The sequence below is a fragment of the Beta vulgaris genome, chromosome 5, assembly GCF_026745355.1.
Source record: "Beta vulgaris subsp. vulgaris cultivar EL10 chromosome 5, EL10.2, whole genome shotgun sequence".
Taxonomy (NCBI): Eukaryota; Viridiplantae; Streptophyta; class Magnoliopsida; order Caryophyllales; family Amaranthaceae; genus Beta; species Beta vulgaris.
Window position 1 is genome coordinate 58,713,131 of NC_079206.1, and position 72,089 is coordinate 58,785,219.

The 72,089-nt window shown below is 35.5% G+C and overlaps 3 protein-coding genes across 3 annotated transcripts; 2 read left to right on the forward strand and 1 right to left on the reverse strand.

The window, feature by feature from the left end:
- The first annotated feature begins 10,382 nt into the window (after positions 1-10,382).
- On the forward strand, positions 10,383-15,205 carry LOC104894119 (protein NRT1/ PTR FAMILY 2.11). The gene is made up of 4 exons (XM_010680290.4): positions 10,383-10,565; positions 10,670-10,887; positions 13,372-13,928; positions 14,127-15,205. The coding sequence occupies exons 1-4, from the start codon at positions 10,484-10,486 to the stop codon at positions 15,043-15,045; spliced, it is 1,776 nt and encodes a 591-aa protein (XP_010678592.2). The 5' UTR covers positions 10,383-10,483; the 3' UTR covers positions 15,046-15,205.
- A 3,601-nt stretch (positions 15,206-18,806) lies between these two features.
- Positions 18,807-23,852, forward strand: LOC104894377 (protein NRT1/ PTR FAMILY 2.9-like). Its single transcript, XM_010680599.3, has 5 exons — positions 18,807-18,975; positions 19,256-19,473; positions 21,445-22,001; positions 22,602-22,942; positions 23,228-23,852. The coding sequence occupies exons 1-5, from the start codon at positions 18,864-18,866 to the stop codon at positions 23,824-23,826; spliced, it is 1,827 nt and encodes a 608-aa protein (XP_010678901.2). The 5' UTR covers positions 18,807-18,863; the 3' UTR covers positions 23,827-23,852.
- Positions 23,853-25,188: 1,336 nt separating this feature from the next.
- LOC104894120 (plasma membrane ATPase 1) lies at positions 25,189-31,593 on the reverse strand. The gene is made up of 22 exons (XM_010680291.4): positions 31,437-31,593; positions 31,150-31,283; positions 30,893-31,012; positions 30,596-30,694; positions 30,345-30,482; positions 30,097-30,231; positions 29,833-30,012; positions 29,504-29,710; positions 29,303-29,422; positions 29,049-29,168; positions 28,842-28,964; positions 28,654-28,758; positions 28,416-28,560; positions 28,162-28,326; positions 27,800-28,038; positions 27,396-27,428; positions 27,217-27,298; positions 26,477-26,637; positions 26,159-26,365; positions 25,863-26,045; positions 25,600-25,778; positions 25,189-25,490 (listed from the first exon to the last, which is right to left on the reverse strand). Exons 2-22 carry the CDS (start codon positions 31,201-31,203, stop codon positions 25,394-25,396), a joined length of 2,892 nt encoding a protein of 963 aa, XP_010678593.2. The 5' UTR covers positions 31,204-31,283; positions 31,437-31,593; the 3' UTR covers positions 25,189-25,393.
- Between the last annotated feature and the right edge of the window lie 40,496 nt (positions 31,594-72,089).

The following is a 72,089-nucleotide window of genomic DNA, read 5'->3' on the forward strand; positions in this document are numbered from 1 at the left end:
GTTTGAGAATTGGTGCCTTACACACCCTGACTTGCCTCACATTATTTCGTCTGTATGGGGCATGCCTATCGCAGGATCAACAATGTACCATTTTACTAAGCATCTATCTATCTTTCGCAACAAGATTAGGAAATGGTGCTTGGATCATAAAGTTGTTTTGGAAATTGATTGGCAGGAGCTCTCTACAAAACTAGGCAACATGGCAACCAATGTCTCCACTCTTCCTCAGGGGAACGCTTTTATGAACCAACGTCAGCAAGAATTGCTTCAGTCTTCTTCAGCGCACTCGTACTGGTCTCAACGATCGAAAGACAAATACGTTCAACTTGGGGAACTTCCCACCAAATTCTTTTACAATAGGATGCGACAGAAACGCCGTTCCGCATATATTTACATGCTTAGAACTGCCAATGGACAATGGACTGAGGATGGTCCTACTATAGTGGACACATTCTTGCACCATTTCAAAGATGCATATGGCACCTCCAACGTGCCTCCTATCTCTGACCAGGCCCAAGATGAGGCTATCGACCTACTACTTCGTGAATTAAATTTACCCCATATCTCCAGAGACCAACACCAGCAACTACTTTTGCCATTCTCTGAGGCTGAAGTGCAAGATGCTATGTTTGGCATTGGTCATGCTAAATCTCCTGGATTGGATGGCTCGATAGCCGAATTTTTCCAACAACATTGGAACATTCTTGGGAAACAGGTATTTCACGCAGTTACTCACTTCTTTTCCACCGGATTCATCCTCCGAGAATGGAACCAGCCACTTCTTGTATTGCTTCCCAAGGGTCAGAACCCGGAGGAGGTATCTCAATTTCGGCCTATTAGTCTCTGCAACACAATTTATAAGTGGCTCAAAATGCTTGGTCAACAGGCTTCGGCCACTACTATCAGACCTTATCACGGATTACCAGAGTCCTTCATTCCGGGTCGGCATATGGATGATAACATTTTGATAAGCCATGAGTTAACCCATGTTCTGAATAGGCATCGACGCGGTAATGTTCATCTGGCGGCTCTCAAAATTGACATGAATAAAGCTTATGATCGGGTTAACTGGAGGTTTTTATTAAAAGTTCTTCAAGCTTATGGGTTCCCTACTCAGTGGATACAGTTGATTAGTCAATGTATCTCCACAATGACTTATCGCATCTTGGTCAATGGACAGGTTACCGAGGCCTTTCCTGCGCACTGTGGTCTCAGACAGGGGGACCCCCTATCTCCCTATCTGTTTTTGTTCTGTATGGATATCTTGTCTCGCATGTTAACACTGGCTACAGATATCCGCCGATTTGATGGATATCGCGCGCACAGGTATGCTCCTTCTATATCTCATTTGTTTTTTTGCTAATGATGCCCTTCTTTTCTTTAAAGCATCTCATGCCTCCTGCATGGAAGTTTCCAACCTCTTGGGCCGATTTTGCCATATTTCTAGACAAATGATCAGCTTACGTAAGTCATATGTTGAATTTACCCCTAACGTCCCTGCTAACATGGGTCAAGAATACAAAGACATTTTACAGTTGGAAATGAAAGATTCTCTAGGAACATATCTTGGGGCTCCTGTGGACATACAAGGGAAAAAAACTCAGCACTTTACCTTCTTACTAGATAAAATTTCTCAGCGCATAACAACATGGTCTCATTCACCGCTGTCACAAGCTGCGAAATTGATTCATCAATTCTGTTCTCATTGCTTCGATAGCCCATTCCTTTCTGTGTTATTAATCCCTACAACCATTGCTAACAAGGTGGATGCTATGCTCAACCGTTTTTTCTGGTCTAATTGCTCTGGAAAAGGAATTCACTGGCGAAGTAAAGAGCTCTTGCAGAGGCCAAAGGGTGTTGGTGGTCTCGGGTTACGTAGTATTACGATGTACAATCGATCACTTCTGATTAAAAAAGTACGGCATATGCACCGGAATTCCAATTTACTCATTTCCAAAGTTTTTTCGGGGGTGTCTCAGGTTCCTGCTTCATCGCTTACTACACTTCGTTCAGTGCGTGCTCAATGCTCTTGGGGTGCAAGAGGTTTACATCAGGCGGAGAAGGTTCTCCTGCAAAATTATGTTTGGAAAATTGGATCAAATTCCACTCTACTTGCTGGTAAAGAACGATGGGTCAATGGGATGGTTCCCCTCTTCCGCGATAATGTACCACTTCGAACTGCTGCTACGGTTACCATAGGCTCTCTTTTGTTGCCACAACAACAAGGTTGGAATGTTTCCCGTCTTCATTCGTTTTTCCATCCCACTGATGTTCGCGCCATTACCGCGTTAGAAGTTCCGCGATTCTCCAACCCTGTCGATACTCCTATTTGGCCCTTTACCACATCGGGTCAATACACCACTAAATCTGGATACCACATTCTCTCTCAAAATAATGATATCTATAGCATGAACCCCCCTCTAGTTTCGAAATTTTTCCGACTACTATGGGGACTTCGCATCATGCCAAAATGGAAAATTTTCCTCTGGAAATTGTTCCACAATGGTTTAGCAACAACAGCTAACCTCTCACACCATGGTCTGTCCATATCTGATGTGTGTACAACCTGCAATGTAGAACCTGAGACATGCCAGCACATTTTCAGGTTTTGCCATTTATCCACGGTGGTGTGGCAAACCAGCCAATTGGGTATTATCTCCAACTCTTCTCCACTTATGACCTTCAAAGATTGGCTCATCGCCTGGATTCATTATTTCTATCAACCGGACGGGTACAATGGTGATCGTCTTCCCTTGTTTGTGGCCATTTTATGGGCTATCTGGCAGGGTCGAAATAAACATATTTTCGATGGCTTAGTTCCAGATTTAGGTTTAGTACACTCTCTGGCAGACCAAGGTCTTCAGCAACACATCACCTTTATGGGCACTCCTCCTCCACAGTGTCAGGCTTCGCGCGAAACAACTGGTGGCCTGCCAGGGTTCCTTTTTGTTCATTATGGGGAATCTTTCTCTGGGCCGGGAATCCACATTTACATATCCAAGTGGATGCCTCTTGGGTGAAGTCCTCACCTTTGGCTGGTGTTGCATGGGTGGCGGATCATATTATTACTAACGGTAGGGAGGGGCAAGGAAGTTGCATTCATGCATCTTCCGCTCTAGTTGCTGAAGCTCGGGCTTGTCTAGAGGCTTTGATTTGGGCTCATGCACGTATCTTCACATCATGCTCTATACAGATTCTGAGATCTTGGTCCGAAGTTTAATTCAACATAGCAGACAACCGATTTCGATCGCCTGGACTCTCACTGACATTCGCTACCTGGGACAACAATTCAAATGGTGTCGGATTACAAAGGTCAATCGGCCACAGGTTCAGATGGCCCATGAGCTAGCTAATCAGGCCCGCCGGGGACAACTTCCAATAGTCTACCTTTAATTTTGCTTTAGTTCTTTAATTTCGCTTTAGTTCTTGTACGTTTTTCCGATGTTCAAAAAAAAAAAAAAAAAAAGACTATTCGAATTTTAATAGTATTTCGTTTGAATTATTTTATGATAAGCAATATAAAGTTACTAATCCTATTGACGAACATCAATTGGTAGATTTAGGGTGCGTTCTGTTCAACTTAAAAAATTAAGTTTCAGGTCCAATAAGTTCAGATAAGTTGCAATAAGGTCTAATAAGGGCAATAAGTTCTAATAAGGTCTAATAAGGTCCAATAAGTTCCAATCAGGTGCAATAAGTTCCAATCAAGTCTAATAAGGTCCAATAAGTTTCAATCAGATCTAATAAGGTCCAATAAGGTCCAAATAGTCAATGTTAATAAACATTTGTTTTATTGTCCATTATTTTGTTATTCATAATTTCATATCACTATTAGCTGATTATGTTATTATTAGAATTTTAATTAAAGTACCACAATGATATATAGTATTATACTGTATTATGTCTATTATTTTATTATTTATTTGTATTATGTCTATATTTTATTATTCATATTACTATTAGCTGATTATGTTATTATTAGAAGTTTTTATTAAAGTACCACAATGTATAGTATTATACTTGTATTATTGTCTATTATTTGATTATTCATTTGTTATTAAATAATATATAATCATGGTCAATAATTAACGTTAACAATAATAATTTAATTATTATAATTATAATATTTTTGCAATTCGTCTTTAAATAACTAGAGATAACATGTTAAATATATAAATAGTAAATTTTTTTTGTTAAATCAATTATCATAAGAGATAATTAATAATAATAATTTTTTTTAAAGGATGAATTTTATTAATTATTACTTCATAATAAATTTTGAGGGTAGTATTTACGTTAGGGGCAATATTTATATTACTAATAGTCAATTTTTTTTGTCAAATAAGGTCAAATAAGTTTCAATCAGGTTCAATAAGGTCTAATAAGTTTCAATCAGGTCCAATAAGGTCTAATAAGTTTCAATCAGGGCCAATAAGGTCTAATATCAATAAGGTCAATAAATTCCAATAAGGTCCAATAAGTTCCAATCAGGTTCAATCAGGTCCAATAAGTTGAATCAGGTCCAATCAGGTTTAATAAGTTCCAATAAGTTCAGTTCAGGTTCAATAAGTTCAGTTGAGATAAGTTCCAATAAGTTCAGTTCAGATAAGTTCCAATAAGTTCAGGGCCAATAAGTTAAATAGAACGCACCCTTACTTAGTGTTTATTAAATGTGTTCTACATAGCAAAGGTTGTGTCTTCAACTTTTTCATTTCTATTGTGTTTCGAGTCTTATAACCCACGAAATGACCATGAATCATGAGTAGTGGGTTTTATATGTTGCTTGTTGACGTAGGCAGATTGGCGGAAAAGTTCGAAAAGGATTTGCGACAAAAAGCCTGAACTGTTTTGCGGAAAATGGGTCGACGGAGTCCGATTGCCTATTGTGATGATACCTTTTCGGAAGCGGAATGGCCCAACGAGTCAAACTCACCGCTATGCCGTAACCTATAGGCTTTTTAGGCCATCCAGGTCCCTTTAAGGCCTGAAATCAGCTTTTTAATTATTTTCGAATTTTATTATTTCCTTAATTTCGTGTTAGGGTTTTATTTAACGTATTTAAACATTATTAGGTCAATGTTTGGAGGCAGTTTTTGACTTTTAATAATATCCCAGAGTTTATACTCTTTTCTGGTGGATTCCGGAGTTTTACAGATTTATCGCTTGTAAATCTGTGTGTTCTTGATTCGAGAATTGCGCTTGTTTTTCTCCATTGATTCCGACTGCGTCACTTGTATATGCACTTGTTGCCAAAAAAATATATAAAATTAATTTAGTATAAATATAATACATAGGTTGCGTACGTTTAACCCTATAAGTTTACGTGGATCTTTTTGTATCGTGTTGTTGTTTTGTTTAAAAATCAAAATCAAAATAAACATATAACTTATAAGGACCATTCTCATAACTCATAAGCATCAAGTGTTCAAGACTTCACAAGATATAGGCTATGTTCAGTTCACCTGAAATTTTCTGATCTGAACTTATCTGATCTGATCTGATCTGATCTGAACTTATTTTTTCTGATCTGATCTGATCTGAACTTATTTTTTCTGATCTGATCTGATCTGAACTTATTTTTCTGATCTGATCTGATCTGATCTGATCTGAACTTATTTTTCAACAAGATCTTATTTTTATAAAATATATTATTACATATATTATTACTTTGTAAATCATTATTATGCAATACATTATAAGAATTCTTTATAGTGTTACTATTATTATCATTTTATTTCTATTACAACTTTTATACAACTTTTATTATTAATAATAATTATTATTATTATCATTATTATAAGAACAACAATAATAATTATAATCATAATTATTATTATTATTACTAAAAATAATTATATAACTCAAGTCATTATTTTATAAGAGCACTTATACAATGTTTCACACTTTCCCTTAAAAAAAAGTTTCACACTTGAGAAGTCGGCAAACTGAACTCTTTTTTTTCCATATAAAATAGAACAAGATATACAAACAACTATGACTTGAGCAAAAAATAAATAAATATCGTGCAACTTCAAATAGCTAGAGAGATTTGAAATTCGTAGGAAGAGGTATACCGAATCTAAATTTATAATTTGTATCTCACACTTAGCTTATTTTGAAATGTAATCCGAACATAGTAGTTTCGTTGATCATGAATTTGAGATATCATATTTTATATATTTCTTATTTTTGCGTCAATCTTATGTTCTTAACACTGGCTTTTAATTTTCTATTATTTAATAACAACAAAATAACTTAATATAATAATAACAATGACATTTATAATGGTAACAACAAGATTAATAATAATTACCAATATTAATAATTAATAAGTACAACAACAACAATAATAATAATTCTTTGAACAAATATACTAGTAAATAATAATACCCCTTTGTATTTTTTTATCTTTGTCACTTAGAATCTTGACACTATTCACAATAGAGATAATCTTTTAGATTTTTCTCAATATATAAGAAAAAATATAGTCATGTGGGGTCTTGTTTGATTCGTGTACTTTATTAATATTCAATTATTATAATTTTTATTAATATGTAGTGAAAGATATTTAATAATAATAAGTTTTTAAATATAAGCATGATATATGAACTGTCTGATCTATCTGATCTGATCTGATCTGACTTATTTTTCTGATTCTGATCTGATCTGAACTTATTTTTTCTGATCTGATCTGATCTGAACTTATTTTTTCTGATCTGATCTGATCTGATCTGATCTGATCTGATTAGATCTGAAATAAGCAAAAATAAGGTGAACTGAACATAGCCATAGTCGGATGTACCCAAGAGGCGTAACGGAGTATTCAACCGTGTTCTACAACGAACTACAGCGTAACTGTGTGCTATTAAGTATTAAGTGTTGACATTAAAGTCACTCAGTCTTAAGGTCGTATGAGATGTGAGATGGCCTGCATAAACTACTAAACTAGAGCGATACGCAGCTAGAGCACTAAATTAAGATGGAGCCTTTGGTCGAATAGATGAAAAGTCTTAGGCGGTCATATTATTAATGCATCCTCGTTCATGGTTTTTTTGACACAAGATTGGGTCATAAACCTTGTTCAAAAAAAATATTGGATCGCATTCATGATTTTTTAGTGTTTTTATTTGTGTCATGTTATGACTCAACTCATGTTTGATAATCTTATGACCCAAATCATGGAAAGAGTCGTGAAAAAGTATCATGGGCCTTATGGGAAAGCCAACTTTGTTTTGGCTAGGTAAAAGTTACCACATGGCATTTTGATGGAAAAAAAACAAAACAGCTCAATCACTTGTTGCAACGCGTGAGCTGAACAGAAAAAAAAAGAGGAAGAGTCTGGCACGCGTCAGTGTATTGCAGCACTACTTGCCAATCGTTTCTCGACTTGTGTAACATGTCAGATTGGGGTTATTCAAATTTTATAATCTGAATAACTTTAAAATATAAATTAAATAAATTCATCAATGGGCATAGTTTTTTAAAATCTATACATAGACATTCATTTTTGCTATAATTTGATAAACTTTTAAAATTAATTATTTTTTGGAATTTTTTTGGATCATAAGTGGGGTACATTTGTCAAAATAGATCATAAGGCATGATCAACTTGTGTACGATGATAGAGAAAATTGGTGAGAGAGAGGGATGACATGTTTTTTTTTGTGCGCCATGAATGGTCATGCTCTAATGACTATGAAACATTTAGTAGTTTTGAACTGCTAGTTTTTCATAGTCATATATAATATGATCAGCTAAAAAATATTCTTGTAACTATATACTTTATTAAGTGCATTTTTTGTTCAAGTTATAAAATAAATAACAATGAAAACTAATAGGGGAGTAATGGTATTAACAAGAATTTTTAATTTTATTGAATATTTAGTTCCACAACAAAAATTTGGCAACACTTATTGAGGAGCTAAGGCATCATAATGTGTTTAGGGTTGAGGACAATAATAATTATGGTAATAACTAGATAGATTAATCACCCATGAGAAATGGAAATTATTACCCAATCTCTCATACCAAACAACATACTTTATAACATAGATGGTTTTTTGTTTTCGTTTCCAACCCATACAATTTTCATCCAAACATGCTATAATTTGGTAAAGGGGTTATCTAACTTAAGAAATGAAACTCTATCATCATCCTTGAAAAGAAAATTGTTTTATTGCATCCCTATGTCACAGCACTGTTGCTTTATAGAATAAAGCATTCATTTTTGTATCACATGATCTGCCACAGTTAGACCACTATTAATTATCTAATGGAAACTTAACAAACACAAATTCAGAGCTCTGTTCGTTATCGTTTTTTGTTTTCAGTTTTCAGTTTTTTATATCATACGACTTTTTTATTCATAAAACTAAAAAGTAAAAACTAAAAACTTACCGTGAGTCCGTGATGCTGAACGGGTCTTTAGTTATTAAAAAGTTGTGACAAAATTTTATAGAATTTAAGAAAAATACGCAAAATGATTACTAATTGGATTAGATATTTAGAATCAACAGTCCAATAAAAGATCAACTAATCAAAAACAACTCTACTAGTGGCCCATCTTAGATTAAATACGATCCGCATTATTATTACTTCTAAGAATCCTAAAGAGCTAAAAACAAAAACAAAATTTGTTATGCGAAGCATTATTTTCCATTTAGAACTTTTTAATGCTTTGATCGTGGAAAATTATCTGGATTTATAGTGGTGGTGGAGCTCACCACTCAATACTGCCAACATTGTTAATATAATACTGTAAACTTAAACTGATTTGTACAAGAGAAAGTGTTCAATACCTTGATCATGATTTAGATATCATAATTCATATGATCATATATATCCTATGTTTGGTGTCTTTGATTTGGATATGGCATGACACCAGTCTATTTACTTTCAGTTTTCACATCTGCAGAACAGTGGTCGCGCCGTTACAACTTTAAGTCTCTGCAATCTGTCATTTTCAAACCAGGAATTCATTGTGTGAACATAAAGGAGGAATGGAAAGTTGCCGTTTAGTCTTACAAGCAGGAGTGCTATTCTAGTGTACTATCAATTCAATCATATCTGATTATACAACTCTCTTACAACTTCGGAAAATTAAGGATTTTAATATTATTCCAATTGATTAATGGTAATTGGTCGTTTAGAATAGAGTACATATATAGCGTTGGAACATTTGTAGTTAAATATGTCCATTGATGATATGTAATGATATCGCGTTTTAGTGTTGTGGTGTTTGACGAAATGTAATGAGAAAGAAGAAAACGTGAAGCTTCGATGATTAGGGCTTGGTGCGTGCCACGTGCGAAAGTTGCTTGTCGCCTGCAACATCGCCTCTGGAAATGTTTTTGATTGTCAGGAAGTCTGGTGCGCCCGCACCATACTGCTGAAATAATTCCTTTCGTGAAATGATGCATGCCTGTTCGTGTGAAATGATGCATGATTTCAATCCTTTTCTTCGTAAATCTTCCTTAGTATATATAGGGAGATATCATATGAAGAATGAGGTTAGATAATATTCATACTTACTTAGCGAGATTCATTTCTCTATTTCTATCCTTGTTTTGCAAAACACAACCTTCAACACACATTATAGTGTATATATGTATTTTGTCATCAACCAAACTCCATAGTTTCTTCTTCGTATATCACAAGAGTTTACCGTTTACCTTGTTGATCCTAGTGGTGGGTTGGTAAAATTCTTGAAGGAAAGCGTATTACTACGTGCTTGAAAGCTCCATCTGGTTTCCGACAAGATACATATTCATAGACACACATATAACATATAATAGTTGCAAGACATTTAATTTCTACCCATGCACGACATTGTTTTTCCAACGCTAATCTATGTAGCACGATCGTACGAGTACTTCTTCAAGGTCACGTACGAGTATCTGTACTTGATATAATTGGTATCTTATATGTGTACACGTACCCATTCCTAAAACTTTGAAATCTCGTTCTTTTCCATCCCCATACCCGAACCCTTAGTTATTTTTTTGTGTGCCCCCACCAAGGGATCTCTTGTTAAGAAGGACTTTACTGAACCAGCATCTTTGCATGTCAGTTAGCCCAATTACACAGATCAACACTTGAGAGTAGGAAATATAAGGGAATTCTTACTTCTAAGCACAAGTAGATTGTAGAGTTCGAACTTGTGATCTCAAAGTCATATGGTGAGTTTCCCACCACCTACACCAAGCAAGCTTAGTTCCGAACCTTTAATTATGACCAATAGCTCTGAAAATAAAATTACTTTTGATTTGACAACATGCTGACATGTCATTCCTAAGTGATGGCAAATTTCTTCTAGAAATATAGCCTAGGTCCCTTTTCCAAAACAGGTAAGGTTGGTAAACATATATTTAAAGGACTCTTCAATTATTGAACTTGGCACTAACATTCCAAACTTGTAATAGTTTACTCAAACCACTATGAAATAGTGAAAAGTATAGTAGCAGCATAATCCTTAGGAGAAACCATGGAAAGTACTAAGAAAGTTGACGATAATTCAAAGCCAGAGATTAATTACAGAGGAATAAAGGCCATGCCTTTCATCATAGGTACGTAAAAAGTGAACATATTTCACTATCCTAAATTCTCTTTATAGTTCTATTAATGGCATTTGTTACAAGTAAAAATGAGAAATTTGTTGTTGTAAAACTAGGAAATGAAACATTTGAGAAGCTAGGAGCTATTGGTACCTTGTCCAACCTGTTAGTCTACTTGACAACAGTATTCAACATGAAAACAATCACAGCTACAACTATGATCACTGTCTTCAACGGCACCACCAACTTTGCAACTCTAATAGGAGCTTTGCTTTCTGACACCTACTTTGGCCGTTACAACACCTTGGGATTCGCCTCGATTGCCTGCTTTATGGTACTTCTTGTCCTTTTAGCTTGCATACTCTTTGTCAGTTCTCAGTTAACGGTATAGTATCGCAATTTAGATCCTACATATAAGAGCATGATGCGCAACATCAAGATTCAAGGCCGTCTTAAATCATTTAGGGACACTGTGCTAATAAAAAAAATTAAGCCTTTCAAAAAATATAAACAAAATATATGAAGGGTGTCTTTTATAAGGTATCCCGTTATTTTAGGTTAGCGTTAGTAATGTCTCTTGCATCATGCTCGAAATGCATGTTTTTTTATTGTAGTTCATGTTTTTTTTTTAGGTTTTTTTGTCGGAATGTATCTAATAAAACAAAAGTTTTGTAGAGAATAACTTAATAAAAAAGATCACTAAAAGACCTATTAAAATACTATCGGTTGTTAATAACAACCATTTTATGAATTTCGAGCCAAAATACTAAATTCCGGCATTGACTTTTTTTTAACTCCAATTGAGTCTTTCAATTCTTTCTTTCTGTCTTATCTTTCACTGCTATTTGCTCATCTGTTGTTAACGCCGGAATTTGGTGTTTTGGCTCAAATTCATAAAATAGTTGTTATTAACAACCAAAAGCATTTTAATAGGTCTTTTTAGACAAAAAAAATAGATTATTAGATCCTTCCCTATAAAACTTGTGTTTTATTATGTATTTTCCGACAAAAAAAAATTCTTTTTATCATCTTACTCCTATATTATGTTTTATCAATCTACTTATACATGTTCATTTACATAAATTTGCATGTTTATTTAACATAATGTTTTTTTTTCAAACATATCCATGCTCTTTCTATTATACCTATATTTATTCTGATTTGAAGATTCAAAATAACATGCTGATATAATAAAAATATGGGGACCAATTGAAACAAGGTTTTTATGGGAAAACACCACTTAAATTTTTTTTTTTTTTTAGGAAAAGACCAATTAAAATACTTTTGTTGGTAACTTAAAACCACCTTATGATTTTCAAACCAAATTTTCAACTTTCATTGACAGTTTCTTTCCCTCCAAAACCTCTTTTTTTTGTTTTATCTTATTTTTCGCCTTCTTACTGTTTAAAAGCCTTAATTTCCCCAATTTCCCTATTTTATTGAAGCTAAAACTCTCATCCTCAACCTCAGAGCGGGTAGTAGTACTAGTTAGAGAATTCAGAGCAAGTGCACTCGTCCGAGTTCGTAGAGGAGAAATGGGTGAACCCAAATCAGAAATCAGGCTTGTTGTTGTTGTTGGTAAATGAAAATTTGGAACAATGTGAGTGAGTGAGAAGAGAGGAAGAGAGAAAGAGTGTGTTAATTAGTGAGAAAATGGAGAAGTGGGTAAGAAGGAGAAGAAGAAGACATGAAGGGGATCTCGTGAAATAAACAGGAAAAAACAAAGAATGTGAGTTGACAAAACAAAAAAAAAATCGAGGTTTAAGGGAAAACCAATTGTCAACGCCGGATAGTTAACAATTTCGCCTGAAAATCGTAATGTGGTGTTTAGTTGCCAACGGAAGTATTTTATTTAGTTCTTCACTGCAAAAAAAATTTAAGTGGTGTTTCACCGTTTCCCCACAAAACCATAGGCGGCTAAGGCCATGTGCAGGATGAGCAAGTGCACAGGGCCCCCGAAATATAAAGGGCCCAATTCTATTAGTTGTCCGCCCAAAAAAATAAATCTAAATCTAATTACAAATACAAAGAGATTAATTTCTATTTGGTGTTTTTCTTCTTCTCCTATTCTCCAAAAAGCCCTATTTATAACTCTTTGGTCTTTCTATTCACCGAAAAATTTAATCTTTATAATTTATTTTAGCACAGGGCCCCTAATTTTATGAGACGGTCCTGCAAAACCCTATTTTAATTGGTCCTTCTCCACAAAAAATCTTAAAAATAACATGTAACTCAACGCATGATGTGCATAAATCATAATGCTCCTGTATGTGGACTGTAGGTGTTGGCTGGGTCTAGACCTCTTCGGCCTAACTTGCAAAGAAGTTGCTTTTGTTAGACCTATTATGGAAAAAAGCATCAATATTAGATCCATCACACCAAATCTTAGCGAAAGTTGTTTTGAATGTTTGGTATCAGATTTCAGTTTTCTTGAGAGCTACTATTAGGATGTGTTGAGATCTACTTTTTGTTGCTACTAGTTCTTGCAGGATATCATATCTAGTTGGTACACTAATAGTCTAATACCACCAATACAAACTAAACCAGCTATTTGGACACTACTGTAACAGAAAACTCGAACTGATGCAAAAGAATAACACAAAAACTACTGATATACAATGGATGTTTTATATACAATAGGTTTTAGTCACCTTAAATATAAAAACGCAAAACCTGTACAGATATGAATTTTGTATAATCTGGCATGACCAAGTCATGCTGTATACAATACGTCGAATCCACATAAAATCTATTAAAACAATAAAGCCTTTGAGCAAAAAGCCTACAGTGTACCAATGCACTTTTTGGATATGTTCAGGGACTATTGATGATAGACTTAACATCAGTAATCAAGAAACTTCATCCCCGCCCGTGTGGGAATGAGGAGAGTGTCTGCAGTGGGCCGTCAACTGGGCAGATGGCATTTTTTCTGACTGGGTGGGGACTACTGATAGCAGGAGCAGCAGGCATAAGGCCATGTAACTTGGCCTTTGGGGCTGATCAGTTTAACCCCAACACAGAATCAGGAAAGAAAGGGATCAATAGTTTCTTCAATTGGTACTTCTTTACTTACACTTTTGCACAAATGGTGTCTCTGACACTCATAGTTTATGTGCAATCCAATGTGAGTTGGAGTATTGGATTAGCGATTCCCGCAGCTCTTATGTTGATTGCTTGTTTGCTATTTTTCATGGGTACCAAGATCTATGTGAAGGTTAAGCCCCAGGGTAGTCCTCTTTTGAGTTTTGTTCAGGTTATTGTTGCTGCAGTCAGAAAAAGTGAACTGAAGCAACCAGATTTTCAGTTGGGTTCTGTGCTCAAATACTTGCCTACTGATTCTGTCAACTCCAATTTGCCTCACACAAATCAGTTCAGGTAAAGAGCCTTCTAACTTTATGAACAACAAATAGATAAATATAGTCTGAATAATCTGACACTTCAACATGTATCTGTGTCTGATAGTTAGTCCAAGTAACATAGTTGTCAGATTTTCAGATAGAATATCATTGTGATTATTAGCTAATACTCTACTGCTGATCATTCACCACAAAAAATGAACTGAAATCTTTTCAGATTCCTCGACAAAGCTGCAGTTATAACCCCCGATGACCAGATCAAAGCGGATGGATCAGCAGCGAATGCCTGGAAACTCTGCACAGTGCAGCAGGTAGAAGAAGTAAAGTGCATACTAAGAGTGTTACCCATATGGGCATCCGGCATAATATACCATGTTCCTATAGTACAAATGCACACATACGTGATATTCCAGGCACTACAATCGGATAGACACCTAGGAAAAACAAAATTCGAAGTTCCAGCTTCATCCTACATTGTTTTCATGATGATAAGCCTCACCATTTGGATTCCAATCTATGATCGAATATTAGTCCCATTTCTTGAAAAATTCAAGAAAAAAGAGGGTGGAATCACAATCCTGCAAAGGATGGGAATCGGAATAGTATTCTCCATTCTCACTATGCTTGTGGCAGGCCTAGTAGAAAACCATAGGAGAAAACTTGCACTTACAAAACCAACACTCGGGATTTTCCCAAGAAAAGGCAAGATCTCTTCCATGTCAAGTTTTTGGCTAGTTTTTCCATTGGGTTTAGCAGGACTTGGTGAAGCATTCATGTCAATTGGTCAAGTCGAGTTTTACTACAAGCAGTTTCCCGAAAACATGAGGAGCGTTGCTGGCTCCATATTCTTTTTAGGCATCGGAATGTCAAGCTACTTGAGCAGTTTTTTGATCTCCATAGTTCATAAGACAACAAAGAAAGGAACATCAGGTGACTGGTTATCTGAGGATCTTAACAAAGGGAAGTTGGATTATTACTATTACATGATAGCTGGACTATGTACCTTAAATTTTGTTTATTTCCTTGGTTGTGCTAGGTGGTATAAGTATAAAGGATGTGGTGAAAATGGCAGGAAAATAGAAATAGAGCCTATAGGTAGTGTGGAACTTACTGAGTCTGACAAAGGAACTGTATGATTTTTACCATCAGAGAGCAGAAACAGGAAGTATTTACTTGACAGTAAGCAACTAAGCATACATCAAAAGTTCATTTACTGTAAATGCAAAAGGCAATGAAGAGAAGTAACTCCTGTCCCCTAGTCCAGCAATTGGCGAAGGACAATTAGTGGTCGCTCAATTATTATGGAGGCTCTTTGCAAGAGGATATATGACTTATACTTTAAATGTAAAAAAGTTGGAAGATACTACTACCTCCGTTTTTTATTATGTGCAACGATTTGACATAAAGTAGAGAGGGATATATGATATGCTAAATAATAGAAAACGGAGGTAGTATATGATATGCTAAAAATTATTCCTTTATGGAAGTTGTTGTAACATTTATAGTTAAATGTTTTTGTAGGTTATATATATACATGATGTCTATTACATAGTGTAATATGAAATTAGACGATTAATTGAAGTTTTTCAGAATTTGGTTAGGTGCTCCCGCACCACTTACAACAGTGCACCCGCACCAATGTGTTTGTAGAATCTAAAGGTTGGTAGAAACGTTGATGCTCCCGCATCACTTATAATGGTACGCCAGCACATGCTTTGGTACGGTGCTCCCACACTATTTATAACGGTGCTCTCGTACCTATGCCGAAAATTGTGATTTTTTGCCTTTTTCTGATGCCTTTGATGCTAAAAAAGTGTTGTTTCAATCTTCGGGCATATTTCCTCTGTAATTTCTAATTATACTATTAAGAGGGGTGTATCATATATTCATATGTAGAGAAACACATCTTGTCATTCTTATACTTGCTTGAGAATGGAACTCTCTTGTGTTTTGTTAAGGCCAAATCAACCTACAAACTCATGTTGGATTGTTTTTCATTACCAAGATTCAATTGTTTCCTCTTCACATATCTCATAAGTATTAAGGTGATACTCATTGTTCTTAGTGAGTTACTAAATAACTAATAGGAAAGTGTATCTAATACGTCCTTGAAAGATCCTTTGCCTGATCACTTACTATTATACTAGCTTGTAGCCTCATATACACGTTATGCGTTCGTGCAATCTAACTGTTGTGCAGGTTTTATAGCGATCGATTTTTTTCAAATTAGAAGACTACAAATTAACTTTTTTTTAGTAAGGGTATATTGGTTAAAAAAGGGTGGACGCCAAAGTCCTCAAGAGTTACCATATATAGTACTAGCCTTTTTTGCACGCGATGCGTGCCTGGATTATTTTGGCGATTATTATTAAATTTCATCTAAATGTAATATTGAAGAATGTAATTTACAATCATCATCAGTTCTAATTAAATATCATGTGGTGTAAATACAAAATATAAAAATTACTTGATGAAGAAGTTGTTTTCTTGGTCTTTCTATTACTTGTTAATGGATGTTGGTATTATTATTGCATTTCAAAGTTTAGGCAAAATTAAAATTTTATGTCTTGGATTTTGTAATTGATTTAGAAACTGCTTTAGTTATGTTAATTTGTTCTTCAATCATAAACTTTTTCTTTCACTAACATATTTTTATGAAAGTTTATTTTAGTTACTTTAAACTTCGTTCGATTTACATATTTTAAATTAGGAAGGGCGATGATTGAGGAAAATCTCACACTTTTAATAGATAAGTATTTTTATTGAATGAATGATTAAAAAGTCTTTTTGAAGGAGGACACCATAACTCCCCCATTGACTTATATAATAGAAATAGATTCATACACATTCTATTATGAGCTGGCAAATATTACTTCATGAACATCTAAGACTCTAAAAGTACCACTACAAAATATTCAAATATAGGAATCTAGCCATTTGTTAACGATAGAATTAGGTTGAATTGTTTTCCTTGCCTTTCTTATTCATCTCAAAGGTAAATATGTAGTTTGTATTCCAACAAAATAGGAAACTAACTTTACATAATCATATCTTCCTAAAAGATAATATTTACATATATTTCCTCTGTTTTTTTAATAAGTGACACGTTTTCCTTTTAAGGAAATGTCACAATAAGTGACACATAGCTCAAAATAGTAAAAAATACTTCTCATTTATTACATTTTTGCCATTATTTAATTGTTTCACCTACCTACTTTATCCAATACTCAAATTTGATTGATTGAACAAGTGGTCCCAACTTTCTCCCTTTAGACTCCTTGGTATTCTCCCACTTTCTCTCTGTGTCACTTATTTTAAAAAACAGAGGAAGTATATCTTAACACACTTAAATAACTACTAAATGAAGCGAGGTTTAGCCTAGTGGTAAAGGTTGTCTCATGACTTCAAGGTCATGAGATTCCCACTAGGGGATTTTTAAGGGTAAGGTTTCTCTTACCATTCCCTCCCTCCTAAGGAGTCTAACCTGTAAACTTGGTTGGTTAGACATGCGACAGGTGTAAATAACTACTTTTAAAAAAACGCATTGGAGGCTCTGCAATATTTGGACGGTCTCTATAATCACACATGTTCAGCAGCACCACCCTCATCTCAGTGACCAACTTTCCTTAATTGCTCCATTAGCCTAGCAAAAGTAAATTGAATTCTTCTTCCAATCTGATAGAAAAGATCCTTTTTCTCTCTTTTTTTTATAATATACTTCGCTTAATTTTATTGGTTGTTTTACTAATATTATCTTGTGTGACCAAATATCTACGACTACAGAATTTGTACATAAAATCTTAAGTGAGACGAAGTGACAGCCTGAAAGGGAGAAAGGATCAGTAAATCATTCATCAAGAGAATCTAACTGAAAATAGTATAATCTTTGGACACTAATTAGGGTAGATACAAAGAAAAAGTGTTGAAAAAAGACATATTTCCTCACTCTCAAAGGCCGAAAGAGACCTGCATGAAATCTTGTGAATGTTACAGCATTGATCTTTAACTTAAGAAGCGCTTTTGTTAGGAGTAATCGTGCGGAAATAAGCCTCTTTTTAGACTTTAACTTACATTGTGAGAGAAAGCTTAGTGCTTTTCACTTGTGTAAATGCACTTACAATGTCAAAAACATGAGTAAAGGCCGTTAGAGAATTGCTTAGCAAACCAAATTGAGTTTTCACCTTTCTTTCTGTCTCACTAAACCTGTTTAGTAATAAGTTTGCATTCCATAACCTGCAATTGGTAGACTTCAAAGTTAAATTATGAATGTGATCTTATTTAAGAAGTTGAAGTGTACGATGGGAAATGAGAGTAAGAACGACACATAACATGTTACGTGAAACACTAAAACGATGAAAAGTTAGTACTCCCTTTGTCACTTTTCACCAACTCCGTTCAACCAACATTCAAAATTGCATCAAACGCACATAGACCGGACTAGAAGAAACAAAGGGAGTAGCCGAGTAGGTAGAAACTCACATGGAGCCTAGAGGTAGTCTTCAGTGCAACTATATGTTCTAGAATGATGTGCAATTAAACGGTTATCTATATATATATATCTAACTGTTAGATACTTAACAATTAAGAAAAAGGTATTTTAGTAACTTCACTTATTTGTGGAGCCCGCAAATTTTCACTTATTTCTAGTTAGATATCAAACTGATATCTACAATTTTCATAATTAAACGAGGAAGAACAAAACCACAAAGAGATTGTGGATTGAGCAACCCGTTCACACATGGTAGAAGTTTGAATAGACAAATGTATGTTATATGGTGTAACACATTAATGTCTAGTGCTTTAATGTGGTATATCGAAACAATTAATGCATAACATGTTTACTTTAATGCCCTTGTGTATGGTGTATCACTCCTCTTATAGAACAGGCTGATTCATAGTGAGCGGCAAGAGAGAAGAAGAGTAATAGTCTAAGAGACATACATTAGGAGAAGGTATGGAGAACAGGAAGGAAACAAGAGGTATCGATAAGCTAGAAGTTGCTAGAAAAGACAACGAGAATAACGAAATCAACTACATGGGATTCAAGGCAATGCCTTTCATCATAGGTGAGACTCTATTGAGATGTAATACAACCATACAAGTAATATACATGCATAATGATCGACGGATTTATACTGTCTGGTGTCAGTTCATTTGACCCCACTTGAATGGTAAAAGAACGAAAATAGGATAAATCTAATCCTACTAAAAGAATTAAAAATATTTTGCATGCACTAACATGTTGTTCCAGATCAATCGTTGTGCATGATTAGATTATTATATATTTAATACTTGTTCCATCATCTAGCTAGGATTGTTAGCTCAAGTGTAATAGTATTGTTACAGGAAATGAAACATTCGAGAGGCTAGGAACGATTGGTACCTTGTCAAACCTCTTGTTGTACCTCACCTCCATCTTCAACATGAAGCCCATTACTGCAACCATGATAATCAATGTCTTCTTTGGAACCTCGAATTTGGGAACCTTGGTTGGAGCTTTCCTCTCCGATACCTACTTTGGTCGGTACAAGACACTCAAATTTGCAACATTCACCTCATTTATGGTAAATACAAGATTTGATATTGTTGGTGCAAAATCAGTTGACTGATTTTGCACACAAGTCAATGCACACTTTTTTGTTGTTACTTTTGAAAATTTAAGACCAACTATCCCAATAGGAGTCTCTTTCCAAGCCAGTCCCTTGAAAGTTATATATACTTGAATTGAACATGTAAATAAATCTCAATTGTTGATCAACTCTGAACAAGTTATAAGTCATGTGGAATTGTTTAAGATTTCGGCACCCACAAAGGTTAAGATTATACCAAGTAAGTGTTGGCCCAGTGGTGATGGGGACTGGCTTTGGTAGGACGGACTCGTGTTCGAATCCCCGCAACACCCTTGGGAGAGGAATGGAACCTAACCACCCCGAACTTGGCCTCGATCCGGATGTAGCCCGAAGGGTGAACCGGGTGCAAACACCAAAAAAAAAAAACAAAGGTTAAGATTATTCAAAGAGTTGATCAACAATTGAAATTTAAAGAAGATGTGTCATAGTTAGACTATTCACGTCAGTTTTTTTTTTTTTTTTTTTTTTTACTAAGAGTGAATTTTTTTCTAACACTATGATGCTAGACTAATAGTGTCAAACACAAGTAACCTCAAAATCTAACAATTGAGCTCGGCCATTTATTAAAGCATGCTTTTGGCATGTGGGAAATCGACCAGATGATATATTGCTAAGGGTAGTAAAGAGGTGGGCTTATGAAGTTAAGGTAGTGTTTGGGAATGAGCATTTCATTTTAAATGATTCATTTGAAATTTGTATTCTCAAATCATAGAATCTAAAATCAAATTCATTGTTTGGTAAACTTAAGAATTTCAAATTTAGGATTTCAAATCCATCTCCATTGTTTGACTTACCATAGAATTTACAAATTCAAATTTCTTCACGCACTTCTTCACACTCTCTTCCCCTTCCCCACTCTTTCTCTCTCCTCCTTCACTCCAACAGTTACATTTCTTCACACACTTTCTCCTCTTTCGCCATCGACAATGGCGATCTAGGATTTCGCTCTAACAAAGATTGATCACTCTTCAAGTACGCTCATGTGTGGACAACAATGGCGATCTAGGGTTTCGCTCTTAGCACGATAGATCGTTCTTCAAGTGTGCTCATCATGTTCATCATTCCCACACTTCAAAACGAGTGACTCAACGATTTGCAAAGAGGAGATCGAATAGTTAGAATCTAGTGATTCCCTAATGGAGGAAAAGAAAGCTAAGAGATCCGTTAATGGAGGAGAGAAAGCTAGGGTTTATAATTGAGGAGAGAGGAAGTTAGGAATCTGTTGAACACTTGAAGAGGAGAGTAGAAAATAGTTAGGGTTTAGAATTCGCAAATGACACCTTTGCACATGGAATTTCAGAATTCTTAAAATTAGGCTATTATTATAAAGGTTGGAATTGGGTCAATTCCAATTCCAAATTCTTGGATTTTTCTAACATGTCATTTGACCCAATTTCACATTTAGAAATGAAATACTCATTCCCAAATATAGCATAAAAGAATTTGGGGGAGACCAAAGATAATTTAGATACAGGAGGTTAAGAATGACAAGGATAAGTTAGGTTTACCAAAAAGTTGGAAGAAGATAGGATTTTTTTAGTTAGGTGCATGGAATTAGCTAAGCATTTTATTCGAAACAAATATAGAATCATAATGGATGGTTTTGTGTCTATTACATGTTCTTCCTCCCGAGTTGAGACCGATCATTCAGATAGACGGAGGCAAGAGCATATAATACTTGAGAGAAAGGGATGGAAGCAGCAAATTCATGTGAATGACTACTAGAGATAAAATATTGACTCATGCAGCAAAATTACATCTATTGATCAAGGCTTTGGTATTATTATTTTTTATTTGAACTTTGGGCCAAATGTGATTAAAATTTTCTATTTTCCACTATCTCATAATGAATCCATCTATGCAAATCTCATAAGTGACCAATGAACCTTACTGATGGTTCCTCAGGGTTTGCTAATGATAGCTCTTACAGCAACGATCAAGCAGCTGCACCCACCCCACTGTGGAGTCAATGAGTCTTCTTGTACAGCGCCAACCACATGGCAGATGGTATTTTTACTCGGTGGATTTGGACTGATGATAGTAGGAGCAGGAGGTATTAGGCCGTGCAACTTGGCCTTCGGAGCTGACCAATTTAATCCTAATACTGAGTCAGGAAAGAAAGGGATAAACAGCTTTTTCAACTGGTACTTCCTCAGCTTTAGCTTTGCAGTTATGGTGACGCTGACATTGATCGTGTACATACAGACCAATGTAAGCTGGGCGATTGGATTGGGGATTCCCGCAGGTCTTATGCTGGTCGCTTACGTGGTGTATCTAATGGGTTCTAAGCTATATGTGAAGATGAAACCACAGGGCAGTCCAATGACTAGTGTGGTTCAAGTCATAGTAGTTGCTGTTAAGAAAAGGAAGCTAAAAGTACCTGACTGGAAATGGGTTACTCTGTTTGATTATGTTCCTCCTGGTTCCCTCAATTCCAAACTCCTCCAGACACATCAATTCAGGTGACTTGCCTAAATCATAATCTATTTCGAAAATTCATAATCGTAACCACCGTATCTGCAACTCAACGATACATCAGATATTCAGAATTTCATATCATACTCAAAACATGCCAGAAAATGAACTAGGACTATATAAATAAGACTGGACAAGTGTACATAATGTAGCTACAGTTCTAATACAATATACTACATACATTACGTTAGGAGAAGTAATGAAGTATCAGACACATAACGAGAAATAACAAAATTATCCTTAAAGGCAGGGTTGGGATTCTGGAAACGGAAAAGTTTCGAGAATAGGAAAACCTCGGCTTTTTGTCATTTCGGCTTTAAAAGGGTTAAAGATTCAGGAACAGAAATGTTCTGAAAATGAGGAAGCCTCTGGTCCCAGAGGCTTCCATGCTTCATAGGGATTCAGTGGTTCACTAAGGCAAGGTCTCTTTATTGCTTGGTATTTGCCTAATAACAAGGAGTTTAGATGAACTCATTACAAGATGAAGCTTATGCATACGATCTTTGTTCGTTATTTTTTATAAAACTAGCTTGTCATATATATTTCTGTTACAAGCATCTCACTTGGATATTAATAATGTAACTCAGGTTTCTTGACAAGGCAGCAATCATCACCCCGGATGATAATATAAACTCAGATGGATCAGCTACATGTCCGTGGAAGCTCTGCTCAATCCAGCAGGTAGAAGAGGTGAAGTGTTTGTTTAGGGTTCTTCCAGTATGGGCATCAGCTATTACTTTCAATGTTGCAATATTGCAACACTACACTTTTGCAGTATTCCAAGCTCTGCAGTCAGACAGGCACCTAACTGGCAATAGCAGTTTCCAGGTCCCTGCTGCGTCCTATGTGATCTTTTTTATGTTGGCTGTCACCCTTTGTTTAGCCATCTATGACAGAGTACTTGTTCCTCTTCTTCAGAGAATCACAGGCATGCCCCAATATTTCTCTAGATGTCAAAAGTTCCATAGACATCAGCTAGTTTAGGGAATGTTCGTCGTTCTTTTTTTTTTTCAAAAACTAAAACAGAAATCTAGAATTTTAGAAAAGCATGTAATTTCCATATTTTTGTTGTTAGTTTTCACAATAAACATGTTTAGTATCAGTACCATTAATTTTGAGTATAACATACTAGCTTAGTATAGTATATCATATCACTGAAAACTGAAAATGATACTGAAGAGGGAACAGATACTTATAGTTGTGTTTCTCACAGGAAAAGAATGTGGCATCACGATCCTTCAAAGGATGGGCACCGGTATATCTTTCTCCGTACTTTCAATGATAGTTTCAGCTCTGATTGAGCATAAAAGAAGAACCATCGCTCTTACAAGACCAACACTAGGGCATCTTCCTAGAAAAGGTTCCATTTCCTCCATGTCAGCATTATGGCTAATTCCTCAGCTAACCATAGCAGGAATAGGCGAAGCATTCATGGCAGTTGGGCAAATGGAATTTTACTACAAAGAGTTCCCGGAGAATATGAGAAGCATTGGTGGATCGTTATATTATTGCGGTATAGCAATGTCGAGCTACTTGAGCAGCTTTCTGGTAACTGCTGTTCATCAGTTGACAGAGAAGCGAGGAAAACAGAACTGGCTGCCAGATGATCTTAACAAAGGAAGATTAGATTACTTCTATTATTTGTTAGCAGCTTTGAGTACCTTGAATTTTGCCTACTTTTTAACAGTTTCAATGTGGTACAAATACAAAGATAACAACAACTGGAGGCCAGGAACAGATGTAGAATCTACAACTTCCACAAATTTCCATCTCCAGAAATCAGTAAATGAGCAGGCAGAAGAGAATAGGTAAGACTTACGGCCCGGTTGGTAGCCAGCAATAAAAGAATGATAATAGCAATAAATTTCTACGTACTAGAGTAAATTCACAAGTAATTTATGTACTAGAGTAAAATGATCATGGATTTTAACACTTCAAACAAAGTGTATGTTGTTCTACAATACTAATACATCATAAAATGTCATATTTTTACGGTAATAAAAACAATTTCGTTCATGTTAATACATCAAATGCCATATAACAGTGCCGTTCAACTTTAACAAGATTTAGCTAACTTCGTAACGTGTATGTATAGATTGTTAAAATGACTGTATTTTGGATTTATACAAATGTTTATGATGCTTTGTCAAGAATATTAGTCTTGGTAATCAGTATGAGCATTTTTGGGGCATTCAACTCAAAATATCCCAATTTCAACCGCAGAAAAATATTCAAGAAAGAATTTTTGAACTTGTCCAATAGTTGCAGTCAGCATCATTCCCTGGTCCTCCTCAGAAACCTCCAAATACCAAATCACATAATCTTCCAAAATAACAGAAATAAGGCGATTTTGACGTCACAACACAATTTTGACAAATAAAATAGATGTTACAACGGGTATCTCAAAGGCCACGGAACTGCAAGGACAAAATGACAAATTCTTTGACGATTTTTCTAGCAACATAAATTAAGAAAATGAGGTGTGATTGTGTAAAAGTGACCAATTGGTCATTTCTTGCTTTTTAGGTGAAAGAGAGGATAGAATACACTTATTTGGTTATATAGTGGATTTAAGTGAGTCCAATAAGTAAAGCAAAGGGTTAGAATTGAAAAATCGACTACCAAACACTTCCTCGTGTTTCTTTTTTTACTTGTTTTACTTGAACGGTTACGTAATTTCAATTCACAACTTTGACCTTTAGTGTCTGTTATTCTCTATCGTTCTTTATTAGTAAAGATAATCAAATTTTAATAAATTTTCAAAGTATAGATTCACAAATCTAATAATATATGTTTTTAAAAGAAAAGATCCAAGGAGATAAGTAAAACAACAGAGGTTGTAAAGATAATAAAAGAAAAAACGTAAAAAAAACTTCTAGGAAAAGATAAAAACATAAGGTAGAAATACCTTTAAGAAACAAAAGGAGTACGATTATGTCATTATGTGAGGCTAGGAATAACTTCAAGAAAAGGAGCCACGGAGTGTGATTATGTAATTATGTTATAAGCCCCATAGCATATTGCAACAGTCTAGGCTTCCCTCCCGGTTCCAGGAGGTACTGGGATCGATTCTCACCCTTGGCAAGTTGGAATCCCTTTATTCCCCTAACTTGTCAAGGTTTCTCCTTATAAATATATATATATATATAAGGCAACAGTGTAGAGAAACAATCATGAACGAAAATAGATGGTCATAACTCACAACCACCATATGAACTTTTCATTTCAAAATAGCGAAAGCATGTTACACAAATAAGGAAGATGTTTGTGAAAAAAAAGAGGGAAAAAAATTGGCTAACTCACAACTACATGCTGAACTAATCTTTACTCTCAGCATATTATATAGATGCTACTGTATATAATAACCATTGGCATGACCTCAGACAGTGTATGATCCCTGGATTGTCTCGATGTCGAGCCCCTTAAGCTTCACCACTGAATCCACATGCCCTTTCAGGGTAAGTAGTTCCCTCAACCTGCAAGGCAGCCAAATTACACAAGTGAGCAGAAGATAATTTGTCTCCTCTCATTAAGGGGGATTAATTCATTTGCATATCCTGTGCAAAAGAAGGTTAAGTAAGATACCTCGCCATTTCAGCTCTCCTCTTGGCTTCCTCGGCCATTTGATTGAGTTCGTGGTAATTTGTTCGCTCGGTGAACATCTTGGCTTCTGGTGCTTGCAATCCGTGAAGGGTTCTTTGTGCATGTGCCCACTTAAGCTCACGTTCTTCCTTACCGAAATCTTTCTTCTTTGTGAAGGCAATCTGCAAATAAACAACAGTTAGTCTTTGTACACTGCATTTAAAAAAAAAATACCATGATCACATCCGTTATAACTTGTTGCTTACCCTTTGCTCGATAACGAGATCCCAGGCTCTTCCACTCAGAACATAGCTCGTGAAGAATTTGACAAAATCAAGAGGGATATAGAAGATGACATTGTATAGCCAGATGACACCAGCCCAACCCCAACCGATCCCTTCAATTGCAGCAAAGGCCCAATTAGCATATACTGCAATTAGAGTAGCAACCTGCAATGTCGGAAAACAGAATAAAGATTCATCCCAAGAATAGAAGCAAATGTACTCTACTTGCTATTGGAATAACTCTTTACGATATGACATCCATGTAGGTTAGCACATACCAGCTGAGCAATCATGAAAGCACCAACTAGAAATAGACCAGGACGCTCCACAAAAGACCAACTTCGAGATCGGGTAACAAATATAAGAGCCTGACTGATTGTGCTGACTTGAAGGTATATGGCAGATGCAAGCTTGTGTGTAATAACCGCTCTTGCTTCAGGAGTAGTAGCTGATTGTCTGTTCAAATGTGAAACCCCAAACACCCTCTGTAGAATGACGAGGAAGCTTAATTAACCAAATGAGCTATGAAAAGATTAAACAAGTGAGCAAATGGACTGGAAAGTAACTTAATTTTCAGTCATAGCACAATCGCATACCGGGAAGAAATCAGTCTCGTATGCTGCCCAGAAAAATATCACAGTCATCATAGCCAAGTAACTACCAATGACAATTCCAGTGGCAAAAATCTCAGATAGCTTCCAGCTGTCTGGCATAGGAGAAGGCTTCACCCTATCCTTTGATATGGTCATAATGGTACCTTAAGGCCAAAATGACAGTCAATAGACAAGAAAAGGTATGCCATAAAACATAAATAAAAAATTAGAACACTCGTCAATCAAATGATAAATGATGAGGAGACTTCTGACAACATAAATCATGTTGAGGATAAAGATTAGCAAAGATCATATATGCTGAACAACATGTGACTTTGTAATGAATTCACAAATTAATACTATTTTCAGGAATAGAAAATGTATAATTATCCATGTATCATGTATGTTTAACAAAACCCTTTACATTGAGCCAAGTAAAGGAACAAGGAGATGAGAAATTAAGGCACCATTGAGCGCTTCGAACAGAGGTACCATTTTCATCTTCCATAAACCAGGATACAAACCCAGGAACCCCATCCTCTTAACGGTCACAAACTCACAATTGTAGCTGATCTAAAAGATATGGTCCTTGTGCCTGGACCAGGTGTAGGAACTAGGAAGCAGGGTAGGTCTTAGAGATTGTGGCAACAACCCAAAGAAAGCATGTTGAGCAGAAAGGGAGAGATGGAGAGAGGGAGAGACGTTGAATAGGAGCAAAGAAACACATGAAATTGAAAGCATACCATCATTGAGAATGGCAATAATAAGAACCATGAAGGGTGGAAAATCAAACTTCCATATAAGAGCCAGTAGCATGAAACCAAGCTGTCATTAAGAAAGGAAAAGGATAAGACACAGCTGTGAAATAATTACAGGACTGTACAGCAGATAATATATTCTTGTAAAAGAGAAAGTAACTTACTACAATACGGATAGTAATAGAAACGGCATAAATCTGCAAGGCGCATAAAAGAATCTTATAAGGTACAGCAACAAAGAGGTAAAGTGACACACAAGTATCTTATATTGGGTTTGCCTTCAAGAATCTTAGCTTAATTACAAGAGCAGCAATATATGCATAAATTGACAATGGAAGAGGGTTTAAACTGTAAAATGACGACTGTGTTGAGATAAAGAAAACCTCTGGAAATTTCGATTTTCCTTATTGTATAAAGAGAACTTCCTAGGTTAACCAGTTATACAATCAATTTAAGACGACTAATTGATACGTACCATTGAAATGGAGTAGTTTTCTCATAACATAATTACCTAGGTTCAACACTTAAATTATTTTGAAACATTGTCCAGTTCCAAGGGAAAACTTACAGTGTAGTTTTTCATTCTCTGGAAGATTGCTCGACTTGTCAAAACGGCACTAATAATGACACTGAGACCAGGCTCTGTAAGAACAATATCGGAAGCACTACGAGCAGCATCAGTTGCATCAGCAACTGCTATTCCAATATCAGCCTTCTTAAGAGCTGGGGCATCATTCACTCCATCCCCAGTCATTCCACAAATATGTTTCCGTGCTTGCAATCGCTTGACAATTTCATACTTGTGCTCTGAATCAAGTCCGGATGTCAAAGACAAACACATATGAGGCTAAAACCAATTTGTAGAGATTCTGCCCAGAATCTAGAATAAAAGACAAAAGCTTATAGAAAGAAACAACGGTGGCATATTACCAGGGAAAACACCAGCAAATCCATCAGCTTTTTCAATCAGATCGTCAATTGGTAAAGAGGCAATTGATTCATCCGTACTCTGCCCAAGTAAAGACGATGAAGGGTACATGTTGGTACCCATACCCAAGCGACGACCAGTTTCCTTTCCTATTGCCAGTTGATCACCTGATAGAATTTCCAGCCACCATTAGGTTCGAGTGTATTCACCACAAGAAGAAATGCTCTTAGAGTGTTTACATACAAGATAGACATACCAGTAATCATTTTCACATTTACTCCGAGATTTAAGGCCCTCCTTATAGTATCTGCACTGTCATGCCTTGGAGGGTCAAAGAGAGGCATGAGACCAATGAATTGCCATGGACCTCCAGGACTTTCTTTCCTCCCCTCTGGAACTTCCTGAAAATTGTGTACAATATATAATAAGTTGGCCATTCTCAATGATAATACTCCCTTGTCTACTGTTTTCTTTTGTTGTGGATAGCGAATCACCTGGTACGCAACAGCAAGTGAACGCAAGCCTCGTTCAGCAAACTTGTCAATAACAGCATGAACTCTTCGTTCTATGTCTGATTTATTGTGCGCCAAATGCAAAATCTATAATGTGATGGAAGGCAATGAGTAAGTTGTGTGTCATAAAACTACATAGTATACCTACAATTAAGACTTCAACAGCATACCTGTTCTGGAGCACCTTTGCTGACCCTATGCATTTTGCCATCCCTGTCGAGGTAAGTCAATGCTGTTCTTTTGTCAGTTGGATTGAAAGGTAGAAAATGAATCTCTTGAACACCGGCTCGAGCCTATACATGGAAAACATTGTAAGCGAACAAAGAGCAGAAAGCAAACAAAGTACAAGAAACAAATTATGAGATCAATCAATTAACCTCCTTCGGATCAGCCAGTGTGCCAACTATAGCAGCATCTATTGCATCTTGGTTTTCTGTCCTGGAGGCTTGAGCGGCCATCAGTACAACTGTATCTGCATCCATTCCCTTTTGAAACACCTGCAACAAATATCACTTTAATATAAGTTCTGCAGCAAATTTCATTTGAATATAAGCTTCCCACTAGATATCATTTACATACAAGTTGCAAAAACCATAATGGCAATTCAAATGAAATAAGCTATAGAACTTGCCTCGATCAGATTTTTGTCTACTGAGAGCTTGTTCAATGTCAAAGTTCCAGTTTTATCACTGCAAAGAACATCCATACCAGCCATCTCCTCTATAGCAGTCATTCTCTTTGTAATAGCTCCCTGAAGTTAGATTTTAAGATTAGTCAACTTCAAAGCCAATAAAGCAGTTCATAAAAATATACCATGCAAGGAATAACCAACCTGTTCAGCTAGGCGATGAGAACCGATTGCCATCGTGACTGATAGAACAGTAGGCATGGCAATTGGAATTCCTCCAATGAGAAGGACAAGCAAATTGTCAATTCCGGGCCGATATGCACGATGTTGAATAGGATACATGACAATTATTTCTACTAGCATCCCAACAGCGATGGAACATATACAAAAGTTCCCTATTGCCGTTAAGACCTACAGAACATCACAACATTTCAGCATCAACACAATAATATAATGGCAAGGGAGATAGTTGAACTGACAAAATCAACCGAAAACCAGCAAAAACAACAATACATCATATATGGTGCCCTTGCCTTTTGGAAATGACCAACTTGATTGGTAGAGTCCACAAGGTGCGCAGCCTTTCCAAAAAATGTGTGCACACCAGTTGCAATGACCACAGCTTCAAGTTCTCCTTGTTTACAAGTAGAACCAGAGTATACACCATCCCCTGGGTTTTTTGTAACAGGAAGAGACTCTCCCGTTAACGCAGACTGCAATGATTACATCCCACAGTCACTAACTGCAACTCCAATTCATCACGTAACTTCTTCCAATAATATCAGCAGGGAACTCACCTGGTCAATTTTCAAAGGATCCCCATCTAACAGCCGAGCGTCTGCAGGAATTATATCCCCTAGTTTAATACTAATGATGTCACCAGGAACCAAAACTGCTGCATCTTCCTCACTCCATCTTCCATCGCGTAAGATCTTAATGATGAAATTCAGACCCCAAAATAAGTATACAATCACTAAATTTACATCAATAAGGACTTGAAAACTTCACCAAAAGTTGCAACAAAAGAAATAATGACATAAAGTACCTTAGCTTTGGGTGCTAAACTAGCCATGAGAGCGGCGGCTGCATTTCCAGCATTATTCTCCTCGATAAAACTTATGGTGGAGTTAATCACAAGCAGTGTGATGATACCCACAAAATCTTGCCAATCAGGAGGTTTACCCTAGACATTTTTTATGGTTGTTTATGTCAAAAATTCAGGACTCCAGAAAATAAGTAAATTTTTAAGCACAGTGTTGAATTAAGAATTCTAAAACTTATAAAATCAATTCTCACCCCTCCATTAGCAAGAGCAATAGCCATAATAGCTGCAGCTTCCATAACCCATGATAGAGGGTTCCACATAAACCCCAAGAACTTCAATACTTTGCTCTCCTGAACACACCCACAACTTTAATTATGACAAATCAACAAAGATAAATGAATTTTGTCTAATGTTAAGAGATTAAATTAACATAATCATTAATTTACCAAAAAAAAAAACAAAAATTCCTGATAATTTACCAAAATTCTACTGATACAACAATTTTGAAAAATTCAAAAAATAAAATAACCAAGCACCAAAAATCTAACCTTTTTCTCCTCAAGTTTGTTGGGACCAAAAATTGCTAATCTTTCTTGAGCAGCATCACTCGTAAGACCCTCTTTGCTACATCTTAGATTCTCAAAAACCTCTTCAAGAGGTATATTCTCCTGCACCCACAAAAAATTCAAAACCCACAACTTCAAATCAGCAAAAAAACAATCTTTCTTAAAAAAAAACACAAATTTAAAGCAAACAAATAGAACACAAATATCAACAAAAATGAGATTAAATTGGGATCCATTACCAAATCAACAGCTTCTTTCAACACTGCCTCTAAAACTTCAGACTTCTCAGCCATCTTTTCTTCTCTTTTTTTCACTCAAAAACTTTCTATTTTTTCTCTAAAAACCCAAGTTACAAATCATAACTTAAAGAAAGCTGCAAGCAGAAAGACCATGAAAACTATTAGAAAAGCAGAAAAATAGTAGGTGAGACCAACAAAAAATAAAATTAAAAAAATAAAAACTACCCAGAAAAAAAAATCAGATTTTTAAGGATCAGGTAGGGTTTGGAAAGAAGAACAAAGCTTACCCACCAAAACCAAAACTCAATTTTCTAAGAAGTGGAAACGCTGGGTGCAGAAACAGTAACAGTTGATAACAATAACATAACATGTTCTCTCTCTTCCCCCTTCATTATTTCCTTTAAATATAAACTTCCTATTTTTACTAGTATAATTTTCTTGCTGTTTTTTTTTTTTTTTTTGTGTTAGCAAAAAAATTAATTCTGTATTTCATTTGTTTATAAACTTATAATTAGGGATGGCAATGGGTCCTGGACCCGACCCAGACCCGCCAGGACCCGACCCATTTATATGGGTCTGGGTCTAGAAATTTTAGACCCAATGGGTCTGGGTCGGGTCCCGAAGAGCGTGGGTCGGGTCTGGGTCCGGGTCCACATATGCTAGACCCAGACCCGCCCCGCGGACCCATTTACATATTAGAAATTTTTTTTTTCCTAAACTCTAAAATTTTATGAGAGACATTAACTTTATAAGTTGTAACATTTTCATATTTTATCAGTTAATTCTTAAAATTTTATTTAGAGAATTCTTTAACCATGGATACAAGAACCTATATATATTAGGGGGAAAATTTTTAATTACATATATTTAAAAATGTGATGAAAACTTAAAACTAAGAAGGACCCATTTAGGACCCAGTAAGGACCCATGGACCCGCTAGACCAGCGGGTCGGTCTGGGTCTGAAAAATTTAGACCCAACGGGTCTGGGGCGGGTCTGGGTCTGTGAAAAATAAACGGGTCTGGGTCTGGGTCCAGGTGGACCCGACCCAGACCCGCCCCATTGCCATCCCTACTTATAATAGTAGTAAATTTTAAAAACTTGGAAAAAGCCAAAAAACACTTTAAAAATGGCTGAATAAAAGTCATAAACTACCAAAAGCCATGTGCGTCCAGCCTTATTCAATAAATGGCCCAATTGATTGATACCAATTCATCAATGGAATTATCTTTACAAAAATTTGATGATATTTTTTTTTTGAAAATAAAATAAAAATATCATTTTTAAGTAAAATTTTTAAACTTTAGCATACTCTGCTAAAAAGTAGGGGAAATTTTTAATCTAACTAGAATGCTCAGTAAAATCTGGCTTTTTTTAAGATTGGCAGAGAAAAAGATTTATCTTTACCTAACCTAATATTTAGGAAAATAGTATAATAATCAGGCATGAGAAGGGTCAAAATAGAGTACTGTGAGTCTCTGTGACTACTGTCACAATTACCTATGAATATACAGTTCCGTACTCATTAGTTCAACGAAGAGCACTTAATTAATATTAAGCCGTGGTTAACTGGCTATATTTGCATTACATTTATATTCTATGTTATGCTTCTACAAGAAAGTGCATGAAGTAGAAAGTATACACTATAAATGGACCAACAGGAATTTCAAGAAACAACAAGGATATCCTCACTATTACTTAAGGCTGGCAATCCACGACACGGCTTAATAACATGATACGAAACTGACCTAAAGTTATCGAGAGAAAAACGAACCCGACACGAAAACGAATGACAAAACGTGATTAGTTACATTTATCATATTATGCAACTATTCCACTTTTTATATCATTTTTGCTATATTTGGGAGCCAACTCGAAATCAACATGAAACCAATCATGAATATGACACATTGACACGAATTGTCAGCCCTGCTATCACGTGAGTTATTTTATTTTAACTTATTAGATATAGGTTAACCTACCTGAATTTATCTTGGTTTAAGCTTTGTTCACTTTATCTGATTTTTTTGAACTGAATTATCTTTACTAAATTGAAGTCTTTTTGAATTCCTATTGTTTTCTCTTATACAGCAGAGTTTCCCTGTAGTAAACTTATAATTACTTATTTATACTGAATGTTTTTAGTGACGTCAATCTTAACTTATCTTAAGTTATATAAGTTTATTTTACTTACATGAGTGATATTGGAATGAGGAAATCGATCATAACCTTATACTTTAACAAATTAAAATCCATGTGACTACCGACTATGTCAGTCTGAAATGAGTTGTTACGAGTAGATATCCAAGTAAGAATACATATACACCAACTAATTAATCCTCTAACCTGGGAATAAATGCAAACAATCCAAGGAAGTGCGTGCAATATTGCAACGTGGTTAAGGCATTGGCTTTGGTTTCTTATGCATAAGGACCAATATGCGGACAATATGTAATAGAGTTTGTTGCTACTCTTTGGAGCCTTTGGACTCAAAGAAACAAGATAATTTTCAAACAGGGTACTAAGCTACATCCCACCATCATTATGGAACAAATTGAAATGTGGAAGAGTAGATGGTGGCTGATGTGCGACAAAACAGAGGACGAGGAGAAAAGGGAAAAACAAGTTGAAAAGAATAAGGAGAGCAATCACAACTTGGCTTATGAAAAAAACTGGAAAGAGGAGGATAAAGGGTGGTGCCTAATTGTTGATGGAGCTTGGAAGAAAGTAATGCAAGGAACGAAGGAAGACTGGGGAGCGACTTATGGTTGGACACTAATGGAAAAGGGAAAGGAGATGAAATGTGGGGGTGAGAAAATAAACGCAATGTCAGAGCTGCAAACAGAGGCAAATGCAATTTTGAAACGTCTACATATTATCCTCCACAGGAGAATAGAGAAACTTGAAATCTAAACAGATTGCAGAAATATTATTACAGGGTTTCTATCGCCACTTGAAGTCCCACTGCAACTTAGAACAATTTTATGAGATATTACTCTATTACTTAATAGATTACTAAGTTTTAATGTTATCAATGTTAGTAGGAAAAAGGTTATGAAAGCTCGTGTCATTGTCGTTAAGGTAAGGAGAGACCTTAGATAATCTTTATGTTGTTATTTATATTTTATCAAAAAAGAAAAATTAAGGCTCAATCTAATTGTTATACTTGTACGGTTGTACCTCATGGCTTCAAAGTCATAAAATTACCCCCTCCCTAAGATGTGTGGACTTAATTAGTATAGGAGTACGTACCCTTACCCCAAATTTCATTACTAACAAAAGGGTAAGAATGCAATATATTGAAGGTGGTAATTTCGTCATCATTGATAGTTTGCTAAAAAATCAATAATCCTGGAAACTTCAACTTTTGATGGATAAGTAGTTATTAGGCCCGGGCTATGCCCCGGGTAAGGAAAAATTTCAATTTATTAATATTGTACTTTAAGATGATAACACTAAATGTTATTTGGTCTAATGGTCAAGACTTTAATTTGTGTTCTTGAGGTTGCGGGATCAAACCCTATAGTATACAATTTCTAACTTTTTTTATTGTTGTGAATGACATGGAGTATAACGCCCTTAGGGAGAGCGCCACATGGCACCGTTCCTGGTTTATGCACGCCTTTTAATATATTAGTATAGATTAGTTTATGATCTCGTGAATTACACGTGATGTTAATCATGTTTTTTTCTTCTTTTTTTTTGAAGGGGATGTTAATCATGTTGATGATATACGAATAGAGGAATTATATACAATTAAATTACTTTTACGATGAGTATTCTTCATTTTTTATTTAAAGTTTCAGGCTTAATGAGTTTAGAATATAGTTCTATTAAGTCCTAACTAATAATATACTCCATCTGTTTTTTTTATCTTTCTCACTTAGAATCTTGACACTATTCATATTTAGAGAGAATCTTCTCCATTGTTTTCAATCTATAAGAAAAAATATAGTCATGTGGGGTCTTGTTTGATTCGTCTCAATTAATACATTATTAATATTCAATCGTTATAATTTTTACTAATATATAATGAAAGATATTTAAGCTCAAAGAAGTATATTGGGAGACGCGCACAGAAAAAGTGAGAATGATAAAAAAAAACCAGAGGGAGTACCTTATTACCTAATAATTTTGATATGTTCTAACAAGTAATTGTTTATTATCAAATAAGTTTAATAAGTTCATATAAGTTTCTGTTAGGAAAAGGGTGTTGTAGTGTTTGATTAATGTGGAACAAGTCAATGAAATAATAAGGATGAGAAAAACAATAAAGAAGATAAACAAGAAAAACACAAGAATTTATGTGGTTCGGTCAAAATAGACCTACATCCACAAGTGGGGATTCGAGCTTCTTCACTATGAAGGAGAAAAACAGAGAGAATAATACAAGGAGTCCTAAATTCTAGAGGCTAAAAGTGTTTCATACGTTGTATCTATAACAATGAACACTAAGCAGGTCCTTTTATAACATAAGGAACCCCGCACAAAACCCTAGAAGAGAATCCAATTCGGTATTCACCAAGCCGCGTCAAAAACCCAGCCGCCCGATCGCGCGACCAATTTCTTCAAACATGCTGATGTCTCAGACACGATCGGGCAATGTTAGCCCGATTGTGATTTGCGAACTTGCCTCAAGAGCCTGCTAAAGACGAGTGACCTCGCCTGGTCGGGCGAACCTACCCGACCTGACCGGGGTGGCATGTGAAAACTCTGTTTGACGAGGTTTAAGGCATCAAACTAACAAATGCCCACCTTGACTTGAAACCGGTCAAACAAGATAACTCCACCTTAAACCAAGAAGTGATGCTCACCCCAAAAACCATAAATTCTCCACCTAAAAAAAATTTCCATAAGCGTACTCACTTTAGGCAATCTAGAAAACGGACATCTTCTATAATTGTGTACCGATGCGTCTTCGAACACAAAACTCTGTATACGAAACCATCACATGACCTAAATTGATGATACAAAGTCACCAACGCGAAGCATGCTTATTCAAATTGACCACACTCTCTTCAAACACTTCTTCATCTCAACAACAAACTCAAGCAATTCCAAAAAATTAAATGACAACAATAATTTCTAAATTGCAATTGTATTTAACAAAACACAAAAGTACCAAATTAAAATAAGAAATAGCACAACTAGAATAAAATCTGATGCATAACCAAAAATCGCTAATTTATTACAAACTCAAAAGCAATCTAGCATAGACTCAATAGCAAAATCCACACGGTTTCACGTTTCACCAAGAGATCTCAAAAGGCACCAAACATGAAGAGATCGCAGAAACCGCAGCCCCAAATCATGTACCCCTAGAGTGCAACACCATCATCAAAGACATCATTGGCAATATTTGCAGATTGGTCCTCATTAGACTTTTTCCCATTCCGCTTCTATAATATCGAACAATCAGCTTTGACATGACCCTTCACGTGACAATAGTTACAAATTTTATTTTTGCCAAAATTCTTTCCACCATGAGCAGCCAAAGCATTAGTTTGAGAAGGATTTTTAGATTTATTAACCAACTTATTGTCAATTAATTCTCTATGAGTTAAGGCATCCTTAACATGCTGCAAGCTCAAATCATCTCTACCATATAATAAAATATCTCGAAAATGCTCATACAAAGCCCGTAAAGAATACAACAACCTAATAGCCATATCCTCATAATTGATCTCAACATCGATATTTTGTAAATCCATAATAATAGAGAAGAATTTATTTAAATGAGACTCAAGTGGTTTACCTTCTTCTAGACTGAGATCATGAAGTCTAGATTTGAGTAATAGACGGTCGGTCACGCTCTTTGTCATGTAAAATGACTCCAACTTCAATCACAAACCCGCAGGTTGTCTCCTTGGCAACCTCTCTCAAAACTTCATTAGATAGACATAAATGAATTGTCGAGAGTGCCTTCAAATCGATCTCTTCCCATTGATTATCAGACATACCCCAAGGCTTTTTGGATGCACCTTCAAGAGCCTCGTGACAACCACTTTGAACCAAGATAGCTTTCATCTTCAATTGCCATAGGCTAAAATTTACTTACCTATCAAATTTCTCAATGTTTAACTTTATTGGCATAATTTAATCAAACTCGTCTATGAACACCTACCTTAAAACCTTGCTCTGATACCAGTTTGTTAGGAAAGGGGTGTTGTAGTGTTTGATCAATGTGGAACAAGTCAATGAAATAATAAGGATGAGAAAAACAATAAATAAGATAAACAAGAAGAGCAGGATTTACGTGGTTCGGTCAAAATAAACCTATATCCATAGGGGGAAATTCGAGCTTCTTCACTATGATAGAGAAAAATAGAGAGAATAATACAAGGAGTCCTAAATTCTAGAGGCTAAAAGTGTTTCATCAGTTGTGTCTATAATAATGAACACTAAGTAGGTCCTTTTATAACATAAGTAATAACCTCGCACAAAACCCTAAAAGATAATCCAATTCGTAAATCACCAAGTTGCATAAAAAAAACCAGCCGCCTGATCGGGTTGGGCGACATTCGAACGGTCAATTTCTTCAAACCTACTGATGTCTCGGACACGATAAGGCACTGTTCACCCTGTCGTGATTCGCGAAGGACGCCAGATCAGACGCCTTCCTTAAGAGCCTGCTGAAGACGAGCGATCTGCGCGACCTGATCGGGCGTCCCTGCGAAAACTTCGTTTGATGAGATTCAAGGCATCAAACTAGCATTTTCAATACATTCAAATAAGTTAAAAGAAAAAGAGGTTGAAAACAACGCAACTCTTTATTATAAAATTTAGGTATAATGTAACACCTTTTGTCAATAATATGTTATTCTATTGATGGGTTGGAGAAGTTTTTTCATAAAAGCCTAGGTTGAAGGTTTTCTTTGTCCTTCATGATTCATGAAAGTAAAAGTTTATTTAAATAGTTTTGAGGACATTGGTAAACGATAAAATAATTATACGTCGTGATTAATTTTTATATAGTATTAGGAGTTTCCTGTAATATCAATACAATTACGAGAAGAAAGAGATATGATGGGGAAAAGGAGAAGTGGATCGGAATGAAATGCATATTGTGGATGTTAACTAATTTAGCTGGTTAAAATTTTGAGAGGTGGTGTCTAAGACTTGGATTCAATCCCATCTACATCAATTATCCTTGTGGGTTGTAGCTCTCTCTACATAGCACAAAAAAAAGAATGAAATGCATATTATAAATTCCTCTTTTAGAAAAAGATTTGAAAAGCAAGAGACACATAGGGTATGTTTCTAAATAGAATTTCCATGATACATGGCTGAATCGTACCCCTGTTGTTTAATTTTTTGTTCTATTCAATGTATTTTGACTTGTTTCAAAAGAGATTTTAATGTTAATTTACTATCACCATTCACTATTACTACTATTAAAAGTAGATTCAAGAAAAATCGACCTAACACCAACTATAGGCATGTATTCTGTTGTAGGGGAACATCACAAGCTAAACAAATGGACTACACAATATCAACTACAAAGGTGATGCGCACAATGAGACGTTACTCGACGTAGATTTTGCCAAATTTACATTAGAGCTGATCATTTTGGCCCGACTCGATTTTTGGCCGGGTTTTGGGCAGAATATTTTGGCCCGCGGTCGGACCCGACCCAATCCAACCCGACTTTTTTATTTGGACGGGCTTTGGGCAAGCCAAAAATGTCTTTCCAGTCTATTTTTTTGGCTCGACCCGATTTTGGCCCGAAATGCGGGCTTTGAACACAAAATTTTGGCCCGGCTCGACCAATGGACAAATTTTTTTAGACGCGGCGCGTCCCGTTCCCTACCATGATCACCTCTAATTTACATAATAATTTATTTCTAGCTATACTCTTGTTTCCAAGGTAATTGAAAAACTCTTTAGAGTTCCAGTGACATCTATGACCTCTGATGAGCTATAATGCTATATTTTTTATGCTCACACATTATTGTAATTAACGAGTTATTAGGCTCGAATTATATCCCGGTAAAGAAACTTTTCATTTATTTATATTGTACTTTAATTTGAAATGATAACAATGAATACCATTATTTGATCTAGTTGTTAAGATCTTAGTATATGATTTTAAGGTCATGGGATAAAAGTCTATACTTTGCAAATTCTATTTTTTTTATTGTACATGAATTACATGAAATAAAACGTTCGTAGAAATGCGCCACATGATATTAGTTCTTATTTAGGAACGACTTTTAAATAGATCTATTTATATAAATATAGATGTTGCAGACTCCACACACTTTAATACTTTAACTAGTAATTAGGCCCGGATTATGTCCCGGGTAAGAAAAAAATTTCATTTATTAATATAGTACTTTATGATAATACACTAAATACAACTTAATTTAGTTAAGACTTTAGTATATGTACTTGAGGTCTTGAGATCAAACCATATACTACGCAATGTCTAATTTTTTTTATTATACATGGATTACATGAAATAAAACTCTTTAGGAAGAGCGCCACGTGACACAATTTCTTATTTATGCACGTCTTTTAATATATTTGTATATATATGTATTGATATAAATAGTTGAAAAAAGGAATGTCTTTATGGAAGGAATTTACACTTTTAAACTCATGAGTCATGTCTCATGAGTACCTTCATTCACTAGAGATAATCTGACATGGTTAGAAAGCAAGTCTGATGTGTAACTTTGAGTGAAGGATTATGACCGATTTTTGAACTTATTTCGGTTGAATTTAAATTATATTAAATTAACTGAAATTAAATTAAATTAACTGAATTGAGAGAAATTGAATTGAATTATATAATCAATTTTCTAAAAGAATAATAATCGATAATCATTAATAAGTATTAACATAATATTATCAATACTTATACTTATAATTATTACTTATTGTTTTTTTACATAATTGTTTATATTTTTATTAAATTGTTGTTGGTGGTGTAGAAAATAATAATAATGATAACAATAAAAATAAAAAACAATAATAAAAATATAAAAACATTAGTGTTATTATAATTATGATGTTAATAACAATAACTCTATTAATAGTAATATTGAAAACAAAAATAATAATTAAAACACTAGATAAGATTGAACTGAAACAAACTGAAACGAACTATACTGAAATTAAGTGAATAATTGAAATAAATTAAATTAAGTGAATTGAAATTAACTGAAAATAAGTCCAGAAAAAAGGACATACGCTGATTATAACTTATATATAATCAACAATAATCTCTATTTGCGTAGTATTAGAAGACAACTCACATGCGATTTTCTCAACAATACCACTATAACCTCTGGAGACCATCCCAACTACTCTAACTTAGGATCCAATGTTTAAAATTAGATGGTTGTCTCGTTGATTCACATTACTGATCAACACCAAACAATAATTAGTTCAGGCACCATTATTATTGATTTATTGAGAGAGTAGAAATAATATAAATGGAATTAGTAGAGTGACCTAATAAATAATATATAGGAAACAGTTATGGTCAAGTGGCACATGTATGTCTTTGTTAGACATAATATCTGTTTGGCTGCATGTAAAAGAGGGAAAGATTTGCCTCCACTGAGAAACCATACAAATTATGCAAATGCCAGGCTATCACATTATTCAATACCACATGAAATTTGTCTTCGATTTGTCTCTTCCAAACATGACTTAAGGTACCGATCCGTACTACTAGTCCTTGAGATGCAACATGGAAATACTTTTCTTAATAGGAGCTTCTTTACTTGTTCGTTTCTTCTTTTTTGAAATAGGAGAGGATTTATTGTTCCTGTATCTTGAAGTGAAACAAGTTTAGCTGATGGAGCTTTTACAAAAAATCAGAGATGCTTACCTAGTGGAGTTTTTTTTAAGACTCCATCAATAACAAGCTGATAATTTCATGCAATAGCTATTTAAATTGGTATCAAATAGAATTCAATTGGTATCAATAGAGTCGAGTTGGTATCAATAGAATCATTCTGGTATCAAGTTAGATTTTAGTACTAAATATTTAAGTTGATACTAAGTTTCAATTTGATATATACCAAACATAGTTAAATTGGTACCAATTTACATATGATACCAAATAGACTCAAGTGGTACCAACTAACTGTATTTTGTTATTACCAATAATATGATACCAAATAGAGTAATTTGGTACCAAAATTGTAATTGGTACCAAAACATGATAAGTTGGTACCAACTTACTCTCCATTGTGCTAAATAACCAGCGTACCCTTATTTTGGTGGAGTACTCTTTTGCAGACTACACCACATTGTACCAAGAGTTTCAAAGTATTTTTATTTCAAATTCATGTAAGAACCTTATATATTGAGCATAAAAAATGATAGTAGTTGGTCGAGTTTTCCAAATCCATATGATACATCATTTTATCGACCCAGATTTTTCAAATCGAATTCAAATATTATTTCTCGGATTCATATCAATTTTTACTCTAATCAGATTAGGAGTTAGGACTATGTCACTAATAGAACTGTATATATTATTGTAATTATCTTATTGTTATTTGTGACTTAAAATCTTGTAAAAATGACATAAGTCTGAATTTGAATGCATATATCTCTCAATCTATAAATGATTTTGATGTGATTAAAATTTGAGGTGATAGCTTGTTCAAAGAGATTTCCAACGACAGGTCATATGCACAATTCCGCTGAGAAACGAAAAAGTTATGGCTGTGGTTGTTTTATGAACACTGTTGAACTGGATTTCACTCGATCGGGATCCCTTAGCGAAGTACGATCGGTCCCGAGACATCAATCAGTTTGAATTTGATAACCTCCCGATCAGGCGGATGTCGCGCGACCCGATTGGGCGACGGGGATTTTGACGCGGGATGCACGATTTCTTTCTGGATGTTGTACGGAGTATATTCTAGGGTTTATTAGGGTTTCCTTTTTTTTATAAAAGGACCCTCTTGGTGTTCATTATACACACAACTTTTAGCCTCTAGTATTCTTAGGACTCATTGTAATTATTCTCTTTGTTTTTCTCCATCATAGTGAAGAAGCTCTCGATTCCCCCACCTGTGGACATAGGTCTATTTTGACTGAACCACTTATATCCTTGTGTTCTTTCTGTTTATCTTCTTTATTATTTTATTGACTTGTACGTTTCACATTAATCAAACTAAAACACGTCATTTCCTAACACTTAGAAATATATTGTGAAACAAATCTAGTAAAGCAAACAAGAGTCTATGATAATAGTATGAATCCAAAGATATATTCTCGAGTCATTGTCTCAAGGCAAAGTCTTGGGGTATTTTGAGGAGCACCTAGAACTATGAGCTCCCAAGTACTTTTTTTGCATATTTGTCAAATATTTTGTTGAAATGAGTAAAATACAAAATTTGCAAACATAATATGGGCAAAAAATTAGAAATGAACACTTAGTTCTAGGTGCTCTCGAGACTCGAGAGCACTATGAAGATTTTGGTCTTAATACAACTTTGTACGAGTCGACCCATCACTCTATCATCATTTTGAGAATGAAATTTTGGTATTGACTCATCAAACTGCAAACGAATTATTGATAACCACTAAGGAAGCTCATAAAAACTAATTGTAAACCTTCAATTTTAAATTACTCATCCTCTGAATGTACAAAGATCTTGAGACTTCTACAAGAGCATAGAAAACAACCATCATTAGATAGGAAAAAAGACTCTCATTGAGTGATGGAAACATAAATTATTAAACACTCATCACCAAAAATGGCGGATGGTATTCCCTGAATGAAGAATTAGGGTTAGTTTTATTTAGAGAGTGAGAGGAGAAGAAGCCCCGATTTCGCTCAATTTTTTTAGTTCTATGCTTCTAATACTACATCTTGTTACTCACTCTTTTGGAGAGTCTTCCTATCCAATTTTCTTTTCTCCCCAAGTATTGGATTGTTTTGAAATCTTTAATTTTCATTTTGATCATATTAGTTTTAAAGGGTTGTTGTATCGTTGTGTAACATATGTTGATTTGTAGATGTAATATGTTTGATTAGAGAGTTTTCTTTCTTTTCAGATTGTGTCAAACTTATTGACCAACTCATAAATGATCGTGTTACTCCCTCCGTCCTTGTTAGATTATTTCCCCCATCGAGTTTGGGTTACTTTTTCGACTTCTGGTTAGATGGAGTTAATGAAAGACAAATTTGATGAGATGAAGTACTAAAGTAAGTGCCCTAGCTATAATACGTCTTTATTTTAAGTATGTGTGGTGATCTTTTAAGGACAATTAAATAGAAAATTATATTGAGCAAACAAAAAGGGGATAGTATGAAGCCACATATGGAGGGTGTGCAAGATCTTTCACTCTCAATTTTATTGATTCATTTTTGTTCAAATAATTTCTTTGTTTAGTAGTCTCATATTGTTATTAATCCAATAAATGATTTAGATGTCATATACTTTTCAATTAATGAGTTGATCTCTAGTTAACAAAAATAAATTAAAATAAGAACAAGTTGCACAATCGTTAGAAATTAAATGTCTTAACTGGAAGATACCCCCACTTCCCTAATCTAGGTCGTGAGTTCTACTGTCAAAGATAGAGAAAATTTGAAGGGGATGATACACATTGGTTTTTAAGCTCTATAACTATAAGGAGACTTTTCTTTATCGGCACTATAAAATTATATTCAAGTGATGCATAGTTATATGGTTTTTTAAGCAAATATTAATGAATTCATTAAAAGTCATAACATTTCTAAAATAAATGTTGAATTTAATAGGAGAGGAGACTTTAACAATGTAATATTTTTTCAGAGAAAACTCAAATTGATAAAACTGAGTTAAGCACTTATTCTTACACACTTTCAAATTGTTGCTTCATAATACAATATTTCACTAAGTAGTGGTCAATCGATCTAAAACAATTCTGAAAGAACGAGAATATAATCATCTTATAGATTATAATATGCAAATGAAATTTTTTGCAACAATTCGTCAATACTAATATTGAAAATGAAAATCAAAGTTCTCAAAACTCTTCTTAGAAAGAGAGTAGGGGTGAAAGTTATTCGGATAAAATCCAAAATTCAATCCAATTCAATTCGAATTTAGTAATTTGGATCAGAATCGAATTGTGTCCAGATTGAAATATTTTGAAAAATTGAATTTTCGAATCGGATTGGATCGAGGGTAATTGGATCCGAAAATCCAATATAAACCAAATAGTAATATGCCTTGTATTATGTATCAGGATTGAACTTAAGTGTTTAACTGAATTTTTTTACAAAAAAACCTAGTCCATACCCCAGTAGGCGTAGCACTTCAACCCTTCCCATAAAACCCTAACATCACTTAATTCCTCATTTTCTAAATCTACTAAGCTGATTTTGTGTTAATTTATTTTATCAAAGAATTAAGTTTTAAAAAATAGGATTTTCGAGTAGGATCCAATCTAGAGTATCAAAATTCGGATTGGATTGGATCGGATTCAAACTCTAATTGGTTTGGATTCGAATTAGAAAATTAAAATTCACATTTTGTTCCGATCAGATTAGATTAGGCCCTAATTCAAACCGTACACCGAACTTTCATCCTAAAAGAGAGATAGCATAATGATGGAGGAGAATGACTTCCAAAAAGAGTGACAACAACTTAATATATGGGTGGGAAGATACTTCGACAAGAATAGCGAGATATATTATTAAATTATAATGCTTAAAAAACATATGAAAGAGTAGAACTAATTACCACCAAAAAAATTGTTGATAGTATCTCCTAAATAATATTAAAAAAAATAAGGTTTTTGTTACTTTAATACAGAACTCCCAATAGCAGGAATTACACTCGATGGATTGGTGAAAGAGAAGGGGGAGGAGAAAGAATGATATTCCTCCCTCCATCTTTTTGCTTTTTTTTTTTAATTCAAATTTTATTAATATTGGTCATATTTTTAACTCATTTATAAGAAAAATTATTATCATATAGGATGTTGATTAATTAGTATATATCAAATTCTATTTTCTTGATATCAATTTTTTTAATAAGTATTAATGAATAATGAGTAAATAAAAACATTAAACAATGGTCAAATCTATACAAATATATTAAAAGGTGTTCCTAAACAAAAAACAACGCCACATGACACTCTTCCTTAGGTGTTCTACAACATGTAATTCACATAAACTAAAAAAAGATAAGAAAATGTCATGTACTTCATCCGTATCAAATTAAATGTAACAGTTTCTAAAAACGGAGTTTCAAATTAAATGCAACACTTTCCTTCTTTCTATTTTTGGTAAAGATTTTGAGTGTGAAACTACACGTATAGCCTTACTAAAACTAATCAACCCCCCCCCCCCTTAACCTAACCTAACCAACATCAATCAACCAAAACTTCACCTCCTTCTCTCTCCTCTCCAACACCCACCTGGACCAACGTTGACCACCCCTGTTCCACCGTGACCACCAAACCACCACTTACTTTCACCAGCACTACTCTACCACCACCTCGTTTCACCAGCAATACCTCACACGATCACCAGCCAACCACCACCAACCCATCGCAACAACCATGAAATCACAACCCAAATACCACGAAACCACCACTACACAACCCAACCACCAAGAAGCCACCACCGCACAAACCACAAAATCACAACCCAATACCGAAACACCACAAAATCACCACCGCACAACCCAATCACCACCCCATAAGCCGCAAAACCACAAGATGCAAACCATAACCACCATCAAACCACAAACTCAAACCTTAATCACCATAGAATCAGCCACCCACCATGAAATCCTCATCTCACCAATGGTGGCTGGTGGTGGAAACATCAGGAAAGGTAGCGAGGGTGGGATTAGAGGTCTGAAATCGAAGGAGGGGGTGCGAAGAGTAGGGTTTTAGGTCCAAAATTGAAGGGAGGGGTGCGCGAGGGTGAGGGAGGGGTGGGGGGCTTGCTGGGATGCGAGGGTTAGGAGCGCAGGGGTGGAGGAGGGTGGGGGCCTCCTGGGATGCGGGGGTTAGGAGCGCATAGGTGGGGGAGGATGGGGGCCTGCTGGGGATGTGGGGGTTAAGAGCGCGAGGTGGGGGATGGTGGGGGTTAGTTGCTGGGTTGGCAAGGGTGGGGGGGAGGGGGGCTGGGTGGTTGCTGGTAGGGCCTCGATGGTGATGGTTAGGGTTGGCCCCAATTTCTCTCTCCTTATTAACATACCCACATGTTATTACTTTTTGTTAATCTCACCCTAAGAAAATTTTCCTAGGAGTCTCTGTCATCCCAATTGTTGCATTTAATTAATATGATGTGGAGGAAGCTAAATATAATATTCGATCTTGTGACTTCAAGTTTATATGCTACAATCATAGCCACTAAACCAAGTTATATTTGGTGTTATCATTTCAAAGTAAAATACTAATTAATGAAAACTATAATTACATGGGGAATAGCCCGGGCCCCAAAACTACTTTGTAGCTAAAGACCGAAAAAAGTAGATATATAGCAATTAATATGAAAACAACAGAGTTATTAAAATATTATATAGCTTGGTCCTAGGTTGTGTTAGTACTCTATGTGTATGTTTGCTTACTCAATCTGCTTGATAAGTTTGTTATTTGTTGGAGGTAGTCCTTGTCTTCCAAGTGTTGGGTATGGTTTGTTAAAAACTAATCTAGAAAAATCTAGAATATAAAAATCTAATGTAACTAGAAAATTCTACCTAGAAACATCCTAGTAATCTAGAATATCCTAGGAATATGACTAATCTAGAATATCCTAGTAATGAATGTAAATGAAGACTTTAAAAGAAAAGTCTAGAGCACCTAAAGTCGGTTGACATTGCCGACATAATCTAGTATATAAGGTACTTGTATCCTACAAGAATGAATGAAGCAATTGCAAACCATTTTTCTTCAACCTAAATGCTCTAGCCACATCACTCAAATAACCATCTTCATAATAAACTTTGCCTACAAACACAAAACCCACTAACCTCAGCTTGAAACATAAAACCATCAGTGGTATCAGAGCCATTATAATCCAAAGCCTTCAACAATTAAACACAAAATAATCCAACTCCCTTAAAAAAAAAACCCAAACACCACATAAATTAAAATGACTTCCCCAAACACTTCAACCTCAAACACATTTAAGTACCCCAAGTAAATTGGGTACCCACATTTAAGGGAGAAAATATCAACAATGGTCTATCCAAATGAAATCCATATTTATCTCACAAGATTTGTGGGAGTTAGTACAAAATGGTTATGAACAACCAAATGATTTAATCCACCAAGCTACTTGGAGGATTTCCAGTGCAATCAAGCTATCATGGCTCTCTTCGCTAGGGAACCACAAAGCTTTCAAGAAGCATCACGAGAAGAGAAATGGATCGAGGCCATGAATGAAGAAATCAAGATGATCGAGAAAAACAACACGTGGGAGCTTGTTGAGAAACCTGAAACAAAGAAGTCATCGGTCTCAAATGGGTCTACAAGGTCAAGTATAACGAAGATGGCTCCATCCAGAAATACAAGGCTCGTCTCGTCGCAAAAGGTTACTCCCAACAACCAGGGATTGACTTTAACGAGACATATGCTCCGTTGTCCGCATGGAGACTATCAGGTCAGTCCTTGCTCTTGCTGCTCAACTTAAATTACCAGTCTTTCAATTAGATGTCAAGTCAGCATTTCTAAATGGGAGCTGAAGAAGAAGTATATGTTGAGCAACCGCAAGGATATCTCATCGAAGGCAAAGAAGACAAAGTATACCGCCTTCGTAAAGCCCTTTATGGGCTTAAGCAAGCACCCAGGGCCTGGAATAGCAAAATAGATGGCTACCTACTTCAAAATGGGTTTATAAAAAGCCCAAGTGAGCCATCACTATATATCAAGGCCCAAGGATCACAAGATTTTCTCATATTGTGTCTTTATGTAGATGATCTAATCTACACAGGCACTAATTCAAAAATGATTAAGGAATTTAAGAAGCAATGATGTCGGAATATGAAATGACCGACCTTGGTGCCATGAAGTACTTCCTTGGCATGCAAGTCAAGCAAAGCCCAGGAAGAATATTTCTCTCACAGAGAAATATGCAGACGACCTACTTAAGAAATTCAACATGAGTGAATGCAAGCCATTGGCTACACCAATGGCACTTAATGAAAGGCTATCTAAGAAGATGGCAAAGAGAAGGTCGATGCTCAATATATCGAAGTTTGGTCGGCTCTCTCATCTATCTACACATACAGGCCCGACATAGTACATGCTGTCAGCATGTATCCAGTTCATGAGTGAGCCAAGTAAAGCTCACTTGCAGCAGCAAAAAGGATTCTCAGGTATGTCAAGGGAACAAAAGTTATGGAATTATGTACGAGACAGAGAGAATCACAAGCTTACAGGATACACAGAAGCGATTGGGCCGGAAGCATTGACGATCGAAAAGTACAAGTGGCTACGTCTTCCAGCTGGGAACCAAGGCTATTCTTGGTCATCAAAGAAACAAGCTACAGTAGCTCTGTCATCAGCAGAAGCAGAGTACTAGCAGCAACAAGTGCAGCATGTGAAGCAGTATGGCTTAGAAGAATTCTCGATGATCTACAACAGACATCAGAAGAACCAACAACTATCTACTGCGACAACATGTCTGCAATAGCCATGACAAAGAATCCAGTCTTTCACAGTCGCACGAAGCACATTGAGATACGACATCATTTCATCCGAGAGTTGGTCGACAAACAAGAGATCGAGCTACAATTCTGCAAGACGGGGGAGCAGCTCGCTGACATATTCACTAAAGCAATTCCGACAGAGAAGTTCATCCATTCAGAAGACAACTTGGAGTTCAAGATTTTTCAGATTAGGGGGAGTGTTAAAAACTAATCTAGAAAAATCTAGAATATAAAAATCTAATGTAACTAGAAAATTCTACCTAGAAACATCCTAGTAATCTAGAATATCCTAGGAATATGACTAATCTAGAATATCCTAGTAATGAATGTAAATGAAGACTTTAAAAGAAAAGTCTAGAGAACCTAAAGTCGGTTGACATTGCCGACATAATCTAGTATATAAGGCACTTGTATCCTACAAGAATGAATGAAGCAATTGCAAACCATTTTTCTTCAACCTAAATGCTCTAGCCACATCACTCAAATAACCATCTTCATAATAAACTTTGCCTACAAACACAAAACCCACTAACCTCAGCTTGAAACATAAAACCATCAAAAATTTCTATCATGGTATTAGAGCCAGAAGATTCTGTCTCCTCCAAGTTTTCACCAAATCCACAGTAAGTAATTTTATGCTTCCCAAAGTATGTCTATTTCAAAACTACGTTTCAGTTTTTCAAAATCAAATTACACTTTTCAGATGTATATACAAATGGTGGCTAATATGCCAAACAAATTAAGTTGATGGCTTCACAAAGCCACAACATTGCAAGCATATGGGTGGCAAATATACGCTAGCCCTATGCATACCAAGGTGACATATACAAAATATTGTCAACCAGATACACCAGGGGCAAGGAAATAGACCCCGATCATGTGCCGGGCAAAAGACCCGAGCATTAAAAGGCACTAGACCCTAACACAAGGCCTAAGCAAACTGCGGACAATAGACCCGACGGTAGTGCATGGGATGGGAATAGACCCAAAATCCAAATTTGAGGTAAGAAGACCTTGTATGTCAGATCAACAATCAAGATATCGGCAAAAAAAATTAAAACAGGATATTAAGGATCATGGATTTCATCAATAATAATTCAAGCAAACAAACACAATGCTACAACACAAGGGTTATAAAAGTGGAGGAGTAAACATCAAGGGGTATTTACAATGATTCAAGAGCACAAAACAAGTGCACATACTTGGAGCATTGCAATTAGAAAGGAGATCAAGAAGATACAAGAATAGGGGTGATGAACAAGAGCATTTCAAGTATGCATTTCAGATTTTTCAAGATTAAGGGGGAGTGTTAGATATAGTAATCTAGAAAAATTTAGTGTAAAAATTAAGATAAATTCTAGAGTCATTTAAACAAATATCTATTGTAAGTAAGACATATTATAGAAAATTCTAGGAGTGAAGAATCTAGAATAATCTAGCATCAGATATTATTAGATCATATAAGATTAGTGTAGAATATTGTAGATCAAGATATACTACTCCTATAAATATGTGTTAGCATTATACAGAGGAGTGTGGAGTCATATTTACTTCCCACCACATTTATAAGCAAGAGTTCTCTTATGGAACTTTGCATATCACATATCATATGTATCTCCCCCAAGTTTGTAACAAATTATTCCAATCAATGAAAATTCATAAATTACAAAATTGGTCCATTAACCTTCCGCATGCGCCTGTCACAAATTATATCATGGTTTGTGTGGTTGCTCAAGGTTTTTGTTGTTGCTTTATGGTTTTTAGGTTTCATGGTTGGGGTTTGTTTTCTCCGATTTTGAAAATCGGATTATTATTCGAGATCTAACAATGGTTAGATTTGAGTTTCGCTTGGTAATGATCTTATCAATCATTGCCTTACTCACTCACAGAAGACGAACGCACATGAAAGCGGATAAAAGATCGATCCAACCGGTGGGTTGGAAGATCAATCTACCCACTAGTAGGAAAAATAAAACTACTAGACTTTTGTAAGGACCGAAATCTGCTTTTGATACCATGTTAAAATAGATTAAAGGGAAAAGGTTCACATTATTATTAACCCAGAGGAGATATTTATAGTATATCATATAAAACCTAACTTAGGTAGAACTAGAAAAACATATCCTAAACTAAATATAATACTAATAATATACTTACCTAATATCATAAGGAAACAATAATCGTTTCCGTATTAGTCGAGGACTCTAATATAATATACTTAACTGGAACTTCTGGCAACATGCCTTTAACCATACCAGCTCAGGAGCTTTAGCGGCGCATCAGTTTGACACCCGAACGCGTCGTTCCCTTTTCGGTCCCATCTCTCTCGAGCTAATTTGCGGCGCGCAGGGCCATAACTCTAATAGTAACAATCAGTTTGATTTCTTTGTTTTAATATAAATGTACTATCTTAGTGTGTACTTCTATTTTTAATTAATGCAAATTTTCTCGTTAAAAAAAAACTTTTAGCCTAAACAAAAGTAGAACAATGGCTGATTAGTAGCCTTCACTAGTCACTCCCAATCTGACCATGTCACCCTCTAAAAGTCTATGAACTACGTACTAGATCTATAACATAACTGAAGAAAACAAAGTTGATCACTTAAAATAATATACATGGTACAAACTCTAAAGTCGCAAGCAACATAATTGAATCATTATCCTATATTAAGCGAGAGAAAAGCAAACAGAAAGACAACATGTGTAGTTGTAAGATGGGTTGATTCATTAAAAGTAGTGTTTGCTGAGTGGGCATACCAATTAATACTACTATTGTTAGGGATAGAAGTACTATATCCAAATTCTCGATCCAATTTTAAGGCAATAAAATAGTACTGATTCTTCCAAAAATAAGATAATCGTAACATTGATGGTGAAATTGAGGAAAAAACATTGAATAAAAACCAATGATGAAATTAAGACAAGTCCAAGTTACAATATTGGCTCAAGATTTCACAAAATATGCAAATCTTGAATTGAAAGCTACTTCCAAGGAATATGAATATCACCGTCAATTGCATTACTCACTCACTTGTGTATAAATGTGTTTTTAAGTTTTTTTTTTTTTTTGTAGTTCAATTCTCGTCCCCAATTATAGTAGTAGGTAATTAAGTACCTAAAACTACTTTTGTTTCATGTTTTTCGTATACGGTATACTTGTTATAAGAGTTGGCATAGCACATGGCTTTTGGAGCTACAAGGTTCTAATTGCCAAAAAGAAAAAGGCTACTACAGTACTACTAGGTTAAGCACTAAACAATTCTATAGTGGTTTGCTCTGTCTGCATTTTACATCAAAGCATAAGATCATTCATGTTATTGATATATATGCATATTATACGTAGAGTACTTTATATTGGTATGCAATGATTGGAGTATATAGCTGAGATTTTTGTTGAGAGACGGCATATTTTGCGAGTTATTTGAGATCGACTCACTCAAAATGCAATTCGAGTGAGTTCGAATTGAACTCGACTCGAGCTGTTGGCAAGTAGAGTTGAACAACTCAAAACTTGACTCAAAGAAGTGTGAGAAACTCGAATTTAAAATTATCAAGTACCATCTTGTAAAGAATGTATACAAAATACTATCTTTCTAGGTTAGGATATATTTTTGTAGAGCAATACCTTAACCTAAACGCTTAAACCTAACATATTGTCTATCCTAATGGTGGTAATGAGATGAAACATCTTAAGAACTACTCGAGATAGACTCGCTCAAAACTCAACTTTGAAAAAACTCGACTTGAATGAGCTCAAATTAAATTGACTCAAAATATTAGCGAGTTAAGTCGAGCTAAACTCAAACTCGATAGCATCATTTATACTCCTATTTTAGATGACAATCGGTTATTAGTGTTCCTTTTTGCTGACTAAAGCTTAACTCGCATCATTTAAGTCCACATTTTAAATGACAATCAATTATTAGTGATAGTAAATTATTTTTTATGCACTAAACCTTGTTGACAAATGATGATTATAAGTGCATTTGAGCTTTGTTCACGAGAGTTAACTACTTTCTTTATATATATGTTTTGATTAATAGAAATTCCATTTTGCAATGGTTAAGAAAGATTTAAATTTCTTTTTGGGCTCCCTTAAGGAAACTCGGTGGTAAGAAGAATTTTCCTATGGGCTGCCTTCACAGAGGGCCACTCACCTAGAGGCCGAACAAGAGCCCGCGAACTCCCCCTCCCCAACATAGAAATTTTTGCTTCCGAGGTTTGAACCCTAGTCTCCCGTATAGGAGGTAGTATAAGTCATACCATTGGACATAAAGGTACTTTGTTAGAAAGATTTAAATCTCTATTATATAAGGGAAGGGCCGAAGGGGGGAGCAATGGTGTCCTCTTTTCAAATGCCTATTTTGCCTCCTTCCCATTCTAAATTACAAATTCACTTACAAATCAAACAGGGTTTCAAACAAAAATACCAAAAATATAATTATAACAATCACTCACAAGTCAACTAAAATCATAAAATTGCATAATTTACGTTATACAAATTACTAGAATGAGGAAACTTTATAAAAACTTAAAAATTCACTTACAAACTACAACCTATGAAAAAATTGACTTGAAATCAAAGTGTCCACTTTCTTTACAATTTATGAAATACTGTACTTAATTCAAAATTCAACTACAAAATTATAATATTAGAAACCATAAATAAATTCAATAAAATTTCTATTTTGTTCATAGAATTTAACTTTGAAAAGTAAAAAAAAAACAAAAAGAATGGTGAGAGACTTAAGTGACAGAAACTAAACCAATCAAATTTTGCAACTAAAAACAATTATACTTTGTATGTCTAATGTTCAAATTTTGACTCTTATACCGAAGAAAATCGAGTTTTTGTTTCGAAAAAAATTCGAGCACGCATCGCGTGCAAAAAATTCTAGTATGTACATATAGCAAGTGTTTTTATAACCTAATGCATCTAAGATACAAATTGTGGTCCCTCAAAAAAGAAAAATGATACAAAATGTCACAAGTTAATATATAAGATGGGTTAAGACGCACTTGTTTCTTTTTCTTATGAAAAAAGTCAATCTTATTAATATTAATTAATTAGGGATTATCACAACCTTATAGAATGATGATAAATTGGTAAACCTGTTTCATCTTTAATTTATTATTTCATGTTAATTATATATGCAAATAAATCTTTATTCTCTTTTTTTGGAGCGTTTTCCTCACCCATATATTAACTTTTAATTTTTTTATCTATATTTTCATGAGAGTTTGAAGGTGTATTTTTTTCTACTACTTCTTAGTCTACTAGAAGTTGGTTGGTTAGTTGATTCGAATCAAAACAGTCACACGACAAATTAAATGTCAATTCTTCATATATGACCAATTGAATTAGGTCAAAATTAACTTCAAATTAAAACCATTATAAATCAACTGCTCCTCTTGTTGAAGGTTATAAAATGAAGTATCAATATGATAAAAGACATGAAGAAGTGTTAGTTTATCATATATATCATCTACCACAATCTAGTTTACTGAATGAAAGATTTATTTGACTGAATTTTTAGGTACAAAGAACAAGTTTTATATATAATGCATGGTAAGTCAAATGTGCATTGCATTGGATGATACCTAGATAGTTTGTGCAGGAGAAAATAGTTCCTGAAAAAAAAATTCCATGCAATTTCTAGAGCATGACATCCATATCACTTTGTGTTTAAACGTTCGACTTCAAATGTTGGACAAATGGACAATGCTTCTATCATTTGGGCAATGAGTAGTATGTGGTCATACTTTTATATATATATATATATATATATATATATATATATTATATTATATATATATATATATATATATATATATATATATTATATATATTATATATATATATATATATATCTATTACATAAGGGAAGGGGGACCTATGGTGTCCTTTTTGAACTGACTATTTTGCCCCCTTTCCCTTACTAAATTACAAAAATAATATCAATACAAAATGGGGATTCAAACAAAGCTACGGAAATTAAATTTCAACATCACTCCCAAATCACTTATGTTAGGAAACATTACAAATCCCTTTCTAAATCACGTTCAAGAAATCCCGCAAATCACTAAACTTTAAAAAAACTAAAAATTAACTTACAAACCAAAACTAATATAGTAGGGCGTAAATACATAAAAAAAACATTCACAAAATTCACTTACAAATTATTGTTCTCAAGAACTCACAAATTTCACTTACAAATTATTCTTTACCTATACACGCTATGCATAAAAATCTGTAAAAAATAATAAATTTCGACAGGGATATCACACATTTATCCATCGGCGATTTGCAAACTTCCTAAAAGGTACATAATTCTTTTGATCTTCCAAGTTATTTCAAATTAGTTGAAAAAACAATAGCAATTGTTATGTAGCGACTAACAGAAAAAGGAGATGATAGCAATTAGTTAAAAAGGACTTAAATTTAACCCTTTATTTTCACATGAAATGAGAGAACAAGATAAAAGTAACAAATTTAGTTTTTTTTTTAAAAATTCCAATATTAAAAATTCTGCTCATAACTTTTGCAAAAAAAACCATTTTCACAAATAAATTTTGAAAAAAAAAACCAAAATCAAAGTTTTCGCGAACGGTTTTTGCAAAAATCAATTTTCAGAAAAAAATTAAATTAATTTGCTAAAACCATTTTCAAAAAAAAAATTACATTATTTTGCGAAAACAAATAGTGAAATTAAGCACCAAGACAACTGTAAAATTTTGAAATGGAAAAAAAGGGCTTTTATACAATTTAAATTTAATTCATTTTCATGTTAAATCAGAAAACAAGATAAAAGAAACGATTTTTGTTTTTTAAAAAAATTCCAATATCAAATTGTGTATGAAAATTTACAATTTTATCTCAAATATAATTTTAAATATGAGACTGATGAAAATTTTAAATATAAGTTTGTGAAATCATAATTTAGATGTTAGGCAAGGGAAAAAAAACTGAAATTGATTCATACTTTTCGGATTAAATTTTGGGATGATAGAAATCGACCCAAGAAAAAACTGAGTAAGTTGATTTAAGAAATTACCTTTCTTTGTTAGAAAATCGACCAAGAAAAAACTGAAGTTGGTTTGCTTCCTTCAAAAGTGGTTGATACGGCTGATGGATTTTTGATGAATTAGATCTACTGTTTGCTTAATACTTGAAAAGGCTGATTTTTATTGTATAGTGTATATTTTGAAACTAGGTTCATTGAAAATATGGTTTGTAGATTTGTAGTGAGAGGAGAGAGAAAATGAATAGCAAAAGTAGTGGAATTATATTGATGTTGCCAAGTAGTGGAAAAGGTAGAAGGATGTGCCTACAGGCTACAATACGTCACTCAAAATTTTGGGTTTCAAATACAAGTCTGGATCAAAGTATAAATTAGCTAAATTATACTATGGGTTTCAAATACAAGTGTAGATCAAAGTTAAATTAGCCAAATTATAATATTGTTGCATTGGAAATTCAACGTAACAGATAATGCTACTTAAATGCAAAGAGTTAATGACTGCAAAAGAAAGAATAGAATTGTAGAAGGAGTATTATTTGATTGTATTTAAAAGAATCTTATTCACAAAATGGAGGTGAACTTAAAATACTAACTTGCATTTTCTTTTTGTTTACTACTTAATAATAATTAGGCCTAAAAATGTCATCGCACGCATCGCGTGCATAAAAAGCTAGTATTATATAAGCCAAGGGAGGAGGTGTGGTGTCCTTTTTTGAAGTGACTAGAATACCCTCTAATAATTTAAAATAATGTTTTTCTTAAAAAATTGAAAAATGAGAATCAATGAAACTTGCCATATATATCAAAATAGAATATGCAACACCATTAATAAGTTGACAAACTAGATTGACACAATCAATTCACGAAATAAATCAATTAGAATCTTCAACCAAAAAAGTTAGCAATATATCGTGATAACATAATATTTCATATTTACAATGTTCAAACAATATGTTTATTAATATTTAATCTCGTAAAAGAAATATATTAAAGTCTCTGAAAAGAAATTATTAAATCATCGACAAATTTTTCAGTGACGGTATCGAACACTTAAAAATCATTCACCTTTAATTTAAAAAGATAATAACATCTACAAAAGAACCTCAATAATTACATCACTACCAAAATAATTTTAGATAAAAAAAACATGTCCATATTTATATATATCTACATAAGATTGTCGACGCACGCATCGCGTGCATATGCAACTAGTATATATATATGTGAGTTCATATGAGAATGCATACTTATATGAGAAATGAGAATAAATTTTACACGCTATAACTCTTATGAATAAGTGACGTAACTCTAATGAAAAAGTGATGTAGCTCCAAAAACAAAAAAATTGGAATATATATATATATATATATATATATATATATATATATATATATATATATATATATATATATATATATATATATATATATATATATATATATATCCAAAACTCAAAACAAACAAATATTATGATGTCACATGTTTCTCTCCCTCTTAAGTAATTTAAACAAATTAAATAATAAAAAAGTGTGTTAAGACTTGAACTCACAATCTCTCCTTTGAGACATAACCAACTAATCTACAAGCTCATATTGATTTTTTTTTTATTGTAAGTATAAGTAATTATGCTTCTTAGTTGACACACAAATTGGGCTCCTACATTAGTTGACCTATCAAGTAAATGATTAATATATACTCGTGTTACAAGTTGTATTACCTATTAAGTTTCCGTTTACCATAGTAGTGATAATAAAACATCAAATCAACTTTGCTGCATTATAAAAATTATTTCTAATGGGCCCACCAAACAATAATTTATGCTTAGCCTTTTGCAAAATAAAAAACATAGTATTACCAATCTGAAAGAGAAATTTGAGAAAAATATATTGTAGTTAATTTCAATCAATTATATGTAGGAATGGCAATGGAACGTGTCTTTATGACTTAAAAATGATATTACAAACTTTGGCGTGTCGAATCAACTATTTGAAGGACCGAGCCATTGTATGATACGAGTTTATGCAGCGGGTAACTAGTCTTAAATATATAGACACTTATAAACTTATATAGGAGTGATTTATATACTTCCTCCGTTTTTTTTAGATGTTACACTGTCTATTTTAGGAAATTTTAAATTAGATGTTACACTTTTGTTTTGGGTAATAATTTCTCTCTATCTCTCTCCTATCACATGTTCACATGGGACCCTTTTGTTTTCTTTCTATCTATCTCTCTCCTCTCCAAAAATTACCTAGGAGTCCGTGATTTGAAAAGTGTAACATCTAAAAAAAAAGGGAGGAAGTAATACAAAAGTCACCCTTTAGACCTGAGTAACATTTCGTCCTAAATAGGTCACTTTTACTTATATACAAGTGACTCATTTAAGGTAAACATTTTTTTTAAATGACTCATTTTGACTTAAAAGAGTGACCCATTTTGCGAAAAGTGGATGATATAATAATCAATTTATTATGAACCCGATACTCAATACTAATTGAAAGTTATGAAGTATTGGAGGTCGTCAGTAGTCACATGTAATCTAAATGTATACGCTGATATGAGGGAATGTAATTTCATTGAAAATAATAAACGAATTTTACGCAATTACCCGGGTTCTTCCAGGACAACTAGTTATAATATTATATCATATACTCATATGATGTGTATTGGACTATTGGCCTTACCTTTTAGAATAATTATCAATACATGTCACTCATCTATCGATCTCTTTTTATAAAAAAGAGAAGTGCAAGTTTTTGACGAGAACCGACACACTTTCAGATTTCTAGCGTTATTTGATGTATAGCGTTACCATCCCCCATGGTTACGAGGGTATTCAATGGTCGGTCCTGTTTCCTAATTTATGTTTCGAGATTTGGAAAGTTAGGAATAAGCTTATTTTTTATACAAAGCACTTTCCTCCTTCCCATCTCTTACTCAAAGCCGCTGTGTCCTTATCTAAAGAATTTAGTGCATCTCAAAACCTTAATGTATCAACAACTAGCGATGCTCATGAGTGCGAAAGTTTCCCTCCCTTATGGGTCCATGTGAATATTGATGCATCATTTATTGACATTGAAACCACAATATGCATAGCAGGTGTTATTCGGGACAAACAAGGGCAATGGTGTAATGGGTTTTATTAACGCTTTACATGCAGAGTTGTTAGCAATCCGCCAGGGGTTACATGTTGCAAGTGAAGAAAATTATACACACGTTGTCATCCGCACCGATTGCAAGCAAGTTGTGGACATGATTAATAATAATCTGGATCATGAAGATTTTTATACTGCCATTGTTATGGATTGCAGGGAGCTGCTGCAGTATTTCCAAGAGACGAGGTTATTGTTCGTGAGAAGGAAAGATAACCAAGTTGCAATGCATTATCACATAGATGTAGGAATGGAGGAGATGATCTTAATGTAATTCATCGCACCACCTGACTATTGTATGGAGCTTTTAGACTCAGATTGTAATAGGCTATTTGCCATGACTTTTTAATCTAATGTTACCGCTTGTTCACCAAAAAAAAAAATATAATTGTATAATTAAATTTTTTTCTATATTTGACGGAAAGTATATATTTAGTTGAATGCAATGAACTTTGTGATTTTAGTACTTTTTATTTCCTTCTATCTCTTATATGAGCATTGATAGACTTCAAAATTGAATCATCTTGATCAATAAAAGACTTCATACTTGCTACATAATCTCGTCACTCAATAGAATAGTATCAGCTTAATAAAGACTATTTAGTAATTAATAGTCATACAAGTTGCAACTACCCTGTCTACCCCAATCTCATCTACTAATGTCTATATGCATGCATCAGAAAACTAAATATTATAGTACCTTCATTTCCCGCTCCAAATTATGATTCGCAAGGTAATCTACAAACTAAAACATCTAAACTAACATCTAAACTAGAGTAATAAAAATACTCTCTATGTTCTTGGAGTGCATTCTTTCACCTTTATTTTGCTAAACTATATTTATCGAAGGTCATTCAATAATTTATAACGGATTTTATTGGAACTTATCAAAAAAATTGTTTTCTTTAACATAGTATTTTTCTTAAAGTTAAACTACATGCAATATTGATAATTTAATATCCTCCTCAGCAACTCCCGATTCCAAATTAAAAAAAAGCAAAAAGAATATCGATCAACTTTTTTTAATATTTCTAAATTAGGAATCCATATGAATTGGATATTAGAATCTTTGGGTCCACTAATACAAGGCTGTAAAGTTTATTACTCAAACATATATATGAAGATTATTGAAGAATATATAGATGGAGAGTCGAGACTGATTGATTGTGTAGAAGTTAAAAACTATAATGCGTCTATGACGTCGCACTCAGATTTGATAGTCATTGGCATTATTAGACGATTGCCGTAGCCTCCTAGCTCTCCTTTTTGTGAAATTATTGTCCCTAAAGTTGAAGCTTGCTACTGCAAGCTTGGTACTAGAGGACTGGTACCTTAGCTTACGCCAAAAAAATTACTTTTCTCTGTTTTACACTCACATTAGATAGCACTTTCTTTGTTTTATACTTTTCTATTTTATTATATGTGGTTGTATGTTTATAAATTTGTAATTTTGAGAGTTAAGATTTCTATTTATTTTAAAGAGTTTATATTTTGGAAAAATGGATGAGAATACCCCCAACTTTGACCCATCGACTTTTAATACTCCCAATTATGGGTTATTCCTGTATAATCCCAATTATTGGGGAGGTCTGCCATAAACACACCAAGGTGACTTGCAACCTGTTAGCTAGGTAATTTTTTTTATTTCTATTTCCTTTCTCTCACCACAAATCCCACCCACCACAAATCCCACCCACCACAATTTCAGCCACCCTCTCCCCTTCCCCTCCATCGCACAACCCTCCTGCCAGGCCAACCCTCATCCAAATCAGTTTCAGCGACAACCCCCTCCCTTCCCCCGCCCCCTCGATTTCCGCAACCCCCCTTCCCTTGCCCCTCCCGTTATTCTCTCTCCTCCGTTCGTGTGTCTGCCACCAGTGCTGCGTGTCGTGTCTCCCCCGTTCGCGGTAAACCCCCTTCCCTTGCCCCTCCCGTAATTCTCTCTCCTCCATTCGTGTGTCTGCCACCAGTGCTGCGTGTCGTGTCTCCCCCGTTCGCGGTAACCCCCCTTCCCTTGCCCCTCCCGTAATTCTCTCTCCTCCGTTCGCGTGTCTCCCGTAATGCTGCTCGTAATTTATAAATCCCTTAATTTGGTGTGTCGTGGTCAAAGGTAGTGGGTGGTGGTTGTGTTGTGGTGGTGTGGTGCAATGGAAAGAACACGAAACAGAGGAGAGAGAAGAAAACCAGGTAGGAGAAAGGGTCTTTGGTGTGGCGGTTTCCGACGAGGTTTTAAAAATGGTGGTGAGGCAGGGGGCAGTGGTGGTGAGGGAGGTGGCAATGGGTGGTGAGGGAAGTGGCAGTGGGTGGTAGTGGGTGGTGAAGGAGGTGGCAGTGGGTGGTGAGGGAGGTGGCAGTGGGTGGTGACTGGTGAGGGGGAGGCAGTGGGTGGTAGTGGGGTGAGGGAAGGGTGGGATTAAAAAAAATACAAAAATAAAATAATCATTGATAATAAGCCAATAAAAGCATGACACGTAGCCTATTTACCTGTTAAATAGGTTTCCTTCAGGTCACGGTGCATTTGTGGCGGATCTATTCAATAGTTGGGATTATACAAAAATAACCCAGAGTTGGGGGTATTAAAAGCGGATGGGCCAAAGTTGGGGGTATTCTCATCCATTTTTCCTTATATTTTTGGTGTAGTAAGCAAAAACTTACATCAGTTTTAATTACCTTATGCCAAAATTATAAAAGATTGATATTAAAAAGAAATTATAAATATGGTTTTGGAGGATATGCATGGAGGAAGATGATTTTACCTTTTTTTTATTTACATTAGATTGTGTTAAGTATTAGGACAATATTGTGTTTGATTTAATGTGGAACACTAGTCAAACAATAAAATATAAGGGAGAAAGCAAAAAAAGAAAAAGATGAACAAAAGACACGAAGATTTACATGGTTTAGTCAATGTGACAAGTGAGAAATACGGGAACTTTTCTATAATCTTCAATGGAGAAACTTCGGGTATTACAAGGAGTCTTACAAAAGGTTTAGAGGTTTTAATCACGCAATAGGGTCCTTTTCTAGGACATATAAAACCCTAATAACCTCAAGAAAACTCTAAATTAATATGAGCAATATATGTCAATTAATTTAGGAAATATTTCTAAACCAAAAAAAAAAAACACGAAAACTAAAATTAATGTTTATACCCGCCCGAGCACTATTCAAGCCCGCCCAAACAACAAATAAAAAACGAGGCAGTGAGTGTGAAATATGAGCCACCCGACTGGGCCACTAAATTCCCGGAGATTCCAAATCTTCTTTTTCTTCTTTTCAAAGGCAATACTTACAGATTGGTTTGTAGATATAATGATATTGGTTTTATGTATATAGGTAAGTATTAAAAATTACGATTGTATTATAGTTTTAATGTAATTCATATTTGTCTTATGCTCTCTTCATCTCAAATTAGTTAGTTCAAACACTAATCGTGACAGTGAGACATATTATTAAACGAGAGAAAATATAGGGTGTTCTCTTCACTAAATGAAGAGATTGTGGTGTAGTTAAAGTGGTATAATTGTCGGGTCATTCAACTCTACATAATTTTTTTTTATAGGAACCCTACTTTAAATTTTTGATTCCAAGTACCTCATTCACAAAGTCTTGAAATCTATAGTTTTTGCTAAAAATCAGACCAATGAACCCACTAAATTATTTGCCCCCACAAACATATTATTTTGAATATGCTATCAGCTATACCCAATTTGAACTATATTTTTTGATAGAGAAGTACAAAACTACAAGAGCAATGATACATTGCATACACATTTTATTTCAAATTATGGAGCCGTTATGGCTAAATTTTCAGGATGACAATGGCGCAAGGAAACAAAGACGTTGACATAATCAAATGCGACGCTGACATAATGACTGAGTCAAGGGCCTAACAACTGTCAGAGAAATAAAGGAGCATGACTGCTCAGTTGTGGCTAAGTGACCATTCAGAGGTGAAGTCAAAACTGAATTGCATGTAGGAGATCTATGTAGGATATTTTGGGGTAATTTATGTGAAAAGATTAAACAATATAAGAGGTTATAAAAATAATAGCTCACATAATAATAAGGAAGCAACTTACTTAAATTATTACATGAAACTCTTACACACTCTTACAAACTCTTTTACTATGCTCTCTCTTTTTGGAGCTTGGCACAACTCACGTAGGTTTTGCTGCACACTTTGCAAGCAATGCACTACATCTATTTATACTACTACAACATACTATTCATCTTACAACTTTCACACTAAAATTGCTAAATGTCAAACTTTCCAACTATAGCTTGTAGGGTGGGGGTAATAGGTGGCTTGAAAAAACTCACCCAAGTATTAAATGTAGTGGTAATAATTAACCAAGAGGAGAGAGAGTGGACGGTGCTTATTCAACACTCCCCCTCACAACTACTCTCTCACAGAGATAGTCTAGAGGTCATACCAAGTTGTTTTCGAAACTTTTCGAACTTTGGTCCTCCAAGACCTTTTGTGAATATATCTGCAACTTGGTTCTCCGTGTTCACTTGCTCAAGTTCAATCTCACCCCGTAGAACCTTCTCTCGGACAAAATGATAATGTACCTCCACATGTTTTGTCCTTGCGTGAAAAACAGGATTCTCCGCTAAACGTATCGCGGACTGATTGTCACAGCATAACTTGATTCCCCGATCAATTGGTTGATGCAGATCCTTGAGTAATTGCGTCAACCACACACACTCTTGTGTTGCCATAGCCGCCGCTCTATATTCCGCTTCCGTACTTGATAGTGACACTGTTGGTTGTCTCTTACTACACCAAGAGACTGCTCCAGAACCCAGATTGAACACATAACCAGTAGTTGATCGACGTGTGTCGAGATCACCAGCATAGTCAGCATCACAGTATCCGACAACTTCAATCTCTTTATCATTGCAGTACAGGATTCCATAGTCAATGGTTCCTTTCACGTACCTTAATATCCGACGTACGCCTCCAGGTGACGTTTCATCGGTTTTTGCATAAACGACTAATCACACTCACTGCATAAGCAATATCTGGTCTGGATAACGTGAGATAGATAAGACTTCCCACCAACTGTCTGTACATGGTCACATCTTCTAGATCTTTGCCTTCGACTGAACATAACCTTGCATTAACCTCCATTGGAGTTGACATAGGCTTGCAATCGACCATTCCATATTTTTCTAGAAGATCACGGGCATATTTCTGTTGGCATAGAAATATCCCATCCTTAGTCCGCTCCACTTCAAGACCAAGAAAATGTTTTAGTTCTCCTAGCTCCTTCATTTGAAATCGTACTGAAAGATTAGCTCTTGTTTGTTGAATCTCCTCTTCAAAATCTCCTGTGATGATAAGATCATCCACATATACAAGAACTATTGCCAACTTTCCATCCTGAGCTTTCACAAATAAGCTTGAATCGGCTGGTGCTACAGAATAACCACTCTGTAACAGAAACTCCGCTATCTTTCCATACCAGGCGCGTGGTGCTTGCTTCAAACCATAGAGCGCCTTCTTCAGCTTGCATACATGGTGTGGATAAGACTGATTCTCGAACCCCTTAGGTTGATCCATGTAGATGTCTCTATCCAACTCACCATGTAGAAATGCATTTTTGACATCCATCTGCCAGAGCTTCCAAGAATTACTAGCTGCAAGTGCTAGTAAAACACGAACTGTAGTAATCTTGGCAACTAGACTAAACGTTTCATCGTAGTCTAGCCCATATTGCTGAGAAAATCCTCGAGCTTCCAGTCGTGCCTTGTACCTTTCAATGGTACCATCAGGTCTAGTCTTTACTTTGTATACCCATTTGCAAGAAATAGGTTGAACTTCTTTAGGCTTTGGCACTAACTCCCAAGTCTCATTCTGGTGCAGAGCTTGAATTTCTTCTTCCATGGCTTTTCTCCAATCTCTGCTTCGAGCTGCCTCATCATAGCTACTTGGCTCTTTTATATCCTCAACCATTGCAGCATTTGCATATCTTGGATTTGGCTTTTTCTGCCTTGTGGACCTGCGTAGTGCTGGGTGAGGTTCTTCTTCTTCAAAATTTTCAATTTGACTTGGCCTTTCTTCTTCAATATTTCTATGATGTGCTCCTGTTTGCCATGAACTTTTCTCTCTTTCTGTTGGTGTAGGTTGAGATATCTCCATCTCAAGACTACCGCCATCTTGACTAGACTGACCTTCGTCTTTCTCGTCCATCTTTTCTTGAAGCTTTTCCTCGATCTCTTCGAGTCTGGCAATAATACAGCTTGTGGTGACCACCAAGATGATGCTTCATCAAACACCACATTTCGTGACACGTGACATTTATCTGTTATTGGATCGCAACACCTCCAACCTTTCCCTGATCATCGTACCCCACAAAGATACAACGAATAGCCTTTTTATCAAACTTGCTACGCATATGCTCAGGAACAAACACGTAGCATACACATTCGAAAACTCGAACATGGCTCACTGCTGGCTTCATCTTTCTTAGCTTCTCAAATGGTGAGACAAAATCTAGTCTCGCCTGAGGTAATCGATTTGTCACATGTGTCGCTGTCCTCATACACTCAACCCAAAAACGTGGTGGCACGTTCTTGGCATGTAACATGCTTCTGCATGTCTCTGCAAGATGTCGATTCTTCCTTTCAGCTACTCCATTTTGTTGTGGAGTATTTGGACAAGTGAGCTGGCGTCGGATCTTGCAATCTTGCAAGTATTGGGAGAATTCTCTGGATGTATACTCTCCTCCGTTGTCTGTACGTAGACACTGAATTTTACCACCAACTTCTTTTTCTATTGTTTCCTTAAACAGCTTAAACTTGCCAAATGCTTCAGTTTCTCTTTCATGAAATCGACCCAGACATATCTTGAAAAATCATCAATAAAGTGATCATGTAGCGTAAGCCACTCACGAATGTTGCTTTACTGGACCAAACACATCTGAGTGAACCAACTCCAAAGGTTCCTTCGATTTGAACTTTGAATCTTCATATGGAAGTTGATGTGCTTTACCAAATTGACATCCACACAAACTATATCTTCCTTGACATCTAGTTGAGGAAGACCCTTGAGCATCGACTTCTTCATCATCTTGAGCTTGTTGTAGCTCACGTGACCCAAGCGTGCATGCCATAGATCAGCTGTCTCATTTTTCCTCGCCTTGTCTACATATGCCGTTTGAGCAGACATCACGTAGACTGATTCAAGACGTCGTCCCTCCAATATAGGAGAAGAATTTCCTTCCATTGTCTTGTACACCTTTACGTCACGAGGACCGAAAACAACATGGTTTCCGGATGATGTCAGTTGTGAAACTGACAACAGGTTCTTCGTCATACCAGGAACATGGTAGACATTATCCAGCTGAACTTGCTTGTTGCTAAATCGTGGAATCACCACTGCCTTGCCAATATGGGTTATCGGCAATTTTGCTTTGTTTGCTGTTATCACAACTCGACCACGCTTGTACTCGGACATGCTCAGAAATTTCTCTTTGTCTCCAGTCATGTGATTGGAGCAACCAGAATCGATGATCCAATCATCTTTGTAATTGATCATCTTGTCGTTGACTACGACAAGTGCAGCTGGGTGACACTACCTCCATGTCGAAGATCTGTTCCTCTTCAACTGCGTAGGATGCTTGTGCATCCCACTCGACTTCACTTCGGTTTTCATGCTCCACCGAAGTTGCAGCATTCCCTTCTGCTGGTTTGGACCAACAGTCTCGAGCATAGTGTCCCTTCTTCTTGCAGTTATAACACACGACATCTCGTCGTGTTTGATTTTTCCCTTCCTTCTCATCCTGTTGTCGATCTTGTCGAGCTCCCCCTCGATGGAAGCCTCCTCTACGTTGTCCTTTTCTGAATCCCCATGACTGTCTGTTTGACTTGCCATGTTGATTACTTGACTCGCCTGTCTTATCACCTCCCTTATTTGACTTCTTGTTGCCAAAAAGAGCTTTCTCTTCATCCTTGACAGAAACTCCAGACATCTGATTTTCTAGAGCCTCCTGGTTGGCTAACACATTCTCAAACTCAATTAGAGATGGTTGTGTAGCCCAACCTCGGATCGCCGTGACAAGACTACTTATCAGGCTTTAAGCAACGGACAATAATCCTCGCATCCTTGTCTCTGTGATAGGAATTTTCAGGATCTAATTTGTGATTTGCTCACACAAAGTTTTAACTTTGGTGAAATACTCGGTTCACCGTCATGTTGTTCTGCTGGATCGACAAAACTCATTCTCGAGAAGCTGAAGTTGAGCATCGTTCTTCTTAGAGAACAAAGCTCAAGGATGTCCCACGCCTCCTTGGGTGTCTTCGCATCCTTGATGCGGTTATAACAACTCGTCCTCGACGGTTGCTGCTAGCACGTACATGGCTCTTCCGGCCCTAATCTTCCACTTCTTTAATTCTTCTGGATCGGTTGGTATTGTAACTTCACTACCACCGACTATACCCCAAAGATCTTGTCCCAACAAATAGAATTGCATACGTGTCTCCACGTACTATATTTCCATTGTTGAGTTTCTCAATATTACTAGATGAACTAGCAATATCTGCCATTTGTGACTTGGTGTTGCCCGCAATACACAAGTAAGCTTGGTCCCTGACCAACAAGCTTCACAGTCCACGACTGTGCACTAATGGAAAATCACCTCGCAATACGGTCCCCGACCGTTAAGTTAGCCAAAATATTTTTGACTATACCGTTGCGATAATATCGTCCCCGACCGATATTTGCCAACAAATGGTCCCGAAAATTTAACGGAACGAATGGCTCTTGATACCAATTGTAGGATATTTTGGGGTAATTTATGTGGAAAGATTAAACAATATAAGAGATTATAACAATAATAGCTCACATATAATAAGGAAGCAACTTACTTAAATTATTACATGAAACTCTTACACACTCTTACAAACTCTTTTACTATGCTCTCTCTTTTGGAGCTTGGCACAACTCACGTAGGTTTTGCTGCACACTTTGCAAGCAATGCACTACATCTATTTATACTACTACAACATACTATTCATCTTACAACTTTCACACTAAAATTGCTAAATGTCAAACTTTCAACTATAGCTTGTAGGGGGGGGTAATAGGTGGCTTGAAAAAACTCACCCAAGTATTAAATGTAGTGGTAATAATTAACCAAGAGGAGAGAGAGTGGACGGTGCTTATTCAACAATCTATTGTGATTGTGCGAAGATAATGCAAATCTACCTCCGAGATCTTAGGATGGACGTTGTTAAGCTTGATCATTGCTATTTAAAGGCGTCAGAGCTACAAGGCAAAGGGTTACAAAACATCACACAAAAAATACACTTGCAGCAGCCATCTCTTTGATTACATATACATACTTTACATTTCCAGCAAATTTTACTATTTTATTCGAATAAGCAATCCTTGTACTAGTTGTCGTTCACTCTGACCGATAATCACAATAGTGGATTGGTGGACTCACATCCACCCGCGGTTTTTTACCCATCTTCATTAGAGTTTTTCAGCTTCAACACTCCTCTAAGCCGTTCCCCATTGATTCTCTTTTTGCATAGCATACAACATATTAATCTAGTTGTTGTCGTCCCCTATCGAATCTCGTCGTTTAGACGAGAATCAACATAAACGGGAACCATTTCATATAACTTAGGTTTTTCAGCAACACAGGTGTTGACATCTATATACCCAAATGAAAAATGAAAGGGTATTAATCTTGACGAAGTAAAGAAAGTTGAATAAATTGAGTGTCATTTTCTGGTCTGTAATAGGATTATAGTATATTGTTAGAAGTACTTTTCTTTTTTGCGTTCGAGTGGAGATTATAGATTGTACTTGCATCATGCTATCATCTTGCTGTGTATACACCAACCGTATACGTGTCCACCTTCGATCCTAACTTCACTTTTCCAGGACATGTATTTGCAAATGCAACCAAATTAATCAAAGGCTCAAAGCGTTTAATATTCTACAGGAATTGGTCACTAAAATCCAAGGAGAATCGGTACATAAAACCCCATGATAAATGACGCAGAGATGGTACGTGCATGATGAAAACCTTCAGCAATCGGAAGGGTAAAAAACCACAAATTATATAAGGCCTATTTAACAACAATTTCATAGGTAATTTTGAGAGATTTGAGATGATTATTTAAGTAGGTTCTAGAGACAAAAACTTAAAAAAAAAAAGAAATAAGTAGTTTTTAGTAGCTGAACTAGCTATTAGGCCCAGGTTATATCCCGGGTAAGAAAAATTTTCATTTATAAATATGGTACTTTAAAATGATAGCATTGGATATCACTTAGGGGGCGTTTGGTTGGGGGTATTGTGGAAAGGGTAAGGGAATCAAGAGACTTGATTCTCTTGTTGTTTGTTTGCTTAAATCAATGAAACCCTTTACCCTCTCCTTACCCCCAAAGTCCTCTACTTTCATTCCCCTAACCTCCCAAGGGTTTCACTTACCCTTTCTTTGACTTATTATTGACCTTCTATTTGACCACCCCAACCACCCATTGACCCAACCATTCAACCACACCCGACCACCCAACCACCACCATCTGCGCACCCTACCACCGCAACCCGTCCCCTCCACCGCAACCAGCCAGCCGCTAACACCCCAACCATCTAACACCTAACGACGCAGGGGAGGGGGAGACCGCGACGACGTATGGGGAGGGAAGGAGATACCGCGACGCTGCAGGGGGAGGGAAGGAGAGACCGCGACGCCGCGACGCCACGACGCTGCAGGGGGGGGGAAGGATAGACCGCGACGGTGAGGGAGGGGAGAACGCGACGTGCAGGGGAGGGGGAGAACTCGACGGTGCAGGGAGGGGAGGGGGACGACGTGACGGCACAGGGGGGGAGAACCGTCGCGGGAAGGGGAAGACCAAGGGGCCGACGAGGTGGTGTTACTGGGGTAGGGAGAGGCGGCGTGGGGGAATAGCAACAGAGGGAGTAGTGGTGGTGCTAGGGTGGAAGAAGGGTAAGAGGAGGAAGAAAGAGAATTATCATTATCTTAACCAAACACCACTCTAAATCTAAGGGTTTTCTTTTCCTTTCCTCTCCTCTCCATTTCTTGATTCCATTCCCTTTACCCCGTTGCAACCAAACGCCCCCTTAGTCTAGTGGTTAAGACTTTAGTTTATGAACATGAGATCATGGGATTAAAGTCTATAATGGCCCTATTTGGCAATTAGAGTTTAGAGTTTAGCTGTTAGAGTATACAGTTTGTTGTTAGAGTTTTAACTTTTTGTTCAGCAGATTTGACTGCTGATTTGACAAGTTTTTTAATAAATGTGTTTGGTAACAATTAACTGATTGCTTAAAGTTTATTGCCATTTGATTGAGTGAAATCACATTTATCTACATTTTAATACAATGTGTATTAGTAGTACTAGTATTACTAGAGGAAAAAAAAAGCTCATATTAGGAGCTTTTTCATTTTGAGAGTTTTCATTCCAAAAATCTCTCTAAAACTCTGCTTTAACAAACACCCCTTGATAGGCGAGTCGCGCACCTAACAAATATATTTCCTAACTAACCTCCTAACTATGTAGCAGGGCAAGTTAAGGTCGAATCCACAGAGACAAACGATATCAAACACTAGAAATCTCGACTCAATTTAATTAAACAAGTGACAAACAATGATGAAAAAGGTGTTGAATTTATAATAATGCTAAATTATGACAACTACTAAGAACACACGAGGTAAAATCAATAATAAGACACCTAGAATTAAGTATCCCCACTAGCACGAATAATACATGAATAATTCCCATCCCAATAAACATAATCAATGATTTAAAAGGAGTAATGCACTCTATAACTACCAAAGACCTCTCCCGAGCACCTATGACTACTCTAAACAAGCAATCAAACCTATTCCCATGGAATCATGCAAGAAAGAGACACTAAACATTACATCACAAATGAATTCCTAGTAATCCTATCTACTTATTCCCATAATGATATGCATACTCTTGATGGAATCAACAAATCCATCTAGAGTCAATTCCCATTGAAAAGAAGACATAAGGAATCAATTCAAAATCACCTATCCCTCGTATGATAATGAAAATAAGCACAATTCAATCAAGTAAGAACAATTAATCACATCGAATTGGCCTGGGATTATGAGAGGGATTCATGCATTAATCATTGCTAGGGTTCAACTTAACCCTAGATTATAAACCTACTCACTCATAATTGAAATAACAAAGCAATTGATAAATAAATTGAAAGACATAATAATAATAATAAAGGAAAAAAGAGATTATAAAAACTTAGTCTTTACTTGAATGGATCAAACTTGTAGAATTCAATGTTCAATAATGGAGTTTCCTCTCAAAAGCTTTCTAAAAAGTTATACTCTATTTTCTAATAATGAAAAGTTGCTTAAAAGTATGTTTAATAAAAACCTAATATCGCCTACATAAACTAGACAATGAAATATTAAAAGTCGCGAATTTCTGCTGACGAGTAGCAGTGTGCATGGGAAAGCAGGATCATGCACGGGCGTGCATCATGGTGCATGGGCAAGCAGAATCTTGCTTGGGCGTGCACACGGAACAGAAGGTTTTTGGTGGTTTGGTTTACAATAGTGCACGGGCAAGCGGAATCTCGCTTGGGCATGCGCCTTGGTGCGTCGGAAAGCGAGATTCTGCTTGGGCGTGCGCCTTGGGGCATGGGCAAGCGAGATTCTGCTTGGTCTTGCAAAGAAAGTATTCTTCAATATCATCAATCCTTCAACCCCAAAGCACTCAAACTCATCTTCTCGCATCCGAAAACCGCCAAGTAGACCATCTACGAACCATATTAGCTTCTCTTAGTCACAATCGGCCTCAAGAACCTGAAAATCACATAAAAGAGCCGAAAGTATCTCGAAGTAACACAATGGTTCAAAAGAATGCCCAAATCATGCAATTAGATCTAAGATGCACTAAAATCTTCATGAAAATGAGACTTAATACCTACCTATATGCAACTAAAAACCGACTTATCACTCCTTTTAGAGTTTTTGACTACTCAAAACTCTAAAAGTGCTCCAAAACTCTCTTTTTGCTCCAAAACTCTAATTGCCAAACACCCCCAAATATGCAATTTCTATTTTTTTAGTATACATGGATTACATGAGTGAAACACATTAAAGGAG

What these genes read in the sequence shown, in the direction of transcription:
- LOC104894119 (XM_010680290.4), top strand. Translation starts at nt 10,484, where the DNA reads ATGGAAAGTACTAAGAAAGTTGACGATAATTCAAAGCCAGAGATTAAT. An exon ending in GGCCATGCCTTTCATCATAG is followed by an intron (nt 10,566 to 10,669) that starts GTACGTAAAAAG and finishes TTGTAAAACTAG; the next exon opens with GAAATGAAACATTTGAGAAG. An exon ending in CCTCGATTGCCTGCTTTATG is followed by an intron (nt 10,888 to 13,371) that starts GTACTTCTTGTC and finishes GGATATGTTCAG; the next exon opens with GGACTATTGATGATAGACTT.
- LOC104894377 (XM_010680599.3), top strand. Translation starts at nt 18,864, where the DNA reads ATGGAGAACAGGAAGGAAACAAGAGGTATCGATAAGCTAGAAGTTGCT. An exon ending in GGCAATGCCTTTCATCATAG is followed by an intron (nt 18,976 to 19,255) that starts GTGAGACTCTAT and finishes GTATTGTTACAG; the next exon opens with GAAATGAAACATTCGAGAGG. An exon ending in CAACATTCACCTCATTTATG is followed by an intron (nt 19,474 to 21,444) that starts GTAAATACAAGA and finishes ATGGTTCCTCAG; the next exon opens with GGTTTGCTAATGATAGCTCT.
- LOC104894120 (XM_010680291.4), bottom strand. Translation starts at nt 31,203, where the DNA reads ATGGCTGAGAAGTCTGAAGTTTTAGAGGCAGTGTTGAAAGAAGCTGTT. An exon ending in TTGCTCTTGCTAATGGAGGG is followed by an intron (nt 30,483 to 30,595) that starts GTGAGAATTGAT and finishes AAAAATGTCTAG; the next exon opens with GGTAAACCTCCTGATTGGCA. An exon ending in CACTTGCTGTTGCGTACCAG is followed by an intron (nt 28,561 to 28,653) that starts GTGATTCGCTAT and finishes CACAATTTTCAG; the next exon opens with GAAGTTCCAGAGGGGAGGAA.